Source organism: Macaca fascicularis, chromosome 6 (genome assembly GCF_037993035.2).
Source record: "Macaca fascicularis isolate 582-1 chromosome 6, T2T-MFA8v1.1".
Taxonomy (NCBI): domain Eukaryota; kingdom Metazoa; phylum Chordata; class Mammalia; order Primates; family Cercopithecidae; genus Macaca; species Macaca fascicularis.
Window position 1 is genome coordinate 18,602,827 of NC_088380.1, and position 69,405 is coordinate 18,672,231.

Genomic DNA, 69,405 nt, shown 5'->3' on the forward strand with positions numbered 1-69,405 from the left:
TGTGGACGTATGTTTTCAACTCAGTTGGAAAAATACCTAGGAGTGTGATTGCTGGATCGTATGGTAAGAGCATTTAGTTTTGTAAGAAACTGCCAAACTGTCTTCCAAAGTGGCTGTACTAGTTTGCATTCCTCCCAGCAATGAATGAGAGTTCCTGTTACTTTCACAGATTGTTTCTACATTTGAAATTCAAATTCAATAAACAAATGTTTAAGAAATAGAAGTTAACTGTCTACATAGCTTTAGATGCAAAAGAAATTTTTCGAGGATGGATATCCTAAGTTAGGTTTGACTTAACAGTCACAATTTACCTTCTGTTTCAGTATGGAGGGCAAAGTTGGGCCTTTCTGCTTCAAGAATTAAGATGCCTCCAAGTAAATGTCTCCTGAAGTCCACATTGAAATCCTGGCCTCCTCAAGAGCAACTCACGCTTTCTTAAATTTGTTCTTTCTTGATATATTTTCCTGCCTTGGTCTCATTGCGAATTTGGCTAAAATCATTTTGACTACGTCAGTGAGGTAGCTTTCCAAGTTATTTTTATTATGATTACTGTATTCTAAAAATAATTTTTAAATAAACATTCAAGTTATTCAATTTTAATCTAACTTCATACCATGTTTTATAGTTTTCTTTAAAAAATCTATTCAAATAAATTGACCTATTTTTAATGAACCATACAATTTTTCTAACTTAGTAATGTTGTGTCAGGAATATATTTATAATTCACCATCATGCACTATGTAAGTTGGGATTATTTTTCCAACAGGATAAGATTTAAATATGAGCCTGTGACTTTTAGTTAATGTTAAACTTGCAGCACAGGTTTTTTTCTTGGAAGTATTTTTAAAAACACAAATTAAGGGAAGAAAATGACACAAATATCGTAGCAATTAAAATGACAATATATCATGAGTTCCCCTATATTAAAATTGTATCTGCCTTCCACTTGCCATTCATCATATACTTTGGAATATTTCTGATATATTACTGCATGGATGCTCATAGACATATTGTCTCAGTTTTAGAAACAAATGACAGCTTCATTTTCCAGATCATTTTTAAGGAAAAACCTTACTTACCTTTTCTTGTTTTCATGAGAAAACTTTTCTTTTCCAGGAAGGAACAGTATTGGAGTAACACTTTGCCATTTTACATTTTTCATGTACTCCTCCTTGGAAGAGAAATAACGAATTTGACTGTCATGATGGCAGGAGTCTGACCTTTATTGGTCCAGTTCTTCTTAGGCAAAGTGTGATGTTTGCTGTGCTTTTAGGGCCTGTGGCTTTCCTCCTTTGGCTCTTCTTGGTTCTAGAATGGGTCTGTTTTGCTTGTGCCATCAGGTAACTGGGGGTAAAGCATTTCTTCCCTAAAACTGAATTAAATCCAAATGAAGGATGAAGCAACAGCAAGCCCATCTGATCCAAGCTGCATCTCCAAATCACGAGCTGCTCAACAAAGCTGTTATTTGGATCCCCACCTCATACCTCTGTTTCTTAATTGGTTCTCAGTGCAGAGAAAGAAGGGCTGTGATTCAATCACAGAAGTTTCCCTCCCAATTTGAAGTAACTGTCAGGAATTACACATTAACTAACACATGATTTAGACAGAATTTCTTTAAAGAAAGAGGTTTCTATATTTATTGATTCCTTTGTATATGCTAAGAACTGTATATCAGTTATTTAATCTGATTTAATCTCCCTAAATCTTGGTTAGAACAAGTGTCACAGATGAGTGCTATGTTTAGCAATAGGATTATTTCAGCATTCTTTCTCATAAATGTGTGGTTTATTCCAAAAGATCAAGGAAGCCACTTTTTTTTTTTTTTTTTTCATCCAAAACAACATATCATTTTCATTGACTCTGATCTATGTTTTTCAGTCTGGCATATTGATAGTAGTAATCCTTGGATTTCTAGGTGGAAAACTCAGGACAGGATGCTTCAACTTTATTCAATACTATGACCTTTATTCTCACAGAAGCATAATCCTGGATGGACAAACTGTAACCTTATACACTTAGTATGAATTATCTGGTAGACTGAAAAAAATTGTTGTATCAAAACTAGAAATTAGAGAGCTATCTGTCTAACTGTCTTATCTACAGGTTTGTCATGTTGGAGGGATACCACAGTTGAGAGGTTGCTTCACATTTTATGCACTTTCTAGTTGCTTAGAACAGTTTGATATGATCACTTGAAACATGTTCAAATCCGAAACCTGCTTGAGGGTTCACCAAGCACAACCCCCCGACCCTTGTGCTGATACTCGTCTTGTGATATCAAAAGTTGAATCTTTTGACACTTGAAAAATGTTTACCTATTGCCCATCTATTTGCCTCAAAGTTTATCGAATTTTTCAGTAATTACCTCTAAATATAAACTTTTTTTCTCCCAGAAGAAGTACAAAATTATTCAAAATGTAATCTTATTTTGTATAATGAAATATTCCCGGAAATAGAAATTGAGGTGGTCTGCTCAGACCACCTCCACTTTAGGACTCACACAGTTAACCTTCAGGGTGCTGCTGGGAATATGAGTTTGGAGTGGTTCATAATGCTGTTCCTCACTAGGAATTACTTTCAGCTGTAAGGTGAGATTATATCACTTCCGGGTCAACCTAGGTGATCTGTTATGATTGTTGTATCTTAACAATTTCCTTTTGCTTACTCTGAGTCCCTTGTTTCCTTAAATGACGCTTCTAAGAGCACTCTTGACTACCCCCTGCATGAAATTCTTCTTAGTTTCTGTTTCTGGGGAACTCGACCAAAAGTAGTACAAAACGGACCTAGAGAATAGATCTTTAGAGCTATATTAGCCCTTGGATGACACTAAGGACTCATGTTTGATAGTCAGTGGGACTTGGATAGTGCCTGACATATTCTAACAGTAAAATTGTTAAACTGTTCTTTGGTGGTAAATTTTCATGGGATGCAAGTGAAAAGAAATTCATTTGTTGGCACAATATCTCTGGTATTCGGTAAATATAAGAGAAATTGAACTTAGAGTCAATGGAGTTGGATAACTCTTGCTGACTACCACTGATTCGTTGAAGAGAGAAAATGACAGGGTGTGGGTGATAAATCAACATTTCAAGAGCAACTGAAAGCAGAGAGTCTTTTGGGTAGTATTTAAGGAAACCTTAATTTCTTGCAGCTGGAGGGCATACAAAATGGAGAACTTGTCTCAAGATTTAATAATAAAATAGCAGAGCTTCAGGGCAGGTTGAGCTCTCAGCTCTGGCATTTTTCTTACACCAAATCTGGGAGTCTAACAGGGAGGCAGTGGGACCATGGAGCTTGAGAAGGAGACATTTGGGTAGATGCAGCTGAGAGCCTTGTTCTCCTAGATTCCATTGAACCAACTAGGCTTGCAGAAGTGATACATACACCCCGGTAAATGACGGTGCTTCTTTTCTTGCACAGCTGGGACTAGGGGGAAGTAAGTAAGGTGATCAGTGAACAACATTAAGGAGGCACTCTCTCTCAAGGTTGTGCAAGTACAGGGGCCATTAGGGTGCCAAGCTTCTCTAGGCACCTCGCTGTTCTCACCCTAGTCCTGACCTTGACGTCTTACTTGAAGATCATGGAAAGTACTCAGATTTGGCAGGTACCTTTCAAGGTTATGCTCACACCGCTCTGGATCTACCTTATCTCCCTTGCAGGCAACCAGATCAATAATAGGGATCAAATCTCAGGAATGTATAGATGAGGAGATGGGAGATATTCTAAGAGAAAAGGAATATTATACATTGAAGAAGGTTCAGAATATGTCTATTAAGTGCTAGCAAAAGCTGGGAGAGCATATATGGGAAGAAATTCGGAGGTGTTGATGAAGTGAAGCAGAATATTAATATAAATAAGGGAGAGTGCATAAAAAGAGGCATACTTCTGTGATGCAAGATTTAATACTCTGACAAGGACCCCTGATGATGTTACTAATATGCTGCTGGAATGACCCTTCAAAGTGTGGCAAAAGCAATGGCTCATGCTATGTAAAATAGAAAAGCCAGGTGGAAAGGACATGCTTAAAACTGGGCATTCCAGGGTGATATCCCATGCAAGGCTAGAGCACTCATGAGCTGAGCTGATTGTTTTATGAGAGGATCCAGAAGACAATTCATTTATCCATAATTTATACAATGAAAATCAGAAGTCCTGAGCCCACGTACAGCTTTAAATAAGTTCTCAGACTCAGAATCCACTTACTAAAGGAAAGGCTGAACCTCTATGAGAAAAGACCTTGCAGCATCATAGTAAATTCACTATTAATTCTTCCATGTTCCCAAGGGATCTATTGTCTTTTAGTCATATAATTATGTATGGTAGAAAGGGAATATACAAACCTTTCAATGATTGCTGAACTCTGATTCCAAATTAATATGCACTATGAGCTATTTTACTCTCCTGGCTTATGTTGTAATGTGGTTTAAAATGACCTGGGCCTTCTGGGTATTCTGCAGAAAACACATTATTTCACTCAATTACTGCTATCATGCAAGTTAACAACAGTTGAGCAATACATGATGAGTATATAAAAAACCTTGGAAAACATATCTGTAGAGGTGAGAGATAAGCCCTACCGAGGTTCAGGGCCTGCCACACAAGTTAAGTACTTTTGGATTCATCGGGATGAGGTCTGCTGGGACAACCTCTCAAAAAACAAAAAACAAAAAAAAACCACACAAAAACCAAAACACCTTATTGCATTGCACTCTTCCCACCACCATGAAGCCTGATGCTTGGTAAGCACACCCTAGTTCAGAAGGTGGCATATAGTGCAGAACTCTAACCCATCTACTTGGTGACATGGAGTTCTGCCAGTTTGAATTGGACCCAGATAGGGAAACGATTCTGCAGCAAGTCCAAGCTGTGGAACAATAAGAACTGTTGCTTGGGTTATAAAATCAGGTGGACACTCTGGTACTGGACCTGCCCATGGTGAAGAAAGATGCTGTGTTGATTTTAGAGCCAGTGCCAATAGGAGAATTACAACATAGAACTTAGAGTTATACGACAAAGCCATGTCATCAAAAAGTCTATAGCTTTTGAAAACCAGTTGTTGGTATGCTTCTGGGTCCTAGTAGAGATGGGATATTTGATTATGGTTTATCAAGTGACTTTGTGACCGAAGATGGATTCTGTAAGACCCACAAGGTTCTCAACATAGGTAGCCTTAGTAGTAAATCATCACAAATGGAAGAAGCATATCAAGAATCAGACATGAGCACATCCAGAAGGTGTAAGTAAGTTACCAAACAGTGACCCAGACCTCCATCTGGTAATCAGCCCTGTATTGGACTCTCACTTAGCTCTATCTTATGGTTGCATGAGGTTTACCTCATGAGTGATATATGAATAGAGGAGAAGGCTGAATTTGGTTTGTTAATGGTGGGCTCAGTATGTTAATGTGATCCGAAAGTAGACAGCTAATACTATAACCCTAGTAACGGGTGGGTCTATAAGACAAAGCTCTGGGAAGTATATCTTCTCCTTAACTTTATGGGGAAAGAAAAATGGCCAAAATATAGATACCCATTGGCTTATGGACAGTACAAAATGTCTTTCCTGGTTGATCAAAAGACTGAAAGAGGAAAAAGTGGAGGATCAGGAACAAGGAGTTCTAAGCAGGAGGGATGAGACGAGCCCATTGGAGTGAGCAAAGTGTGAAAATCTTGGTAGTGTTTGTTAGTGTCAAATGTCTTATCTGACTGATCAGAAGACTGAAAGAAGAAAAATCAGAAGACTAAAAACAAGAAATGCTGAGCAAGAGGCATGAGATGAAGCTATTGGAATGAGCATAAAATGTGAAAATCTTTGTATGGTTTGTCAGCATCCACCCAAAGCAACCTCCAAAAAAGAGGAGGTCTTAAGCAACCAAGTAGACAGAGTAATGGGCTATTGACATCAACCAGCCTCTGTCATTACCTATCCCATTTTTGATACAATGAATATACAAAAGACCAATACACCAATGTCAGGGATAGAAATAGACCCATCCATTAAACAGACCCATTAGCATGAACTCCCGTTCATAAGCTCCTCACGCTCCCATCGGCATGAGGTTAATTAGCTATTGCCACTGCTCTTTGACCAATCTGCTATCCAAAGAGACTGACACCGAGTCTCTGATTGTAGCACTATTTCTTGAGATGACTAACAAGACAGTTAGAAAATTGGTTAATTTGAGCTTTTCTTAGGGGATAGTGATTTTTGGTTCCTAGACATGAGATTCTACATATAATTTCCCAGGAGTAAGAAACCCATTTTATTGCAAAGGAGATGAGGCAGGGGTACATGATTGTGGAATCCAGTTTTCTTATCATACTTAATACCACCCAGAATATGTTAGCTGGACAGGGCAATAACACCACATGTAATTTATTTGAGATGATGCTGTGAGACTGAAAGGTGACATCGTCCTCTGGGACATTCTGTGTGTGGTGAATTTGTGTCCTTTGTATGGTACTGTGTCTTCACTATGTAGAAGGCATGGCATGGATCCCAGAAATAAGAGTGGATGAAGAAGTATCACAGCTCACCATCTCTCCTGCTTGGAGATTTTGCTCTTGCAGTCCCCAGAATTTTAGGTTCTGTGGTTTAGAGATTCTGGTTCCCAAAGGAGGAATGCTTCTGTCAAGGAGACTGAGAGTAGCATTGAATTATAAGCTATGGTTGTCACCAAGTCACTTTGGGCTCCTTGTCTCAAAAGACTACAGGCAAAAAAAAAAAAAAAAAGGTACTCCATAGTGGCAGAGTTAAAAGACCCTGCTCATATAGAGGAAGGGAAGCTGATGTTATATAATAGGGGTCAAAAACGTAGTTTTCATGTTCTGATTCCATGTTAGGATGTCTCCCGCTTCTCCAATATCTAGTTTTAATGGTAGTTGGACAAGTACAGCAGCTGCTTCCTTAGAAAGGGTTAGTAAATCAGGAGCTTAGAAACCTCATTAATGAGAGATGTTTAACACCTAATGACTGTTGTGGATGATTACATAAGTTTATTATGCCAATTTATATTTATTACATTGATGGACTAAAGCAGAAGGTGGGAAACTCTTTCTATGAAAGAGCAGATAGTAAATATTGTCAACTTTGTGGGTCATATTTCTCAACTCTGTCATGGAGTGCAAAAGCAACAGTGCAGAAAGTGCAGATAAATGGGCGTAGAAGGACTTGTACCAAGGGCTGCAACATTTGGGCTCTATATATAGATTTACTGTGATACTTTAGAGTTAACCACACAGACAATACTATGGAATTCTCAAGAATAAATCCAATGAATCCCTTTTTTAAATTTACATTGTCTTCCAAACTGTTGTTGCCAAAAGGAGTTCTTTATATCTAAATTAAAATTGGTAACTGCGTTCATTTAACGAGCATTTATTAAATACTAAGTATTTGTTATATTCTGTGATAGTGCAAATTCCATAAATGCTTCTCAAGGATGATTCTAGATAACCCTCATGGAACTTACACTACAGTGAGGAAGACAGCCATACATTTGTTAATTGCATGAATTAAATGTTCAGTTACAAATAGTGATACAATCTCTGAAGAAAAGTGTTAGTTTTCTATGGGACCATCTAGCAAGTGAAAACCTGATTTAGACTTTGTATTTGGAAAGATTCTCTTTAATAAAATTCATCTAGAATACAATGATGAGGCAATGAGGCCAAAGGGAGGGGCATACTACATGTAGAAAGAGGAGGATAGGTAAAGGCTCTATAAATAAAGGGAGAATGATAGTTTTGAGACAATAATGGGTGGCTTGTCTGGATCAAGTAAAAAGAACTGGAGATGTAATGGGGAGCATTGAATTTCATAAGATGAAACTTAAAATTTAAGTAAATAGGACAAACTCTAAGGTATTAAGGAAGTAAAATTAAGAAAACATGTTGTCTTAAATCAAAATTCTAAAGGAATTGTGATTAGAATAAGGGTTCTGAAGAGAAGCCTGGGCTGGGTATATAAATTTGAAAGTCTTTGTTGCAGAGTGAGCACTTGAAGCCATAGGGTGAATGAATGAGAAATGAACAGGACCTTCATTCCAGCCCTGTGGAAATCTAATATTTAATGTCTTTAATTAAATATTAAATATTAGCAGAGGATAAAAATTAGCTTGAAAAAGAGACTCGGAAGCTGAAACCAGAGATGTAGGTGGATAACTTGGAGGTTGGGGTCAGGAAGCGAAGGGAAGAAAGAGTTTTATAAAGAAGGAAGTAATTAAGAAAGTCACATTCTTAATGTTTTTGAGAGAGTTCAAGTAAGATGGGAATAAAAAGTGTCCATTGTGTGTAGTGATTTTAGTAGTGACTACATCAATTATTTTAGTGGCAAAATGGAAGAGATGAGGAGTTGAATTGTACAAATTGATGTAAATGTGACATGAAATAGAGAGAATGAGAATAGTCCACTCTTAAGATATTCAGCTGTAAAAGACAGGAAAGAAATGAACCTGCATGTGGAAGGGCTATGTCAAATAGAAATAGCACCATTTATTTGTTTTGTTACTTTGCCGATTTTGTTTTGTTTTATAAATGAACTGGTTTTACAATTGCAAAACTTGACTAGGCACGGTGGCTCATGGCTGTAATCCTCGCACTTTGGGAGGCCGAGGCAGGTGGATCACCTGAGGTCAGGAGTTTGAGACCAGCCTGGCCAACATGGTGAAAAACAGTCTTTACTAATAATACAAACATTAGCGGGGCATGGTGGTGGGCACCTGTAATCCCAGCGACGTGGAAGGCTGAGGCAGGAGAATCCCTTGAACCTGGGAGGCAGAGGTTGCAGTGAGCCAAGATGGCGCCATTGCACTCCAGCCTAGGATACAAAAGTGAAACTCCATCTCAAAAAAAAAAAAAAAAAAAAAAAAAAGATTGCAAAACTCCTCCTCATGGGAACTTCCATTTTCAGCTTGGGAAGTAGAAAGTTGAAAAGACCGTTACTCCCACCTTCATAAAACAACAATGGGAACAATTTAGACAGTCGGTAGAACCACAAGTTTGTTTTTAATTTTTCAAACATTGATTAATTTTTAATTGACAAATTAAAATGTATATATTGATGGAGTACAATTTAATGTTTTGACATATGTATTCATTGTGGAATGATTAAATTGAGTTAATCACAACTTTTCTTGAATGCATGAGAGAACTGAGGTTGCAAAATCCAAGCAAAGGCCTTGCAGGATGATGAATTTGAGCATTGGCTTACATGGGGCAGATACTGCCAGACACTCGTAAGAATTTAAAAAGCTTAATGAATCACAGAGTTGAGTATGATCTAGTAAAAGAATACAGAATCCCATGTGACCCCAGTATTATATCCTACTTATAGGATTTTCTTCATGGACCTCATTCATCCAGTGCTCACAAATAAGTTTACGGGCAGGGTAAGAGTCCTGCAAAAGAATCACTGTCCTTGAAGAAAAGAACTGTAGGGAATTCCAGTAAATGTGTAAAAGACATTAAGCCCTGCTTCAATCCTTCTCCCCCCATTTCCGACAAAATAGAGACTTAAAACAATTTGTGAAGAAAAACAGAACATGGTGCTTTGAAAGCACAAGTGAAACTTAACTGCATTTCGGAAAATAGAACAGAAAAACAAAACAATCTTACCACTGGCGAGCGACAGTTGAAGAGGCTGGGACCAGAGCTACATCCAGGTATAAGATAGAATAACCTACTCATGTAACCCAGGGCTCAGTGCCTAAGATTAAGCAAAACAACAGTGAACATGTTTTTCCTTCTCCCCTAGCCTAACCAAGAGGTTGACAAACATCAAGCAATAAATAGCACCAAGATATATGTAATTGGAAATCAAGAAAGAGAAAGGAATGAGGAAGACGTATTTGAAGAAATAACCACTTTTCCAAAATTATATACCAAAAAAATCCTGAGAATACATATATAAATACTGAAGCAAAAAAGTGACTTTAGCAAGATGGCCAGTTACAAGATTAATATTCAAAGCCAATTATACTTCTATATGCTAACAATAGTCACTGAATTAAAATGAAAACAGGACAATTATCAATACCACTAATGAAATACACTTCTTACAAAATATATGTAAGGTTTGTATATATGCTAACCAAAAAATATTGATGAGATAAATCAAAGAAGGTGTAATAAATGGAGAGGGATCTTTTTACATATTGAAAGACTCAATATTGTTAAAATACCAAGTTTTCCAAAATGGAGATGATCTACAGATCCAACGCAACTGCAACTGAAGCCACAAAGAATTTCTCGTATAATGTGATAGAAGGATTCTACAATGTTTATGGAAAAATAAAAAAGGAAAAACAATTTATAACCGATGTTGAATACAAGGAAGACACACTTGATATTTACAAGTGAACATTTTTTGAGAATACAGGAAGAGCAATTGCATCGTGCTCCATAATTTAATAAACAACATTCACATATTTTAGCTTTTTAAAGACAGTTTGTAAAGTATGTTTTACATATGATGTCTGAGTCCATTTGTGCTGCTATAACAAAATATCTTAAACTGAGTAATTTACAAACAACAGAAATTCATTGCTCATTATTCTAGACCTGGAAAGTTCAATAGCAAGGAGTCAGCAGATCTGATGTCTTGTGAGGAGTCATTCTCTGCCTCAAAGATGGAAACTTCTATGTGTCATCACATAATGGAAGGGGCAAATAGTCTCTCTCAAGCCTCCTTTCTAACGGCACTAGTCTCATTCATGAGGGTGGAACCTCATGTATTAGGTTCCAACATACAAATTTTAGGAGAATACCAACATTCAGATCATAGCAGATGAATATAGTGAAGCCAAGAGAGCTATATTGGTAGGAGGCAAACAAGTGAGCAGTAGTACTGATAGTTAATAAGAAATTCTGACATCAAAATGTTTCACTCTACCCCTTCAGAGCTCTCCACTCTATCAAAGTGACCCTCTGAGTTTGCAGTATTATTTATAAAACTGTATATGTAACTGTGCAATGAGACTAAGAATATGGATTAAAAATATATCAGATATTTATAAAATTTTATAAAACAATTTTTTTTCAAACTGTTGATTTGGTTATATCATTTAAAAATATATTGTTACTTGTTTCTCAGTATTAATTTATTGTCTTTTCCAGTTGATGCTTGTTTATATGATAAAACATTTTAAACAATATATTGAGTAAAACTGTTTAAAATCTCAGAGCTGGAGGCAGACTATCAGAACTGATTTCCAGGAAGAGATAAGAATGTATCATTATAGTCTGTAGTGACAATTTAGGAGGGGAGAGTTCACTGAGATGAGAGAAGAGTCCCCCGCAGAAATTCCAGGGATTGAAATGAAGTATTTTGTTTTCAGGTTTTTCAATCTATAATGTGGAAATTCAGACTCTAGCTCAAGGAAGAAAATAGTACTGTAGTTTATATACACAAAAAAACATTGGGAACACTACATTTCAAAACAAACTGATGCTTTAAAAATTACTTGGGGTGAAAAAAGACTATGAGGAAACAACACATCTTACAAATTTCAAAAGTGGACAACCACACCAGTGCTATGACATGATGGATGACAGAGACGAAGTCCTCTCTAACTGCTGTTGCTCTTCCTCTTCTATTTGTAGGAAAGGTATTTTCATATTATAAAAGGAAGCATGAACACTGTTTGCTGGAAATCAATGCCTGCAAGCCTTGCTGAGATTATGTGAGAAAGGAGTTTGTTCTGAGAACCAAGATTTAACTATTTCCTTAGTGAGAGGAACTGAAAATGTGAATACTAACCATTATAAGCGCTCTTCAAAGATCTTTGTAAATTAGAGGACACTTGCAAATGGAAAAATATACACGAGATTTCTGCCTGAGATTATTTCTTCTTTAGAAATAGACTAGAGAGGGCAAATATCATTTCTCTAAGCGCTCTTTTGAGAAAATAAGCAAAATCTTATGCTCATCCACAATTATTACCTGAAAAATGTGCTGCGTTCAAGGTTACAAGAGTCAACTTTACCAAAAAAGAGAGGAAGATTCGCTTCTGTTCCAGCACCTTCAGGAGGTGGGTCACTGAAACATGAATGTCTACTTCTGATAACACAATTCAAAAGCCTGAGCCCTTGCTACACATTAGGGTGTTTGAGTGTACATGTCTGTTATTCAGATGATGATTTAAGGCAACATGACCCTGACTTTCTTTGAAAGAGTAAAAAAGGCAAAGTCTGAGAGACGTCATTATGTGTCACCTAATATCAAGTACACACAATGTGGCTAACCATCTTGCTTCAGAATCTCAGGAAAAAAATGATTGGAGGGTGGCTTTTGGTTCCACTGCTTGCTTTTTCTTTTACCCCAATAAAGAACTTTGCTTAAGAGGTTAAGACTTCAAATCTGATATGTTTATAAGTCTTATTACGAGTAGAGAGTTCAGAAAAATGAGACTTCTCATTGCTACTGGAATTGGGTTCACAGCTGATTTCCTTGGCTTGTCTATTAGTCCACAATCTCCATCAAAAGGGCTTGCATCGCCTACTAAGCTTTTATATTATCTGGATTCGAGTCTGAATTAACTCTCTTATTCCTCTGAATCAGAGTATTCTAGAATGACAACTAATTCTAATATTAAAAATGAACAAGAAGGCGTATTGCAGTAATATTAGATAAACTCGTTTTTTACATGTTGGAATAAATGTACTGCAGGAAATATTTACTTCAATGAACAGTAGGCAAGCACCTACCTTGTGCAAGACTCTCCTATAAGTATGGGGATGCAGCATTGAACAAAACACAAAAAGCCTTATAGAGCTTGAATTATAAGCATTCGTGAAGAAATGTTTTATGGGAATAAAATGAGAAGGTGTTAGTTGCTGGGAACCCAACTTTTATTTTATTAGGCCAAAGACCTAATGGGATGTCATAGGTTAGGTACAAGCGAGTGATTTGACAAGGTTTCTTATACTCATGTATAATTCAGATAAAGAATAAAATGCTGTGCCGTTGCAAGAATACTCAACACCTGGAGAATAATTTCTGGATGGCAACAGTAGAGAGATCTGTTGTGCCATTTGGAAGACCTTGTTTCAGTCAACATTGTACACTACTTACAATTTATTGTACTATATGATGGAAAAGATCATGAAAGTACAGTGGAGTAAAAACATAAAGGTAGATTAAAATGAATATACAGAAATTACATAGAGAAAAAAAATCTAAAATATGCTCCACGAATGTGAGAACTTTTTTAGAAGGGCTTCAACATCCCCATGTCCCTGTCCTGATAGCTCCCTTTCAGGTGTCCTATATTCTTACAACTCTCATTTTCTTACTGTTTACTGAATGTGAGCAAAGCACAAAGAAACTGAGAAGCTATGTTTGGATTCTGGAACATCTAGGTTGCAATTCTGACCCTCGTCATATATCTGAATCATAGTGGATCCGATGAATGATAGGGTATTATCATTTTACAGCTATTATTATTAACCGTCGTGCTTTTTTCTTCCCTTCACCTCTACGATCTGAAATGATCTACTTTTATATCTCTTGTACCTTTCAGTGGCAGAAAAATTCTATGCTTTCCATAAAAGTTTGCTGACTGAATAAATGTATGAAAGTGAGTTGTTCCTAATTATGGATGGTATAAAGCTTAGACAAGAGTAGAGTTTGGATAAAAAAATATAATAAAATGCTACTTGTTACGAAGGTTCTCATGGGGTAAAATATTACAAGAATAAGTTGAAGAATAACTATGAGCATTCAAAAATAAATAGAGCCAATATAGGAGAGAGGGCTTGAGAACAACTTGCACAAATGAAATACATTGCTACTAGGGTTATGCTGAGTCCTTTTAGTCACATGTAGTTGTGTTAAGAGATATAATGGGGAAATGGGTTAAGTTCTTAAAAACATAAAATATGAAACTTTATTCTTGGGCTAAATTCAGGGCTTTGAGAAATACTGTTTGCCAATGACTACATCAAAGTCAGGCATGAATTATTAGACACAGATGTGAATCAAGAAAAGAACCAGCTCCTCTTGGATCTGCCGGGCCCCGTCAAGCCTTTGGCAGTGTGACATTTTTCTTTTGTTGGAATTGTATAAAGGAACCCTGGAAGGCAAATAATCCTAATATTTGTAGATAATTTCTACAAATGGATTTTCTGTCCCTGATTAACAAAATAGGCTATACACGGAGGCAGCATTTGGCAAGTTTTTGAGACTAAAGGTTATATCCAAATGTTTTTCTGTGTATTTCATTGCATCTCTTATGGATGTATTTGCTAAAAAAAAAAAAAAAAAAAAAAAAGTCAGTATTCACAGATCTGATCTCAAATTCCGACTGTAACACATTCTATGTGTGCTTCTGTGCAACTTAAACTCCACGGGCATCAATCCTCTTATATATAAAATAGGGGTAACGAAAACTAGGATTATTGCAAAGATTAACTGAGATAGTGGATCATTATGAAGATTGAGTCAGATAATGGAGCCAAAACACTTAGCTCTGTATCTGGCACAAAGGAAGTTCCAAGTGTTACCTTTGTGCTAGTAGGGTCATCCTGCCATATACGAGGGAAGCGATACATTCATAAATGCAAATTATTTGACAGGTGTCTTACACTAGGAATGCTACTTATGAAAGAAAACAGACGTTTCAAAAGAACACAAACACACAGACAACAAGCATACAAAAAGTGCTCGGCCGAGCATGGTGGCTCACGCCTGAAATCCCAGCACTTTGGGAGGCCGAGGCAGGCGGATCATGAGGTCAGGAGTTCAAGATCAGCCTGAGCAACATGGTGAAACTCCGTCTCTACTAAAAATACAAAAATCAACCGGGCATGGTGGCACGCGCCTGTAATCCCAGCTACTCAGGAGGCTGAGCCAGGAGAATCACTTGAACCCAGGAAGTGGAGGTTGCAGTGAGCCGAGATCATGCCACTGCACTCCAGCCTGCCTGACAGCAAGACTCCGTCTCGCAAAATGTTATAGCAACTCTGGAAGGTGGTAGGTGGTTTCTTACAAAACTAAATATAATCTGACCATATGATCCAGCAATCACTTACACACCTTGATATTCACCCAAATGAGTTAAAAACTTACATTCACACCAAAACTGCACACAAATGTTTGTAGCAGCTTTATTCACAATTACCAAAACGTGCAAGTAACCAAGATGTTCTTCGAAACATGAAGAGATAAACAAACTGTGGTACATTCTTACAATGGAACATTTTTCAGCTATAACAATAAATGAGCTATCAAGAAACAAAAAGACATGAGGAACTTTCAATGCATATTGATATGTGAACAAAGCCTATCGGAAAAGACTACATGCTGTATAATTTCAACCATATGCTATTCTGGAATAAGCAAAACTATAGAGACAATAAAAAAGATCACTGGTTGTCAGGAAGTTGGTAGGACAAAGGGAAAGATGAATAGATGGAACAGAGTACAGTAAAACTGTTCTCTATTATGCTATGGTAGACATATGTAATTACACATTTGTTAAAACCCATAGAATGTATAACACAAAGAGTGAACCCTAATATGAACTACAGACATGAGTTAATGATAAGGACTGAATATTGTCTTATAACTTACAACAAATATGTCATACTAATGCAAAATATTAATAATAGAGGAAACTGTGTGCTGGGGCTATACAGGAACATTCTGTACTCTGTAGTCAGTTTTTCTGTAAATGTAAAACTGCTTTAAAGGAAATATATTAATTTACAAAAGTGAATAACACAGACGAGCTCCTACCATTATATTGACTGTATTACGGTGAAGGGAGGTATACAATGAAAAAAAAAGATGAATACAGGTAGTGATAAGTGCTGTGAAAATTAAAGTATCTGTCTTGATAGATAATGGTTTGAGTTTGGCTGGATGCTCCTCAATTTCATGGTTAAAGAAGGCTTCTCTGGTGTTCTAAAGTTGAACCAAGATTGACTGTTTCTCAGAAAAGGAGCTTGCATCCACACCTTTCCCTCAAAACTAAATATCCAACGTGAGTCTGAGCAACTCTGACTTGAAGAGAATATTTTCTAACTGGTTGCACAGTTCTTTTGTTAAACTACTCACTTCCAGTTCCTGAAAGGTGAAGAACAAGCTTTTAAAAATATTAATTGAATTATATCACTTCCCTGCTTTAAAACTTTTAGCAGCTTTGTTTAGATGTATTTGAAATACAAAAAAAAAAACAACAACAACAACAAAAAACAAAAACCCTGCATATACTTAACGTATGAAAGTTGATGGGTTTGAACATATATATTTGCCTGTGAAGCCATCACTCATAATCAAGACAATAAACATATCCATCACCTCTAAATGTTTCCTTGTGTCCCCTACCTATTTTTTAAACCTTTAATGACTTCTCGTTTCATTTAGAATGCAATATATTCTAACAGATCTTCAGGGTTCTTTGCAATCTGGCCCTTTCTTCCTTCCCCACTTAATCTCAGGCTCAAATTCCTTCTGCTCTATTAAAATGCCATCCTCACTTTCACACCTGGACCCTTTTCCCTTCAAACACATTAAACTCTTCAAGACTTCAGGGCCTTGCCATTCTATCTGTCAAAAGCATCTCTCCAGTGTTCTTTTAAATCACTGAGTTTATTTGGCATTAGGACAGATTTTTGTAAAATAGCATGATAAAGTTTGTTCTCTTCCATCTGTAGTCAGATGTCCCCATGGCTCTCTCCTTCTCTTAGTTCAGATCTTTAATCAAAAGTCCCTTTCACTGAGGCTTTCCTTGACCAATCTCTGACATGCTTCTTCCTTGCTTTTATCCCCTTTAGGACTTGCGATCATTTTACTTCCTATATTGGTAATTGCTTGTACTCCTAAGCAAAATAGAATTTTCTTACTATATTATAAGGATATAGTATAGTCTTACTATGTTATAAGTATATAATATAGTTTTACTATGTTATAAGGATATATATAGTTTTACTATATGATAAGTATAGTAAGTCTTACTATAAGTTCTTAATATTTTTAAGTAAGTATATTATTACTATATTACAGTCATTACTATATTATAGGGATATAATATAGTCCTTACTAAATTATGGGGATATAATATAGTCCTTACTATATTATAGGGATATAATATAGTTCTTACTATATCACAAATATATAGTATAGTCTAAAAGTATAGTAAGTCTTACTATAAGTTTTTACTACAAGTAAATATATTATTACTATATTGTAGTTCTTTGTAAACTGTAAGCATAAAACACAAATCTTGTTCCTTTTGCTCACTGCTCTGTCTAGACACTGCCTAGGCAATGCTCGGCCCATAGTGACATTTGATAAATACCTGATGATTGAGAGAAGAAGAACATAAGGTAATATTTGTAAAACACATTTTTTTTGTTAAAGCTATATGTGGTTTTAACGAATGCAAACATCACCTTGTTTTAATTCTCTCTGGGTATATTATATAGTCATAGCATAGTTATAAGTTTGCATTATCTTTTCCTAGATTTATAAATATTTTCTAAATAGAGAGGTTTTCTTTTCCCTGAAATCTGTGTGGGACTCAATCGGAAGTTTCCTGGGCATTTGTCACTCTGTTCACTATTGAATGTAAGTAAAATCTTAGCATTTAATGTAATAAATGATATAAAGAGGCTGAACATATATCTTAATTCCAAAACTAGACTTCTAGAAATAGGTTGTGTTCCTTAAAACTAAATAAAATTTCTATTTAGTTCTGGATACGATGATAGTTAAAAATAATACACTGACTTAGAATGAAGTCATTCAAGAAAGTTTTGTGAATATAGAACATTTTCTGCATTGATGATTATGAGGAAGCTATGGTAACTGTGATTAAAACAAAACATTTGTTCCTGCAGTGATCAGCACCTTACTGGGTTATCCTTTGGAGTTCTTTGGCTCAACTTACATGAAACCTACTCTAGTAAATTTAAAGGAAAAGGTGAATACATTGGAAGGCTGGAAAGGAACTGGTAGAATTTTTTAAAACCCTGAAAGCCAGACCTCGGGAAGGATGGGTCCTGAGGAAGCAGCGGGGATTTTCGCAGTAGGAACTGGGCTCCAAGCAACGTCTAACTGTGTCACTTTGATGGAGAAGCAGACTGGATCAAGGCTCACCTCTACACCCTGGGGGCAGTGCATCTGATCAGCCCTGCCAGATGATGTCCTGGGATGAAGAAGCAGCTAGTACAACGAAGGAAAACAGAGGAATATACTATCACTGGACATGGATAGTGTGGCAAGCCAGCCAAAACAAGAGTCCACTCTACCCTTTAATTCAATAGGTTGAGGTAGGTACCTAATGGCACAGAATCACTGAAGAGCGGGATAAAATATCAATTCATGTAATTGTTATTATACCTAAAAAGCAGATTTTTTAAAAAGTTGTTTTTGTTTCCATTTGGCTTGGTTTATATTTAGATGTCTGATAATTCTCAGAGATCAGATAGAAATGTCTGCGTATCATCACAGCCTGAGATCATGTCTTGCAGCCAACTCAGACACAATTTGCGAATACAACCTTGCAACATTCCTGAGCTTTTCTTTGTTAGGCTAATATTACAAAAATTTCCAAGAGAAAAAAAGGTCTCTACTTGTTTTATCCTGAGATGTAGGTGTATAAAAGAAGTAAAATACAAAGGCCTGTTTTTGTGAATATATAGGTGAGAAAACCATTAACATTCAAATGAAAATAAGTCTTCGTGATGGTCGTGTCAGATTTGGAAAACTTTGGCAATTTGAGTGACATTTCCGATGTTAATTTTCACATTTTGAATAAAAGCAGTAATTACCCTACCTGCATGTGTCATGTACAAGGTATTGCCCTCATGTTTCTGTATTTTTTTGTTGCATGTATGGCCACAGGAAGAGAGAGTTTTTCTCATAGCAATAAAAAATCAAGTGAAACCATTTCTGTATTTATGGTGTTTCCTCCCACTGTCTACAGTTTATTTATGTGAATGTCTATGAAATGGTTTCCTTGGTAACTAAAAGGAGCCTGGGTCTGAGGGACTGTATCACAGGATCACAGTTTTAGGCATCCATTGCTTACAAAACCTATTCAATAACAAAATGTAAAAAATCAATATCAATTATTTATTGAATTGATGTCTTTCTAGGGTTTTTCCATTTGGACATTTTAGGATCTTGCTCTACCCTAGATTTCCATGTAAACAGTTACAATTCAGGAGAAATTTACATGTATTATACATACTGGTTTAGAAAGTTACACTAGTGAGGCCCTACCCCTTTCCAAATCCATTTGCTATTAATTGCCAAATGCTTTTGCTCTCATCTGAGTAACAACTAGCACTCAAATGTTTAATGACTCAAAATCACAGAAAAAACAAGACTTGATGTGCCTCCATATGTCACACCACCACAGCAGGGGTTGAAATAAATGCCAGAGGTAATGAAAAAATGACTAGTTTTCATAGAATCATGCATGTTGTAAACAGCAGCTGGTTATCATTGTTTATTATGAAACAGTAGCAAAATGTCTTCTTTCTGATTTCTAGCTTCTCTACGTTGCCCTCTTTCGTATTGAAATTTTAGACACCTCTTGCTGAGTTCATTTGTATTCAGCTGTCATTTCTTTCACTCAGGCATTCTCTTGACTATCCAAGACTTTTGTCACACTATGTCATCTGAAGTATTTGGTATTAATGAAATTTTACATGCAATGCTATCACTTCAGAAATAAAGCTCATGCCACACTTGTGAGATTATAAAAACGTAGACTCGTACTGAAGCTAACTCAAGATGAACAGAGGTTAGTGGGTGGAAACTGGTAATTTCATAATTGTATTTAACCTCTGTGGTGCCTTAGCAATCATTTTAATAATGACATTATTTTTCCTATTCAATCACATAACACTTCTGTGCTATTCAGGAAACTACTTTGTTATGTAGTGGGCAGTAAACTCTGTCAAGTTTCATATCCTCCTGTTTTTTCTGAACAGATTTCCTAAAATATTAGAATGAATTTGACTATTTCTCTGGCCAGAAACACAGGAATGAGAGCTTGTCTGGTGTTTCTATTATATCATTAATTTCTCCGTCCACTCTCATCCCTTTCCACGCCACAGAATCATTATTGGCACGCCTGTCAAAATTACTAAATCACTCTTTCCTATTCTCTTCCTTTACCACAAAATGCAATGTTGAAATTATAAACACTGCTTCCCTTCTGTAGCATGCATTGCTCACATTATCTGTACTACTTTTAGAGATTAATCATCAGAAATTAAAAGATGGAATAAAGCCTCTTTCAAATAAACATTCTTCCTCACTCTGGGTCTCTCACTTTATTTCTAATCTGATAGGTCGAAATTATGCTTTATACTGACAAGAATGTTCTCTCACCTTGCAGATACTTCCCCAGACTTGAAATCTTGTTCAAGAAGGTAGCGTTTGATTTATTTTCCAAATAATGTCTTTTAGATTAGCGTATATAAAAGAAGATTCCTTTTCCTTGATTCTGAGGATCCAAATGTTGAGGCAGATTTTATCTCTACTTTGAGTTAGCCGAGGCTTATTGGTTGCAATTTTTTTCCCACTCTTTTCACTGACATTCCAAATAACTATTTAAAATATGTGTATATTTTGAGATATATTCTGAGATGTCTGAAAATTGTCTGCCTTTAGTTAGATGAGGCTCCAGATGATCATTATGTGAATTCACCTAGAATTGTGCTATATCTTAATTCTGCCAGTGCTCATGTTGGTAATGGGGTTTTCAATTATTACGTAACCAAAAGATGTTCAGGTCAAGGTTTTCTTAGAGTTTCTATCAGGGAGCATAGTTGAGGCATTGAAGTTTAAGGTACAGAGTTGATGAATATGCCAAAAATAAGATGAATCCTAACTGAGCAATTTGTTTTCTATTGAGGTCAATAAACTGATCATTGCAACAAGATCACTGCATAAATTTCTAGCAACATATGCCAGTTCATTTGCCTTTTCCCCTCTAAGGAGATGGCATCTAAACTGAGACCTGAGGGAAGAGTGAGAATTAGATTTTAGCAGAGATCCTGACTTGAGAAGGAATTGATTGTTGATATGGAGCTGATATAAGGTCAATGCACCAGGAGTGAAATGAGCCAAGCTAATAATTTTACCAGATAGACTGGTATATAATTGTATATAATCTGGCCCCATTTAAGCAGGGCCTGGTAGAACATGAGGCAGCTTGCATTTTATCCTATGAGGACTAATAAGTTAAAAGATGCTTTTTAATATTAGAGCAATGAGATCTGATATATACTGAAAACAGCATTCCGATATTGGGAAGAAAATAGATTAGAAGAGGTGTGAGAATAAAACAATGCACACAAATAATGTTATTGCCGGGCTGGGAAGAGATGAAATTTTGAGCTGGGAAAGTGACAGTGAATCTAGGGAAATGCAGGGAGATTCAGGAAATATCATTCAGAAAGATTCAATCAGGCTTGCTGATAGATGAAATGTTGGAGTAAGGGAAGGAGAAGAACAAGAAGGCTCCAAGGCTTCTGACTTGAGAATCTCTGGATAGTCACATAGTACAACTCAGGTGAGGAAAATGGGATATTCTCAGGATTTTGTGGGGAAATTAAAAGTCTGTTTTGAACATAATAAGATTGAAATATCTATAAGACAGTTTGGTAGAGATGGCAAAAGGGCTGTTGGGCATATTAATCCAAATATTATTGAAATGGCTAGGTCGGGTATTACAATTAGGAGTCAAAAACATAAATGGAACACCAGAACTTATTTCTCTTATCTACCTGTAACTTTGTACCTATTGATCAATCTCTCCCAATCTTCTGTAAGCCGTACTCTCCCCAACCTCTAGTAACCAGCATTCTTCTCTCTACTCCTATGAGGTCAATGGTCAACATTTTTAGATTCTACATTTACCTGAAATCATGTAGTACTTGTTCTTCTGTGCCTGCAGTACTTGTTCTTCTGTGCCTGGCTTATTTAACTTAACATAATGTCTTCTAGCTTCATCCATGTGGTTGAAAGTGACACAGTTTCACTGTTTTATGGCTAAATGGCATTGTATTGTGTACACATATTACATTTTAAAAATTCATCTGTTGCAGAGTTGTTGGCCTATAGCCAACAATAACATATTGTAAACTTCAAAATATCTACAAGGGATAGTTTTTGAATGTTTTCACTACAAAGAAATTATAAGTGTTTAAGGTGATGGATATGCTAATTACCCTGATATAATTATACAATGTATATATGTATAAAAAGTCACACTGTACCCCATAAATATTGACCAAACTTCAGAGAAGGGACACGTGCTATTGTAATTGGGGCCATTGGGACTAGATAAGGTTGTTAACTGAATGTGTCTGTAGGGGATGGTGGTGGTAGATGCATCATTTTAAAGGAGAATAGGAAAACGATAATAGTTTAAAAAGCTAACAAGCCATTTCCAAGAAATGTTGAAGCCCTTGTGATGTTTTTCATCAAGGATTTCAAGTGAAACTGCTCAGTCAGTTGTATGATTTCCTTTAGAAATGTGTAGATGCTTTCATGTAGCAACGAAAAAGGAGGATATTTGGTCTCATCTAGGATTGTTTTTTACTTGGGTATAAAGGAGGAAAAGGGAGGTAAGGGATTTAAGGATTCTTCAAGGGCTCAATTGTAATATTTGAGCATGAAATAAAACCTGGGCAAGGAGAAACATGAAGATAGGATGAGGCTATTGACATTTTTTAAAAAGTGGTATGATCAATGGATTGGGTGTCTTGGTAAAGTGAAAGCATTGCTAATATGTAGATACATATAAATGTGAATCAGAAAGACCAGAGGTGACAGCAGAGGAATGAAATATTCCAAGTTAAGGCATATAAATCTCTATGGTATAAATATGGGAACAGAATTTGAGGCTGAATGAAAGTAAAAGTCATTTGACATCCAGAGGTACAGGACTGAGAAGAGGTACATGATAAAGAGTCACCCAGGAAGTATTAGGAGTCACAAGTTAGTCTTTAATGTAAGAAAAGTGACAAAGATATTGGTAAACAGAAGGATTAGAGAAGAGTAGTATTCTTGAAAGCATATGGCTCTTTCAAGACTTTTTTTTTCTTTAGAGGAAGAAGAGGAAGAAAATATTGTTTAGATGAGGGAACTAAGAGCAAGAACACTCTACAAACTTTTTGTCCTCGTGGTACAAAGGGACATGAAAAAAAAAAACAAAAACAAAAATCCAAGCTTCATAGAGTGATACCAGTTTTTGGTTAACATATGAAGATGGAAGAACTATCTTAGGGCTTAAAATATAACACCCTTCCTAATATCGTTAATATCTACATATATTTTCTTATTTAATTCTTATAATCACTCCATAAGGCAGATGCTAAATTGTCTCAATTTTATAAATGAGGAACTCATAGCTTGGAAATATTGAATAATTTTCCCATGGTTACATATCTAGTAAATATTGATGCCAGGATTCAAAATCAGGGCCTCTGACTTCAGACCTAGCTACAATTTCACCTGGTTCTAAAAAGTGGAAGATTTGCTTTGATCTGGGGGTAACTACGAAATAGGATAACATTAGTAGTGATGTTACAAAAATAGGATAACATTAGTAGAGATGGTAGACGAATGGAGAGACTTGTACTTCAGGCAGTAACTAAAATGAGTAGGATTGTGAGTGCTGAGAGTTTTATACCCAGTCAGAGCAGAAATGATATAATCATTTCTAGCACTAGCTCAAAACTCATTCATGACAAGGATGCTTCTGGAATAAATTAGTTAGTTGCATATATTGGCAACTTAATCATGGAAACACGGGCAAGATTTGTAGATGGCAGTAAACATTTCTAATCCTCACCGATATCTGGTTCACTTTCTTTTCCTAGCCAAAGGAGGAAAACTTCAGTCTCCTTGAAGTTAGGCAGGGCCACAGGACTAATTCTTTCCAGAAAAAGTGAGAAGAAGAGATGTATGTGTCTCTTTCAAGATAAGGCAGTTGAAAGTTCCAAAGCAATTTTCTATGTTTTCTTCTTCCAGTGCCATGACAAAAATGGAGGTCTGATGGTCAGATGGCCAAGCAACGAGGTAGAAGTAGGTGAGTCGTGTGGAGGCTGCTGCTGTGGAATGCCGCAGGGAGGACAGCTCTCCTGGAGAGTCACCCTCTCTGGCAGAGGAATATGGTGTTAGGCCACTGATACAGACTTACTCCTCCTGAGAAATACAGAAAGGGAGAGAAGTTGGACCAGATGAAGAGAACAATATTAACAAAGAAAAGTTAGAAATGACGAGAAGACCCTATCTAAATATCAGTGGGATTATCAGTGGAGATTTTTTTTTTTTTTTTAGACAGGGTCTTACTCTGTCACTCAGTCTGGAGTACAGTAGTGCAATCTCAGCTCACCGCAGCCTTGACCTCCCAGGCTCAGTCAATCCTCCCCTTCCTCAGCCTCCAGAGTAGCTGGGACCACAGGTGTGTACCCCCATGCCTAACTATTTTCTTAAATTATCTGTAGAGACAGGGTCTCCCATGTTTCCCAGGCTGGTCTCAAACTCCTGGGCTCAAACAACACTCCCTTCTCAGCCTCCCAGAGTGCTGGGATTACAGGTGTGAGCCACGACACCTGGCCAAGAGATTTTCCCAAGTCAACATTTCTAACAATTTCTTCTCAGATCATGTGCTATACTAATGTACATTGTAAGTCTGCTAGCACGGGTGGGTGATTTTTTATGTACAGCCTTTTTATTTTTATTTTCTTAATGGACTACCTAATATCCCTAGAAATTACAATTTGGAAAATGCTTTTCTAAATTTTATTTTAGGGTGTTCAACCGGTTGATATGCTATAACCACAGTTCTTAATCATCTAATCTTAATTCATGTAGATAAATTTACCCAGAAAGAGATGATGAACACTGTGAAGAAAATATATTAGAATAGCTCACCTTTATATATATAATTCATCTCAGGAGATCCAACCTACTTGAGGGAGCATTTCAATTCATCCCTCAATCCATGCACATTGGTACGCTGCCTGAGTTACTAGCTCATGGAAGTAGAGGATGCTAAAAAACTTGCTTCTCAAGTAGTTCCAGGGAAATAATTGCAGTCTAGAGGTATGATCTTTGACTAAGAGATATGTAATCTAGAGGTATGATCTTTAAACTCAGTCTAGTATAAATCATCCAGTACTATACTGGAAACTATTTCTTGTTTTCAAGCATGTAATAATTTGTATCTTTTAACTATGTTGACGGATTGCACTGACGTTCACTTACATAGTGCTAAAGAAATAAAAATACACAAAAGTGCTTATACAGGCAGGCATCTAGTATTTTTTTCTTATGATAAGTTTATATCATATTTAGGAAAAGAGAAACACATGGAACATTAAAGTACATTAGACATGAATTGCCATAAGGACTGTTGGTGCAGATTGAGGACGTCGCCAAGAAAGAGGAATGGGGGTGGGGGTTTCTTTCTTCTTTTACTGCAGACCCATCTTGACTTGGCCATTTACTAAGAGAGGAAAACTTGCTAATGTTCTTGGTTAGAGATGGAGAAATGGATTTGGCAGAGATTACTAGTAGAAGTAATCAAAATCTGAGCTCCAAAGTACATAAACTCTATTCTCCTACTTGTATTTTTGGCTGCAAATACCATCTCACATTTTCTGCTCCCATGTCTTAAAGATACCTAGGAAATGTCTCTTGTTCTATTTTCCACCTCTTTGGGGTGATTAAAAAAAAGTCAGGATTCTCTAAAGCTGGTTCACTCTTTTTTGTGTTCTCTGTGTGTGTGTCTCTTTTTCTTTCTCTCCCTTTCGCCGTCTCTTTCTTTCCCTCTGCGTACCTCAGAAAATCCTGAGTAAGGTAGTCTCAATTTAGGGGAAGAGGAGGCCCTGTTTATTCTTGAACTTAAGGAGTATTCTCTTACAAAGTTTCTTTGAGGCCCTGAAATGAGATATAATGCAGTATTTTGATCTTTTATACAATTTTTCTTGAGTATAATAAATAAATATCTCAATCTTCTTTCTCTCTCAACTAAAGGAGAAAGAGAAAGAGAGAAGTTTTGGGCAGTGTAGAATTTGGACATTCCTGGAATTGTGAGCACAGTTCTCTCTCTGAGACCTTAACTTCCAGGAGGTGCAAGCAGTGAATAGTTGAGAGTTCATTGATTATTCCAATCAGTTCATGAACATTTTCTCCAAAAAATGTCTACAGTCCTATTTTTAAACATCCATCACATTATATCATGCTCCTGCTTAGAAGTTTCTATTTGTTTTCCTTTAGAATGAAGTCCAAAGCCCATTCCAGTGCCTACCAGGCTCTGTTTGAGCTCATTCCATCCCCACTTCATAGCATCTCTCATGTTTTCCTCTAAGCTTCCAACACACCCAGGCTTCCCAAATACTCACCAATTATTTCCCATCAGTTCATGACTGATTGGAATCCCAGGGAAGCCTTCATGGTGCACAGGAGATGAGAGTTGAGTTTGGGAGTAGTACAGGCGGTTAGGAGATGAAATAGTATTTTAAGATGCAGAGCCAGAATAAGCCTTTACCAGAAGATAAAGGAGGCAGAGAAGCAGAAAAGTACCTGGCACAATATTTGGGGTCTTGTAAAGAACAATATGAACAAATATTGAAAACTATAGCCTGGGGGTGGAATGTGAGCTACACGCAGTGTCCTCACTAGGGAGCTTTGTGTTGAACACGGAGTCGGTGTCCCTTTCCCTACCCTGCACTCTTCTCTGTCTCCTGCACAATTTTACTTTCTATACACCAAAAATATCCTCCAGAAAGCTGCTTACACTCCTCTCCCCACTTTTGCATCTCATATCCATTCTTCAACACTCAAGGTTCAGCCTCTCCTCGTTGCCCTGCCAAAACTGTTCTTGTAAAGGTCATTTGATCCCAATGGTTCCAATTCCAATGACACTACTTTGTCGTCACATGCTGTGACTATTCACCCCTCATCTCAACCTTTATTTTTCTTAAAACCTTCGATTCCTCAGGATCCTCTAACACCATAGTTCCTTGCTTTAACTACAATTCAATGACCTTCTCTCTTCTCAAGTTCCTGTGATGGAGCATCTTGCATGACTTGGTTTCTAGGTCTTGGAATCGCTAGGACCAGGTTTAGGATCACATCCTTTTTATATCTATCCTCTTGCCCAATCTTCTTGTGCTTAAACATTGTAAGTGTTTATCTCATTCCAGACTTTGACACCCCTGATTTTTTATGTCCTACTTCTTACATAATATCTCTATCTTATCTTCTAACATTTAAACCTATATGTTTCACTGTATTCACCATCTCACCCAGCTCTTGTTAATAATCAGAAATTATCCTTGATTACTCATTTTCTTTGTAACTCCATGCTAAATTAACCATTTATTAGGTGTTTTTTTTTTTGTGGGAAGGGGTGCAGGGACAGGGTCTCACTCTGTCACCCAGGCTGGAGTGCAGTGGTGTGATCTTGACTGTACTAACTACAACCTCCGCCTCCCGGGTTCAAGCGATTCTCCTGCCTCAGCCTCACAAGTAACTGGGATTACAGGTGTGTGCCACTATCACCTGGCTAATCTCAGTTCCACTAATAACTTCTATCTCCACTGCCAGAACATTATTGAAAGACAAATTACTTTTTACCCAGACTTCTGAGATAGGCTTCTGTGTGGTCTCCTTAGTTTTATCTTTGTTCTCCTATAATCTAGTTTCCAAAAAATGTCTACAATCCTATTTGTAAATATCCATCACATTATATCATGCTCTTGCTTAGAAGTTTCTATTTGTTTCCCTTTAGAATGAAGTCCAAAGCCCATTCCAGTGCCCACAAGGCTCTGTTTGAGCTCATTTCATCCCCACTTCATAGCATCTCTCATGTTTTCCTCTAAGCTTCCAACACACCCAGGCTTCCCAAATACTCACAAATTATTTCCTATCTTAGATTTTTTTGCTGATCCCTGAGCCTAAAATTATATAAACTTGTGTTTGGAATTATAGCATTCTGTTGATTTCCTTATAATTTTCAGAACTTAATTCATGTAAAGCTTAATTCATGTAAAGCTGATTTATTTGTTACATATTTTCCCCGTTAAAAGGTAAATTCAGTGAGTACAGGGACCCTGCCTGTCTTGCTTACCACTTTATGCTTAGAATTGAATGAATTGTTTGCTAGATTATCAATCAATATTTTCTGTATGAATGAATATTTGTTATCCAAACAGTGGCTCATAATGTGGCTTGTTGGGAATAGCATTTTCAATAAGAATGATTAATTGGTACTTTAAATTTCTAGTTCCTTTATAAAATTAAGTTTTTTTTTTAACAAAAACCTTTAAGTAAATGTTAAGCCTGTAACTATTATTTACATATATTTTTATTTTTGTTCTCAATGTATTTGGTCTTCTACTTTCAAAGTAACATTTTTATTGGTATGTTACTATCTATTTATTGGATCCTCAGTAACACTGTTGTCAACAGCATCCACAAATGGGTACTGAGTTTAAAGAGATGTACCATATTCTGGCTTGAGAATGAAATAAAATAGCCTGTACTAACTGTTGCCATTATGATATTTCCTTAAAGCCTAATGAAAATTATTGCCTCTTTTTGAACCTTTTGTGCCATCTTAAACATGAATTTGAGCACAAGGCTTATCTGTTAAACAAATGAATAAAAGAAATCATTGAAAATTTAAGAAAAATAATTCACCAGAAATGCAAATTAAATATAAATATATATGTCTGTAAATGTAAATATGTGTGTATATACATTTACTTTATATCTGTATCTGTATGTATACATGCATATGGGTGAAGACAGAACTTAGAATTTCAAGAACTGGTAAAATAGATGCTTTTCAGGTCCTTTTAGATCTTAAAATAGAGTGTTTGATAAGTTGGATCTGTTGTCTCAGAGTAATGAGAATTGAATGGGATCAAGTGGACATTTTTGCTTGTTTGATTCAATTGAATCTGTTTTGAAAACACATTGAAATTCAACAAACTCACCCGACTGTATGGATGCCTCCTGTGTGCCAGGCTTGGTGCCAGGTAATGAGGATTCCAAGATGAAGGAAGCGTACGCCCTTCCCTGGGGTTCTTCATAATCTTGGGATTGAGATTGCCATGGCAAACTCGCATGTATAGTACATGTGCTTTGTATCTATAATATGAAGAACATATAAAATGACGTCCACGTGGAATTATTCTGCCTTTGAGGTGAAGGAATGTTTCAGAGTTTACCTTATGCAACAAACTAAGCAATACTCTAATTCTCATCACTAGAGTGTTTTACTTTTCATTTCATTTAATGAGATGCTGCATTTTATATTTGGATCTATCTACCATTCTAGCTGTTATTTTTCCATGGATCTCATGCTATGACCATTGGTCCCTTCTTCCTTCAATTCTGTTTAATGCTACCTGCAGCTCAATCTAAATCACAAACCAGGTGTAATGATGTATTAGAAGCCCCTTTCTCACCAGCAGTGGATAGTGAATCTCACTATGGTAAAATCCATATCCAGTGCCTTGGACGACTAAGTAGGAGCCAAGTGTACTTTTGCTTTAATCTCCTTTTAGTTATTTTGGTCAATGTGACAGCACTTCTGCTTGAGTTCCTCTTTCTTCTGCAGTTCCTACCTTGGGACTAGAAAAGCTATGATAAAGCATCCATTTGCTTGAGACCAAATAGACTTTCTAACTATTGCCAGCTCTCTCCTTAATGGCAACCCTATTCCCAGAACTCTCAGCATCTGCCTACGATGGGCCGATTTCAAAACATAACAGCACATCCAACTTACTGAGCATCTCTATCTCTAGAAAGGTTTGTTTAACACTCATACTATATTAGTTCCATTTGAATGTCAAGTATGAATTTATTACACGTTATTTATTGAACTCTTTTTGAATATTAAGTTCAAGGTTGCTAAACCGTCTTGGATATTAATATAATGATCATGATGAAAACTTCGAACACTCCTAACCTAGACTCTTTCCTTGAATTTTCTCTTTACAACATACCCAAGTGGCTATATATGCATGAATAACAACAAGCATTCCATAGGAATATTTACAGGTATTAACAGGCAGGAAAAAAAATCAGAGGATTTTTAAATTACTAATTTAAAATGTATTCCAGTATGCCAAGCTGTTGTTAAATCATCTGTAGGTCCAATACATTTTTATATGTTTTTTTAAAACTGAAGAATAATGCTTGACTACAAAAGACAAATTGTAGACTTTATTATAATAAAAATAATGATTTGGTTTTGGAAATCGTATGGATTTCCTTGTGGACATAGGTTGTGAATAAAGTTTTTTCTTCTTTCTTATTTTTGGTTACCACATCCTACACCTAATGTGTTCTGAGGATGATGATGTTTTGAAATTTACATTAAGATACCTTCTTGTTAATAGGAGTGTAACTAACCAAGGAATGGAAGAAACAGTGGAAAGTAGTGGGAAGGACCCCAGCTTGCTAGCATGAGGTTCTTTTTATTTTTTTCTGCTACCCAATGATTCTTAATGATTTCAGGGTCACACATTCCTTTGAGAAACTAAAGCTATGGATGGTCTCCCTATAAAAATGTAGAAACTCTGTGGCAATTATTAAGCCATTGTCTGTCAACTTGAAGCCCAACCTTCTCCACTGTGCTTGGCCATTGTGGAGCTGGAACTCAGACCACTGCATTCTGTTTTGCAACTGACTTCCTGTTTGGCTTTGCCAATAAAAATGAAGAAAGTTATCCCTTTCTATCTGCCTCTCCTGGACTTCCTGTCCGTGAGCCCCTCCCTTAAGTTCCTAAGTTTATGCCATTGTTTCTTTTTCTTCTGAGCACTAGGGGTTGCGGTTATTTTCTGTACTTGCTTCTTCCATGATAAAATGATACTTAACATTTACCTTTTACGTTTTATTTTTAGGTAATGATTCCTCAGATGAATTCCCTCCATTCAAATAGCTGGTGTGGTTTTAGTCAACTGGACCGTCACTGATCAATATTCTTTCATAAATAATTTTTTTTTTTTTTTAATTTTCAGGAGGCTGATTAATTCTTGCTTAAGAAGTAGTTAACCCAGGGCCGGGCGTGGTGGCTCACGCCTGTAATCCCAGCACTTTGGGAGGTCGAGGCGGGTGGGTCAAGAGGTCAGGAGATCGAGACCATCCTCGCTAACACAGTGAAACCCCGTCTCTACTAAAAATACAAAAAATTAGCCGGGTTTGGTGGCAGGAACCTGTGGTCCCAGCTACTCCAGAGCCTGAGGCAGGAGAAAGGCGTGAACACAGGAGGCAGAGCTTGCAGTAAGCCGAGACCGTGCCACTGCACTCCAGCCTGGGTGACAGAGTGAGACTCCGTCTCAAAAAAAATAAAAATAAAAAAAGTGTAACCAGTGGATCTCTAAATCCACATAAGTTCTAAAATTCAGCGTTTCTCGGATATGTATGATTGAAGAAAGGATAAAGACAAAATGATCAATGAAACTATTAGTGAAAGTGTGAGAAATAATCGCGAAAATGTGAAGTAATCATCAAGTCCAATCTGTACCCATTTTGAACCATAAATGAGTTATCAACAGAAGTGATTATTTATAGGGAAGTGGATGAGAAAAAAGAAAAAAATTATGTGATAGAAGTGGGGGAGTAGTCTTGGCATATGGTCCGTGGGAATTGAGTACAGATTTTGACCACCAGAAGGAAACAGGAAGCAGATGAGTGAAAAACACAATATCATTTCAAAAAGATTTTTTAAATAAATGCAAGTAATAGAGCTGCAGAGTACAATTTTTAAAAATAACTAAAGATACCTGTACAGTCACTCTTGATGTGCCACAGTGTTTCTTATCACAGCAGTACAGTTGCTGATATTTAGTACCTAGAATGGATTTCTTGCAAGACTCTGGCAGTAATTCCTACACATCCATAGCTGTCAGTGGAGTAATTGCATTGTCACTATTATGAGGCCGTTATTGACACATGACTTTTATAATAGAGGAATTCCCATTTATGACATCTCAATTCTCCTAATCCCTTCACCTTCTCTGCTAATGGAAAAAAAAAAAAGTAGAGGTATACAGTTAAGGGCCAGAAGTAACACACACACACAAAAAAAAAAAAAAGAAAAAAGGAAAACAAAGCCTCTTTCCTCTGAGAGCCCAACTCCTGGTGAGAGAGACAGAATCAAATTTAATAAAATTTGAATAAGCTCCATAGGAAGTAAAGGGAGAAATCAGTGTTAGAATTAAGGATGGTCGAGGGCACAGAAAAACTGGCCACATCCCATTTTCATTCTCATTCTCCTTTCCAATATGCTCTTATTTCTGGAGAAATAAGATTGTAGCTTTTAATCATTTCCTTTATTGTGCAACTCGCCGTATAACATCTATGTCTTCAAATTGTTCAGCATTCAATGGGATAAGAGAATGAATTTGGAAAGCCTCGCTGGCATTTAGCTAGGTAATTGAAGATGGAATTCCGTGGGACTCTCCCTTAGGCTTACACCATAGAAATTGACTCACATGAAATGTGTTTTTTTCCCCCTTCACTTTTATGCTGGTGAAAAAAATATACAGAGAATGAGCAATGTTTAGACTGAAAACTTAATCAGTTTATATATTGCTATAAAGAAAACCACCCCCACTTCTTCTCAGGTGACAATGGAAAGGGTCGGTGAACTGACTTTATTACATGAGTGACTGGTTAATTTTATTTCATTATATTTTCCTAAATGATAGGGAAACAGGGTAGTGTCATCAAATTTTTTATCTTTTCTATCCTTTCCTGCTCAACCATCTTCAGCCAACAGTTTAGATCCTTACACAGTGCACAGCACAGGTTGTGTGGTCCAAGGGAATAGTCTTAGCTGCTTGTGACTATTGAAATTTAAGATTAATTGAAATTAAAAAAATAATAAATTTGCAGTTTCTCCATTGTACTAGCTACATTTCAAGATTGATAGCCACATGTGGCTAGTGACTGCATATTAAATAGCAGAGGTATAACCTATTTTCATCATCTCAGAGAGTTTCATCAACTAGTGTTGACCCTAGAGCATCAACCTAATAACTCTTCTGTAAAAGTACCTCTCCTTCATTTTTTCATCCCTATGAACCTACTGTAAGAAAAATTAGGGCTGTGGCTGGGCGTGGTGGCTCACGCCTGTAATCCCAGCACTTTGGGAAGCCAAGGCAGGCGGATCATGAGGTCAGGAGATCAAGATTATCCTGGCTAACATGGTGAAACCCTGTTTCTGCTAAAAATACAGAAAAATCAGCTGGGCGTGGTGGCCAGAATCTGTAATCCCAGCTACGTGGGAGGCTGAGGCAGGAGAATGGCATGAACCCGGGAGGCAGAGCTTGCAGTAAGCCCAGATCGGGCGACAGAGCGAGACTCCGTCTCAAAAAAAAAAAAAAAAAAAAAAAAAGAAAAAAAAGAAACAAAAGAAAAATTAGGGCTTGTAACAGATTCTTTTTCAGTAGCCACAGCAGATGCCTTGTGTGGCATATTCAAGGCATTATACCCAAATGGTTGCACTGCAGAATGGGAGACAAGGTTTTTTCCAAAGCCTGGAAACACATGATTTGGAAATCTTTATCTTTTGCAGTCTTGCCTTATGAAGTAGTAGTGCCACCAAGTGTTAGGTGAAAACGTTTTTGATTTTTGAAAGACATTTGATGAAAATTTTGAATTAAAAGAATCAACAGAATTAATCACAGTTGCCATTTAACCTGCATGGGTTTATATCATGAAGCCTTATGTATCATTTTTCATTTATCACAGATTTTAAAACATAGTAAGAATAGATATAGTTCAATATATACTGCACTTAATGTCTTTTTTTACTCTAAAAGAAAGATATAGCATAACAGTTTGAAAGCATGTGATGATTTTTTTCCCCCTCACCTTGGATCTGTATATTTAGAAATTCTGCACTGTGCAACTCTGAACTGCAGTTATCTATAGTGTGCTCCAAAGAAAGAATAAATGATTTAAACACTGGCATTGCCTCAGAGCTACATTTTACTCACCCTTCTTCATTCCCTCAGTCACCACCCCCTAACTTCCCTTCCCCCGCACCTTGCAGATCAGTCTGCCTCTATGGAGATTTTCATCCAAAACATGACGTGCATTTTATAACCGGAAAAACTGTAGACAGAAAAATGGTGGTTTTTATTTTCTGTGTTGTCTTTATCACAGATGGAGGGCGGAAAAGTCTACTGGTTTCTCTACCTTATTTATAACTGCAGCAAAATCCTATTTTACTTGTCCTCTGTTGCCATGGTTACAAGCTTTCCCATTTCAACAGGTCAATACAAGCGTTTGGTTTATATAAGGTCTTGGGTAATTCATCTCAGCATTGCGCAAACAACAAACCAGCTCTTATCTCCTCCTTCTTTAAAAAATAATCTATCAAACCCCTGAAAGAACAATTAATTCTGATTTTCATAATTTGTTATTCTCATCCTTATTCTCTTGTTTGTGGTTTTATGCTAACGCTCATTTAGTACTCCAAAACAGGACACAGGTTTTGTTAATGTAGCAACCTTAGCAGCTCTGTGTGCATGAATGTTCTAAACTGGCTGATTTGCTAATAATACTTCATTTGTTTTGTGGAGCATACATACATTAAAACTGACATTTTAATAGATCACATTAAAAGCGCAATATAGATCAGATGGTAGAAATTTGGCAAAGTGTTAAGATGTGTATTGGTCTATGATTCTTACTCATCGGCCTCAGGTATGTTTTTCAATGCTTCTGAGAGGTTTTATTGCTTCTCGTCTAGTCTCTAAGTGCCATATGAAACATGCTCTGTTACTTAGCACCTATAGTACAGAAATGCCCCAATGACTGTGTTCTGGACTTCAGTCTCTTTCTCTTTAATTCCATTCTTCAAATCTCTCACAGAATAATGTTTCCAAGTACTATATTTTATAAGCACATTGTTTTCTAGGTCAAATAATATTTAAGATTCCCAGTGCCTACCAAACAAAATACAAATTATTCATGTGGACTTCAAATATTCCTATATTTTATTATGCCCAATAAAAAGTAATAGAAATCATATTAACAGCATTGATTGTGTGGTCAGTTGGAATTCTGCTTCTTTGGGAACAAACAAAAGATTTTGAGTTGGAGTCTGAGGGAAGAAGTGAGAATCTTTGTGATGAGACACAGAGGAAAGATTGTCAATTGTATGGGAGATTCAAAGTATGAATAGATTAAACACACACACACAGAGACACACACACACACACACTTTTTCCAGCCTTTACTTATGAAGGGAATGATTTTATGTCTGTGTTTTTCCTTCATAGAAAACACGGATCAGGTAGATAACACAAAGATGAGCAGGAGGGAGTAGAAAGGACTTGGTGAATTGACAGACCTGATGGCGGACACTCAGATTGATTTTATCCTGCATAGTGGTTAAACAGACAGCATGATCATACATCTCTGTGTGCCTGGGACTGTTGTGTTTCACACCTGTTGCCATGGGTTAATAGCTCCTCCTTTCACTTCCTAAAGTGTCTGGGTTTAGATGGTAGACCACACAGTCACCCCACTACTAAAACATTGCAGAGGAGTCTGTTTTGACCTGGGGGCCAGTTTGTAGCTTCTAGTACTAAGATTTCCCCTCAGAACACGATGCATGGTGACAGGTTACCTAAAATCTCATCTTAAAACTGAAGCAAGTTGTGAAGAAATGTTGGTTAATATTAAAAACGTATAAATATTTTCTCTGATAAAAAGGAACAATTTATATAGCATTGATTTATTGGGAATACTTTAATTCTTCAATTATACTTTTGTTAATATTAGTTGTGAGTCTTTCAATTTTTATTATTTGCATAAATTAGTTAAAATAGAGTCTTCCTATTAGCCAGACATGGTGGCACATGCCTGTAGTCCCAGCTACTCAGGAGGCTGAGGCAGGAGAATTGCTTGAACCTGGGAGGTGGAGGTTGCAGTGAGCCAAGATGGTGCCACTGCACTCCAGCCTGGGCGACGGGGCGAGACTCTGACTCAAAAAAATAAACATAAAATAAAAAAAGATAGAGTCTTCGTGCACATCACAGTGCTACCTCCTGAACATCCTTTTCGGCTCACATCACTCCTATTTTGTCTTCTTGGTTTACTTCATAACAGTCAAATATTTTTAGTCACTGGAACCCCTTTTAAATTAAATATAGACAGAATTCTACTACATAAGTGCAGAGATTCTGTGACTGGAGTATAAGAAGGGAGTGAGATTTCCAAGCTACTCTTCTTCTGCATCCTTTCAGTCTTCTCTGTTTCCTACAGGAAGGCAGCCCCAAGGCAACATTTTAGACCTTAGGGTTCTGAAAACACAGTCTTAAAGAAATACCACTCTAGTAGGACAAATATGGACTTTCAAATCAGGTTTCAAGTTGAATCCTGTTAAATATTCAGAATGTATGTACCTATGGATGTGGCTTAAACCCTGTGACTCCACTGGTAAATTTAAAACGTAGGGGATGTTGTACAGAATAAATGACAAAATTTAAATAGTGTTCCTAATACATGTAGACATTTCTCAAGGTTTACATTTCTGCCCTCTTTCATAGCCCATTCCACGTTAGTGATTCTCACCCTGTCAATGAATCAGAATCACGTACAGATCTTCTTTTTAAATAGAAATGCCAGTTTCTGCTCATATTTGGACCCTTGGATTCTTAGTCCATCCTGCTGGCACTGGTAAAAATGACTATGCTGCTTCCTATGGTTCCTCCCTCCCAAAGTCTATGCATTCATGAGCTCTGACTCTTCTCCTAAGCTCTACTTTTGGATGGTAATTTGGATGAGAACAGAATCTCTCATAGCAAGGATGTCTGGGTTCAAGTCCTGGTTCCTCCGCTTATGAGTTGGCTAACACCGGACACATTACTTCTTTAGGCTTCACTTGACTCATCTGAAAAACAGGTTTGTGGCAATATTAACTCTTATTCTCAAAATACTTCAACACTCTTCTGTTTATCATTTCAAATAAAATAATTCATTATTTTCTGTCCTTGAGAAAAGAGAAATAACAATGAAATCCAAACACAGCTTTCTTTTTAATTCCCATTTTTTCATCTGACTATTCTATCAGTAATCCAGAATCAATGGTTCTGAGAGATTTTAATGCTTCTTCTCTAGTATCTATTTGCTATATGAAACATGCTCTATTTCTTAGCACTTATGGTACGGAAATACCCCCACTGACTGTGTGCTGAACTTCAATCTCTTTCTTTTTAATTCCATTCTTCAAATCTCTTGCAGAATATTGTTTCCAAGTACTATATTTAACGAACATATTGTTTTCCAGGTCAAATAATATTTAAGATTCCCAGTGCCTACCATACAAAACAAAAATTCTTTGTATGGACTTCAAATATAATTCTGATAAATGTTTTAAAGGTGTGGGGGTTGTTACAAGAGCAGGTAAACAGCATTGTCATTCGGTGGGCAGTCTGAAATGGCTTCAACATTTTATAAATTTGTACTTTGTAAAACCTCAGGATATCATTAACAGGCTTCTGATGTCAGCAGTAAGTGAGATTTTTATTTCTTTGATAGATAGTCAGACATTTTATTTTTATCCGTTACTTCAGCTTTGCTTATTCATAAAGTGGGCCTAGTCAACACTTCCCCAATTACATTGCCACTAGATATGTAGAAGTGGGTATTGTTTCTAATTCCATGAATTAATAATCCCAAATTTTAGATTTCTATTGAAATATTATATATGTTCTCCTTTTTAATGGCTTTATTGCTCTCAATAATGAATGTTCAGATCTCTAGAGGAAGTGATGAAACTGTTGTCTTGGGAATTCTCTTGCACTGGGTGTATCTTACATTAGCATGTATGGCAGTGCAGCAAACATAAGTGATTATGTAACTATCCTCTCCCACCCATCACAGCCAACGTCTGATTCATAATAATCTTTGAAAGTTTTTTGTTAAATGAATTGGTTAAATGACTAGGTGAATGAAAGTAAGAACAATCTTCACACTTTGCTGAAATTAGTAGGTGGAATTTATTCTGCACATCATTTAGGTGAGGGCATTAATGTAATATTCTAAATAGCTGGTGTAGGAAGTATGGCTTCGAGACGAATTTAACACTAACGATGTTGCACAATCTTTCCACCTTTAGTTCACTTGAAAATTATTTTGTATACAAAGCATCCAAGATATGTGTGTGTATGTGTGTGTGTGTAAAGTTGTTGCTTTTCTTGATGATTGGAGGCCAATTATAAATCCCTTATAGGTTAAATGTATCAAACATTCTCCCTAAGTATATGAGTATACACACACACACACACACACACACTTGCCTATATGTATTCATGTGTGTTATGTGTGTGTGTGTGTATATATTCATACACAAACACACATATAAATAGACTGGACTAATGGGAAATTATTGCCTATTTTATTCCTATGTTAAATGCAGAATCCCTACTGATACAAAGAAGTGTCTTGCTATAGAAATGATTTAGAAATGCACAGAACTATTCCCTTAAGAACTGTACTCATACAGAATATTTAAGAATGTAATTTAATATGTCACCACCTACTGAAATAGGGACAACCTCCATCATTCTTTTTCCTTGTACAAAACTATTTTTCTCACTTTCCACTGCCTTGCACTGAAGCATATATATATATACACACACACACACATATATATACACACACACATATATATATATACACACACACATATATATAAAAGCAGCGGCGTTGGGAGGCTCCCATCGAAAAAAACCATAATAAGCATGTGAAGCTTTCAGCAGCAACCAAGGTATCCAGGTTCTCCCATTAAAATTGACTAGAAGGCTGGCATGACCCATGGAGAGAAGGAAGAACAGTGTGGTGCAGAGGGCCCACCTGAGAGGCACACAGGAAAGGGAACCCCCTCCTCCAGCCAAGGGAGGCAGTGAGTGAGCGCACCACCCAGCAGTTCCATGCGCTTTTGCCATGGAACTGTGTGACCCACGGATTGAAAGATCCCGCTTGCGAACCCACACCACCGGGACCTAGTGTCCCAACCCCAGAACGTGCAGATTCTTACAGCCTCTCAGCTGGAATCTGCTTAAGCCTACTAAACTCCTGGCGGGAGGCGAGATCAGCAGGCCCTGTGGCTGCCTGCTGTCTAAGCCATGGGACTCACAACTGCCTAATATGCTAAGCTTCCTGGGTGGGGAAAGGGTGGCACGCGTTTCTATAGCTCCAGGCTGTGCTTTTTCTCTGCTGGAGCCAGGGAGACTGTAAGGCTTGGTCCCAAGACTTGTCCCCATAGCCCATAACACCAACACCAGCTGTGGCAATCTGTGGCCAAAGTGCCTCTTCAGGCCTACCCCTGACCCATCCTTCCTCAGTGGGCGGGGCTTCCTGGCAGGATCTCCAATAACTCCAGCCAGAGGTTCAGGGACAGAATTAGGATCTTCCTGGGGCTGAGCTCCTAGGGGGGTGGGTGTCTGCACTTTCTGGGGGAATGGCAGACTTAGCCTTTCCTCCTGGTAGTTCTGAAGAATCCAGGCAGCCGAGATGAGTGGGTTTCTCCCCAGCAAAATACACCCTTCTCAACCAAGGGACAAAGTGCTTCCTAAATCGGGTTCTGCTCCCCATGCAACCCAACTGGGTGAGACCCTCCAACAGGAGTTGTCAGACACCCTAAACAGGAGCGATCCTAGTAGCATCAGGTTGGTGCCCTTCGAGGTCAGGTGTCCCAGAAGAAGAAGCAGGCACCCATCTTTGTTGCTCTCCAGCTTCCTTGAGTAACATTTCCAGGTACAGGAGCAAATCAAAGGAATAGGGCCTAAAGTGAACCCCCAGCAAACTGCAGCAACCCTGTAGAAGAGGGACCTGACTATTGAAAGAAACAAGCAGAAAGTGACAACAACAGCATCAACAACAACAACAACAAAAAGGCCCTCACAAAATCCCCATTCAAGGGTCAGCAGCCTCAAAGACCAGAACTAGAAAAACTCATGAAGGTGAGAAAGAATCAGTGAAAAAATGCTGAAAACCCAAAAGGCCAGAGTGCCTCTTGTCCTCCAAATGAGAGCAAGGTCTCTCCATCACGTTCACAGAACTGGATGGAGGATCAGATGACGAATTGACAGAGGTAGGCTTCAGAAGATGGATAATAACCAACTACGATGAGCTAAAGCAGCATGTTCTTACCCAATGCAAAGAAGCTAAGAACCATGAAAAAAGTTACAGGGACTGCTGACTAGAATAACCCATCTACAGAGGAACATAAACTACCTGATGGAGCTGAAAAACCCAGCACGAGAGCTTCTTGAAGCATACACAAGTATCAACGGCCGAATGGACCAAGTGGAAGAAACGATATCAGAGTTTGAAGACCATCTTACTGAAATAAGACATGCAGACAAGAATAGAGACAAAAGAATGAAAAGGAATGAACAAAATCTGCAAGGAATATGAGACTTCATAAAAAGACCAAACCTACAATCGACTGGAGTACAAGAAGGAAACAGGGAGAATGGAAACAAGCTGGAAATCACACTTCAGGATACTATCCAGGAGAACTTCCCCAACCTAGCAAGACAGGACAGCATGCAAATTCAGCAAATACAGAGAACACCATTAACATACTGCACAAGAAGATCAACCCAATGCACATAATCATCAGATTCTCCAAGGTTGAAATGAAGAAAAAACTGTTAACGGCAGCCAGAGAGAAAGGCCAGGTCACCTACAAAGGAAAGCCATCAGACTTACAGTGGACCTCTCAGCAGAAATTCTACAAGTTGGAGGAGTTTGGGGGTCAATATTCAACATTCTTAAAGAAAACAATTTTCAACCCACAATTTTATATCCAGCCAAACTAAGCTTCATAAGCAAAGAGAAATAAAACATTTTCAGATAAGCAAATGCTGAGGGATTTCATTACCTCCAGGCTTGCCCTGCAGGAGCTCCTGAAAGAAGCACTAAATATGGAAAGGAAAAACTGGTACCACTCACTGCAAAAAGACACCAAAATATAAAGACCAGTGACACCACGAAGAAACTGCATTAGTTTAAATAGCATCATGATGACAGGATCAAACTAACACATAACAATACTGAACTTAAATGTAAATGGGCTAAATGCCCCAATTAAAAGACACAGAGTGGCAAGTTGGATAAGGTGTCAAGACCCATTGGTGTGCTATACCCAGGAGACTCATCTTATCTGCAAAGATAGACACACACAGGGTCAAAATAAAGCAATGGAGGAAATTTTACCAAGCAAATGGGAAGCAAAAAAAAGCAGGAGTTGCAATCCCAGTCTCTGATACAATAGACTTTAAACCAATTGAATTTTTGTAATATGCTTTCCCACAAAAAAATAGAATAGAATTATTACATAATTTGCTTAACTGTGTACTACATATCAAAAATCAGTTTTAATAATGATTACTATTTTTCTTTGAGAAATTTTTCTGTCTTTGCCTGGGAATAGTTTTCCTCCTATTTTAGTCACATAGTCAAACTGCTGTAAAATAGGATTTTTCTCATGTGTTTAAAATCTACAGATTAATAAAACTTTTTTGATCAAAAATCAAAAAAGACAAGGGATTACATAATGGTAAAGGGAATAATTCAAGAATAGCTAACTATTCTAAATATATATTCACCCAATACAGGACCACCCAGATTCATAAAACAAGTTCTTAGAGAACTACAAAGAGACTTAGACTACCACACAATAATAGTGAGAGACTTTAACACCCGACTTTCAGTATTGGACAGATGAATAAGACAGAAAATTAACAAAGATATTCAGGACTTGAACTCAGCTCTGGATCAAGTGGACTTAGTAGACGTCTACAGAACTCTCTACCACAAATCAACAGAATAAACATTCTTCTCAGTGCAACATGGCACTTATTCTAAAATTGACTATATAATTAGAAGTATATGCAAAGACAAAAGAACTGAAATAATAACAGTCTCTCAGACCATGGCGCAATAAAATTAGAACTCAGGATTAAGAAACTCACTAGAAACCACACAATTTCATGGAAATTGAGCAACCTGCTCGTGAATGACTCCTGGGTAAATAATGAAATTAAGGTGGAAATTAACAAGTTCCTTAAAACCAATGAGAACAAAGAGATGATGTACCAGAGTCTCTGGGACACATTTAAAGCTGTGTTAGGAGGGCAATTTATAGCACTAAATCCCATGTCAGAAAGCTAGAAAGATCTCAGATTGACACTCTAATATCACAATTAAAAGAGCTAGAGAGGCAAGAGCAAACTAATTCAAAAACTAGCAGAAGACAAGAAATAACTAAGATCAAAGAAGAATTAAAGGATATAGAGACACCAAAAACCCTCCAAAAAAAAAAAAAAAAAATCAAGGAATCCAGGAGGTGGTTTTTTGAAAAAAATAACAAAATAGATAGACCACTTGCTAGACTAATAAAAAAGAAGAGACAGAAGAATCGAATAGACACAATAAAACATAATAAAGGATATATCACCACTGACCCCACAGAAATACAAACTACCATCAAAGAATACTATAAACACATCCACGCAAATAAACTAAAAAATCTAGAAGAAATGGATAAATTCCTGGACCGTATATGCCCTACCAAGTCTAAACCAGGAAGAAGTTGAATCACTGAATAGACCAAAACAAGCTCTGAAATTGAGGCAGTAATCAGTAGGCTTCCAACCAAAAAAAGCCCAGGACCAGAAGGATTCACAGCTCAGTGCTACCTAAGAAATACAAAGAGGAGCTTGTACCATTCCTTTTGAAACTATTCCAAACAATTGAAAAGGAGGGACTCCTCCCTAACTAATTTTATGAAGCCAGGCATCATCCTGATACCAAAACCAAGAAGAGATACAAACAAAAAAGAACACTTCAGGCCAATACCCCTGATGAACATCGAGGAGAAAATCCTCAATAAAATACTGGTAAATTGAATCTGACAGCACATCAAAAACTTATCCACCATGATCAAGTTGGCTTCATCCCTTGGATGCAAGGCTAGTTCAACATATGCAAATCAATAAATGTAATCCATCACATAAACAGAACCAAAGACAAAAAAACACATGATTATCTCAATAGATGCGGAAAAGGCCTTCAATAAAATTCATATTCCTTCATGTTAAAAACTCTCAATAAACTAAGTATTGATGAAACATCTCAAAATAATAAGAGCTATTTATGACAAACCCATAGCCAATATCATATTGAATGGGCAAAAGCTGGAAGCATTCCCTTTGAAAACTGGTACCAGACAAGGGTGCTCTTTCTCACCACTCTTATTCAACACAGTATTGGAAGTTCTGGCCAGGACAACCAGGCAAGAGAAAAAAAATAAAGGGTATTCAAATAGGAAAAGAGGAAGTTGAGTTGTCTCTGTTTGCAAATGACATGATTCCATATTTCGAAAAACCCATCATCTCAGCCTAAAAACTTTAATTGATAAGCAACTTCAGCAGAGTCTCAGGATACAATATCAATGTGCAAAAATCACAAGCATCCCTTTACACCACCAATAGGCAATCAGAGAGCCAAGTATGAATGAACTCTGATTCACAATCACTACCAAGAGAAGAAAATACCTAGGAATACAGCTAAAAATGATGTGAAGAACCTCTTAAAGGAGAACTACAAACCACTGCTCAAGGAAATAAGAGAGAACACAAATGGAAAAGCATTCCATCCTCATGGATAGGAATAATTTATATAATGAATATGGCCATTCTGCCCAAGGTAGTTTATGGATTCAATTCTATTCTTATCAAACTACCATTGACACTCTTCACAGAATTAAAAATAAAACTATTATAAATTTCATATGGAATGAAAGAAGAACCCATATAGCCAAGACAATCCAAAGCAAAAAGAACAAAGCTGGATGCATCATGCTACCTGACTTCAAAATATACTACAAGGCCACAGTAACCAAAACAGCATGGTACTGGTGCCAAAACAGACATATAGACCAATGGAGCAGAATGGAGACCTCAGAAATAACACAGCACATCTACAGCCATCTGATCTTCGACAAACCTGACAAAAACAAGCAATGGGGAAAGGATTTCCTATTCAGTAAATGGTGCTGGGAAACTGGCTAGCCATATGTGGAAGACAAATTGGACCCCTTCCTCATACCTTATACAAAAATTAACTCAAGATGGATTAAAGACTTAAATGTAAAACCCCAAATCATAAATACCCAAAAGAAAACATAGGCAATATCACTCAGGACATAGGCATGGACAAAGACTTCATGACAAAATGCCAAAAGCAATCGCAACAAAAGCCAAAATTGACAAATGGAATCTAATTAAACTAAAGAGCTTCTGCACAGCAAAAGAAACTATCAACAGAGTAAACAGGCAACCTATAGAATGGGAGAAAATTTTTGCAATTTACCCATCTGACAAAGGACTAATATCCAGAATTTACAAGGAACTTAAACATATTTACAAGAAAACAAACAATACTATCAAAAAGTGGGCTAAGGATATGAATAGACACTTCTTAAAAGAACACATTTACACAGCCAACAAACATACGAAAAAAGCTCAACATCACTTATCAACAGATGAATACCAATCAAAACCACAATGAGATATGATATTATGCCAGTCAGAATGGTGATTAATAAAAAGTCAGGAAACAATAGATGCTGGCAAGGCTGTAGAGAAATAGGAACGCTTTTATACTGTTGATGGGAATGTAAATTAGTTCAACTACTGTGGAAGACAGTATGGCATTTGCTCGAGGATCTAGAACCAGAAATACCATTTGACCCAGCAACCCCATTACTGGATATATACCCAAAGAAATATAAGTCATTCTACTATAAAGACACATGTATATGTATGTTTATTACAGAACTATTTATAATAGTAAAGACATTGAACCAACCCAAATGTCCATCAATGATAGCCTGGATAAAGAAAATGTGGTACATATACACTGTGGAATACTATGCAGCCATAAAAAGGAATGAGATCTTGTCCTTTGCAGGGACATGGATGAAGCTAGAAACCATCATTCTCAGCAAACTAACACAGGAACAGAAAACCAATGCTGCATGTTCTCATCCATATGTGGGAGTTGAACATTGAGAACACATGGTCACAGAGAGGGGAACAACACATACCAGGGCCTGTTGCAGAGAGGAGGGAAATTAGAGCAGGGGTCAATAGGTGCAGCAAACCACCATGGTACACATATACCTATGTAACAAACCTGCACGTTCTGCACATGTATCCGGTTTTCTTTTTTCTTTTTTCTTTTTTTTTTTTTGAAGAAATAAAAAAGTATGTATTTTTAAATAGCTTTATTGAGCTATAATTGAAATATAATAAGAAGCACATACATAAAATAGAATACATACTGCATGAATCAATTCATATGAATAGAATCTAAATTCTAATTCGCAGAGTGGACTGTTTAAGGATATTATCTATTCCCTGTGGGGGCGGGGGGAAACAGCTCTTATTTTGTTCTCTTAAAAATATATTTTAAATAATGACTTTTTACATTTGAGCCCTCTGAAAAAATTGATCAATAAGAAATACATAGGAGTTTCAACCCTAAGCCAATAAACAAGAAATAATATGAAATGTTTGTGCCTTTTTAAATGTATGAGTGTATATATTTAATCATTCTCACGTTCCAAATGTATTTCTTTGTCAGGCAGCACTAGTGTGCCTATTTGTGGCTTAGAAAAGAAAAAAATATATATAGAAGGCATTATTACTTGTGATTAGATTAAAGGTGAGAGAAATGTTTTTGTCAAAGGTCTATAAATTAGCTAAGAAATACCACTTCAACCCAGTGTTAACCAAGGACAGTGCCTGAAGTCTAGACTTTTAGCAAATGCCTGCTGATTCTTTCCTTCATCCCTTTGTGAGGCTTCTCATGCACCCTAAAGTCCTAGGACAGAAAGTCAAACAGACAAAGTAACAAAAGCATAGGCTATTGGAACACCAGCTTTTTTTCTGTTATCAAAGTCTGCTTTTTACTACCTCACACTGTTGCCCAAATCTGACATTTTAGGAGTAAGGTAAATTCCAGAAAGTACAAAGAATTTCAAAGTACTTTGGGTTCCAAAGAGGAAGAATATCAATTTGGAAGGGAGACTTACAAAATGCTTCAAAATTATAGAGACATAGGACTTTATAGCTAAAAGAAAACTTAAAGATCCTTTTCAATTTGTGCTTTAGTGGAGAATCACAGCTAATTCTAAAACAAGAACTTGCCCCAAACTAAGGAGACTCTCCTAGCCCAGCCTCAGACTGAGCTGGGTCTTCCATCCTTTTAGATGTAGGTGGGTGGGACACATCATTTTCAGGAAGGAACCTTAACCCTCCAACCAATAAATGATGAAAACATTTCATTTTTTTTTTAACTCAACAATGAAGTGTTCTAGATTTATGCCACATATTTACACCTTGGAATTACTGAAATCCAAAACTTATCAATAGGTTGTTAAAATACATTATTGTGAGAGCTAAATGCGAGTTTAGAGTGAAAGGGGAATGGATAAACAATCAAACATTTATACAGATTATATGTCTTTAGTATTCTAATTCTACATAGATAAAAACTAGGGCTCAGAAAGGTAAATAGCATGCTTGAGGACATGTATCAAATCGTTTATCTAATTAGAGATGGAGACAATTAAATAAAAAATGTTAAGCAGGCAGTGTTTGAATTGATACTTGATACCAAGTTACGATTTAAACAGATGGACATCAGTGACAAGGATAGGAAAAACTCAAGATAATGGAAAATAACCCTCCCTCTCCTTATAATGGGAGAGAGGATGGTAAAATGACTATTAGGGCCATATATATGTGTGTGTGTGTGTGTGTGTGTGTGTGTGTGTGTGTATGTATATACATTCATATATATACACATATATATATGTAGATATGTATATATATCAGCTAAGCAGAAATAAATTTCTTGGTTAATAGATGAATTAAAAATAAAGGCACAGGAATGTATCATACTTTAACATAACATATGTTCACCTAAGTTTAATATACAGGCATATTTCAAAGATATTGCTGGTTTGGTTCCAGACCACCACAATAAAGCAAATGTTGCAAAAAAGCAAGTTACACAAATTTTGGGGATTCTTGTTGCATAAAAATTATGTTTACAATATACTGTAGTCTATAATATATACAATAGAGTTATATCTGAAAAACAATATACATCCTTTAATTTAAAAATACTTTATTGCTAAAATATGATAACATCTCAGCCTTCAGTGAGTTGTAATCTTTTCACTGGTCAAGTATATTACCTCAATGTTGATGGCTGCTGGCTTATCACTGTGGTGGTTGCTGAAGGTTGAGGTGGCTGGGGCAATTCCTTAGCATAAGACAACAATGAAGTTTCCTGCATTGATGGGATCTTCTTTTTACAAAGGATTTCTCTGTAGCATGTGATGCTGTCTGATAGCATTTTATTTACAGTAGAACTTCTTTCAAAATTGTAGTCAATCCTTGCCAAACCTACCACTGCTTTCTCAGCTATGTTTATGTAATATTCTAAATTTGTTGTCATCATTTTGACGATGGTCACAGCATCTTCAGCAGGAGTAGGTTCCACCTTAAGAAATCACTTCCATATAAAATAATTATCTATAAAAATGATTAATATTATTTATTCATCCACATTATTATTCATCCATTTGTTCATCCATACAAAACAATTTCTCACCTATTAAAGTTTTATGAGATTACAGCAATTAAATTGCATCTTCAAGCACCGCTTCCAATTCCAGTTTTCTTGCTATGTCCACCACATTTGTAGTTACTTCCTCTACTAAAGTCTTGAATCCCTCAAAGTCATTCATGAGGATTGGAATCAACTTCTTCCAAACTCCTGTTCATGTTGATATTTTGACCTCCTCCCACAAATCACAAATGTACTTAATGACATCTAGAATGGTGAATCCTCCCCAGAATGTTTTCAACTTATTTTGCTTAGATCCATCAGAGGATTCACTGTCTATGGGAGCTATAGCCTTAAATGTATTTCTTAAATAATAAGGCCCCAAAGTCAAAGTTACTGCTTGATCCATGGGATGCAGAATGGATGTTGTCTTAGCAGGCAGGAAAACAGAATTAATCTCTGAGTACATCTCCATTAAAGTTCTTGAATGAGCAGGTGCATTGTTAATGAGCAGCAATATTTTGAAAATAATATTTTTTTTCTAAGAATTGGTTCTCCACAGTGGACTTAAGATATTCAGTAAACTGTGCTGTTAATAGACATGCTGTCATCCAGTCTTTGTTGTTTCCTTCATAGAGCACAGGCAGAGTACAATCAGCTTAATTCTTAAAGGTTCTAGAATTTTCTGAATGATATATGAGTACTGGCTTCAACTTAAAGTCCCCAGCGGCATTAGCCACTAAAAAGAGAGTCAGCCTGTCCTTTGAAGTTTGAGGTCAAGCATTGACTTCTCTTCTCTAGTTATGAAAGTCTGGGATAGCACTTTCCAATGGAAAGCTGTTTTATCTGCCTAGAAAATCTGTTGTGGAATGTAGCCACCTTCATCAATTGTTGTTGGGTTTTCTAGACAACTTGCTGCAGCCTCTACATCAGCACTTACTGCTTTGCCTTGCTCTTTTATGTTATGGAGATGGCTTCTTTCCTTAAACGTCATGAACTAGAACTACTAGAACTTCTGCTAGCTTCAAACTTTTCTTCTGCGACTTCCTCACCTTTCTCAGCCTCCATAGGATTGTAGAGTTAGGTTCTTGGTTAGGCTTTGGCTTAAGAGAATATTTTGACTGGTTTTATCTTCTATCCAGACCACTCAAATTTTCTCTATATCAGCAATAATATTGCTTTCTTATCACTCGTGTGTTCACTAGAAAAGAACTTTAATGTCTTTCAAGCACTTTTATTTTGCCTTTACAACTTGGCTGTCTGGCCCAAAACGCCGACCTGTCAGTCCGTCTCAGCTATTGGCATGCTGTCCTCACCAAGCTTAATCATTGTTTATTGAAGTACCGAAACTAATTTCTCACCTTTGGTCAGCTAAGGTGGCTTTGAGCAAACAAATTTCAGGACAATGAGAAAAAATTACAACCTGTTTTACTTAGACTGTTAGCATCCACTACTGGATGCCAGCCAGTCCTTCTTCCTCCCTCACCACTAAACTCAGGAAATGATGGATGTGAGAATGAGTGACACATAAGGACCAATGGATATGAGATTAATATTGTATTTATTCACATAGTAAATGGAAAGAAGATTCCCCAAGGACAGGGGATCAGGTTCTGTCTCAAAGAATCGAGGGCAATGGTTGTGTGGATTCAGGTTTTTATTGTGGTTCCGGGTTGGATTCAGGTGTTTATTGTGGTTCCGGGATGGATCTGGGGCTTTGGCAGGGGATTGTGTTGTTTGAAATTTCTGCCAGCACCAAAAAAATGGAGGGTGTTCATGGGCTTTCTTATTAAGTTGCCCTGACATGGGGAGAAGAGGAAATAGGCTGTGAGACTGCACACATCAAAAATGGAGTCTTTCTCCTATTATACAAACCCAAGAAAAAAAAGTTAAGATATGGTTGCTAGTTGCTCAGAAAATAAGAAAGAAAGAAAGAAAGACATGTTTTATTTTCTCCCTAATTAAAAAAACAAAACACGAAAATAATGTTGAAATGTAACCCTAAATGTACATTGATCAGTTGACAAAAAACACCAATGTTCAGAAAAAAACAGAATGGAATTTAAAATCTACTGTTGGAAGCCATGATTAATACTTTTAGGGAGCATGAAGGACTTCTTTGATTTGACTGATACACAACAGCCTCATGCTCAGATACCAACTGCACCATAACTGTGATGCTATGATGGGAAAATGGGACATACCAATCTATCTGGATTCAGAACTTATTGAAAAATGTTGTTATCCTCTTTATTTCCTTGTTCATGATCTCTTCTTTTGACTCTCCTTTAGTTATGCTTGGCTTTTTTTGCTCTAATTTTAACCATGTCAGACTTTTTTTTGTTTTGTTTTCCAAGTCTTGGCTCTTAAGTTCCCTCAGACGGAAACACTCTTTCTCCCAGTATCTACATGACATCTCAATTCCTCACTGTTTTTCAGGTCTCTGTTATCTAAAAGAAACAGTCTAAGCAAGTGCCGTGGCTCACGCCTGTAACCCCAACAATTTGGGAGGCCAAGGGAGGAGAATCACTTGAACACAGAAGTTCGAGATCAGCCTCACCCACACGGTGAAACCCCTACAAACAAGTTTAAAAAATTATGTGAGTGTAGTGGCACTGCTTGTAGCCCCAGTTACTTGGGAGGCTGAAGTGGGAGGACCCACTGAGCCTGGGTGGTCGAGGCTGAGTGAGCCATAATCGTATCTCTGCCGTCCAGCCTGGGCGACAGAGCAAGACCCTGTTTCATAAATAAATAAATAAGTAAATAAGACAATCTAAATAGTTGGTCTAAAATAGTCACCATTCTGCAATATACTCTCTTCTTTTTGCCCAGTCTACTGATTTACATTTCTATGTGTCACTTACTACAACTCGTTATATACTATTTGCTTTTGTTTTCTTTTCTGACCCCTCACTAACCTGCTGGAATGTGTGTTTCATAAGGCAGACACTTTGTTTGCTGCATGCACACAGTAGATGCACAGTAAATGTTTATGACTACCTGACTGAATAAATTGTTAGTTTACTTAAGTCTACATTCCCTACTCTTCACGCCTGCATCCAAGACTGCATATGTCCCCAGGCAGAGATAGATTATTTGTATATAATTTTCTGCTTTGTGACCCACACAGTCCTCTAAGTGTGAAAGAGTTGGATTTTGTGCTTTGGAGAATGCAATGGTAAATGCAGTGTCACAAGCTTACTTTATGTAAGATTTCATCTATTTTCTGGCATACTTGTTACAAAACATTTTCTGAGTATTACTGGTTTTTAAGTGAAAATTGCTGATATTTTAAACTGGGGTACATAATGATTGAAAACAAAGACTAAAGTTTGAATAGCCTAGTTCAAACTTGGGATCCATTAGTTATTGGCTGTGGAGACTTAAGCATATGCTTTAGCCTTTCTAATCTTCATTTGAAAATGGGCATGAAAATGCATATAATACACAGAGCTGTTTGGAGTTAGAATGCATGTAAAGCCCTTAGCACAAAGTCTGGAACATAGTAAATGTTCCATAAATGTCCACCATTGTATTTTTATTTATTTTTATTTTATTTTATTTTATTTTATTTTTTTGAGACAGAGTCTCCCTCTGTTGCCCAGGCTGGAGTGCAGGCGTGCGATCTCGGCTCACTGCAAGCTCCGCCTCCTGGGTTCACACCATTCTTCTGCCTCAGCCTCCCGAGTAGCTGGGGCTACAGGCGCCCGCCACCTGGCCCGGCTACTTTTTTGTATTTTTAGTAGAGACGGGGTTTCACCGCATTAGCCAGGACGGTCTTGATTTCCTGACCTCGTGATCCGCCTGCCTCGGCCTCCCAAAGTGCTGGAATTACCGGCGTGAGTCACCTCGCCTAGCTCCACCGTTGTATTTTAATGAAGTTATTTTATTTATGAAGTCAAATGTATTCTACTAAAGTTATGCTTAATGAATTATTACACATCCTGAGACCACATTTTTTCTTAGATGAATTTTTATGTAAATCAAGGCATAATCAAAATAAATTTTTGTCAAAGCTTATCAATTGTCCCCGTAAAATTTATTGACTAATTCAAACTCATTGACATTATAAAATTTCCTTTATATTTATTAAATAAAAACATGGTGTGTATCTGAGCTATTCTGCTCTGTTGATCTTTTTCCACCTGCAACACATTAATTAATGTGCTTTTTTTGTTATTTAAAAAAAGCGTTTTAATATTTTCTAAACCAATTATATTCTCATAACTCTGTTTTCAAAATATCTCTTTCTTCTTAAATGGAACCAGGGATATTTCTATAACATGTACAAATAATAGATTTTGCTTACAATATTATTAACTATATGTTAAAATATATCACATTGTTTATGTTTCTTATTTAACATCATGAATATTCATTTAGTTAAGACTGCTTTTATACATCAGAATTTCAGTTTTATTTTATTGTTGCTGCACTTATATCTTCTAACAGTTATGCCAAATAAATATATATATATATATATATTTATTTATTTATTTTTTGAGACGCAGTCTCGCTCTGTCGCCCAGGCTGGAGTGCACTGGCACGATCTCGGCTCACTGCAAGCTCCGCCTCCCGGGTTCACTCCATTCTCCTGCCTCACCTCTTGAGTAGCTGGGACTACAGGTGCCCGCCACCACGCCCAGTTAATTTTTTGTACTTTTAGTAGAGACAGGGTTTCACCGTGTTAGCCAGGATGGTCTCGATCTCTTGACCTCATGATCCGCCCGCCTTGGCCTCCCAAAGTGCTGGGATTACAGGCATGAGCCACCACGCCCGGCCGATTTTTTATTTTTTATCTCTTTATTTATAGCTCTATATTTTTTATCTATCTATTTTGGCCATACTATTGTAAATAGATTATTTAATTTTAACTACATACAGGTGATTACATTCCTACAACATGACACATGTATTAGATTTGGTAACTTTATCTTGTATATTTTAATATATTGAATTCAGTCTTTTAATCTATTTAAAGTTTAATTGATTCATGTGGAAAGAAACAAAACAAGGTCAACATATTAACTAATAATGTGCAGGAAAGATCAACCTGCCTTAGAAAAGTTTTGGGAAATTATTTATATCCAAAACAAACTTTCAGTCAGTGGCTGATTTTCGTGGTGAAGTGAAAATGCAGAACTTATTAAGTAGATGGTCAGATGAGTAGATGAATCATATTTAAACTTCCAGAATGAATGGTAAACACAAGGCCAAAGTATTATATTTAAATTATTCTAAATAATAACTGTTAAAAAATAAACTGTAATCAAACTAAATCTAGAAAGCTGTTAAACTTTTAAGCAGTTCACTTTAAAGCACAAGACCATTTGATTAAATCATTTACCCGTTAAAAATTTTAGATATGGATGAATGCTAATGTTTTTTCAAAATTTAAATGTGATGTATTATGAATATATGTCAGTTTTAGATGCTCTTCTTTTCAAATAACAGCATTTCAGTTAATGACCTCTTCAAAATATGTAATATTCAACCTCAATCATGGTGAATATCTGTTCCCTTTTACTGACAGTTTTCCAGAGTTCAAAATAATTCTTTTCTTTTCCTGTATATTTTCCGGTGTTATGAGGTGAACCTAATTTCCTGCTTACCAGCTCTTGCTCACCATTTTCCAAAACCACTTCCCGAACTTGACTGATGCCGCTGAAGACCCTTTCAGGATTCACAGTGTCAATCACTAGTGGTTTCAGATGACAACATTGCAAATAGTCTTAAGTATTAGTGACCTTTAGTTATCTTACTTAACACAAATCTTGGTAGTATTTTCAGCTTAATTCCTGGTGTTCCTCAGCAGTGCCACCAGGATCTAATTTGTTTCCATCCTTATGCTGTATTATCTCGTGCTTGTGCCTCGGGGTATCAAGACGACTTTTGCCACTCCAGGTGTCTCAAGAGCATCCTTAGAAGACCTATTTGGAAGGGGTAGAACCAGCGAGCTTTTATCACCCATTGTATTTTGGGTTTCTTTATAATCAGAAAACAAAAGACTCAACAGATTTCTTAAACTAAGCAGACCTTTGTCAAGTATCCAATGCCCATGATGGAAGTCAGATTTACAGAGTCCTGATTGCTGCCTAATTCATAGACAGATTCAAAGTTCAGTTATCAGAGAAGTGAGAAATGCTTATTGAGGAAGCAGTCATAGTGTCTCTCAACTCCTGCCTCTTTGTCTAGTATTTCTGGGCAGAAATTATGCAATTCATGAGAAACAGAGCCCTCAATGTTTCCAAGTTCTTATTAAATTTGACGAAGCTGCTTTGATTTTCTTTTAACTTAGTACAAATTCCACAAAATGGAGCAAAATACAAAGCAAATTCTAGGAAAACCAAACACAAATAATTGTTTACAAAAAGTGAAACTATCCATACAGAGAGGCGGTGTGGAAAAGCTGCCAGTTGAAACAATGTAGCTAATATAATCTAATCTTGCCCCACGAGATACTCAAAATTCAACTTTTGGTAGACTGATAGAGGAGGCTGTGTAATATCCTCTAAGACAACTGTCATAGATTGGCTTCTTCATAAGTAGGCGTTAGATAAGATTTCATGTGAAAGTATTTATTAACATTTTCAGAAAACTAGTGGGAGAGTAGGAAAGTAAAACCTGAGATGGAAGAAAGTCAAGGGAGTGATTTCAAGATGAGCCTCACAGAGGGAAGTTTTAGCACAAGATCACTGGAGAACTTTGGATGGAAGTCACATATCAGAGTTGTCAAGATCAGTGGAGGAAAACTAGCATTCTTAGCTCACCACACTTTCCAGGGTTTGATTAAGAAATGAGCTTGTGGGGAAGGGGCACACATCCCAGTCTGATTGGCTCTGCTCACCCAGGAAAAATGTGATTTAAATACAAACTTCCAGTAAGAAGATGAAGGTGCCAGCTGTTGAAAGTGAAAACACCAAACAGAAAATGTCAAAGGGATCAAAGCAGATATGTGAAGGGTACTAATCGATTTGGGGGCCACAATTGGAGGTCATGGGGTTAGAATTACAGTTGACTTTTGTTTCAACTGCACAGATCCACTTACACACAGATGTTTTTCAATAACAATTACAAAAGTGTGCCTGCCCCTCCTGCCTCTCCATCTACCTCCTCCACCTCTTCCTCCTCTGCTACCCTTGAGACAGCAAGACCAACCCCTCTTCTTCCTCTTCCTCCTTAGCCCACTCAGCCTGAAGGCAATGAGGATGACGACCTTTATGATGATCCATTTTCACTTACAGAAGAGTAAGTACAATTTTTCTTCCTCATGATTTTCTTAATGACATTTTATTTTTTCTAGCTTATTTTAAGGTAATAATACAATATATAATACATATACAAAATGTGTGCTAATTGTCATATTACTGTTATATACTTATATAACAATATGCTATGTCTACTACATAAGTTATGTAACTTTTATAACTGTATATAACTTATATAACTGTTATCAGTTGTATAACTTAAGCTTCCAGTCAGCAGTAGATTATTCATTGTTAAGTTTTTGGAGAGTCAAGAGTTACACATAGATTTTCAACTGTGCAGAGGTCAGCACCCCTAACATACGCATTGTTTAAAATCACTTGCACTTGATTTTATAATCATTCCACACTATACAATCATTTTATGTTGTATGCATGTCTAATATTAATTTCCTTAATGTATCATATACCACCTTTTAGAGTGGTATTATTTATATTTATGCCTGATTTATACCTGGTCTATTTATATTTATGTCTGATTCTGCTGCCAGCCCATAAGATGTCTTTAAGTTCAAGGATCATGTCTTAATTATTTGGAATCTCAGTTCTAGGACAATGTACAATCCATAATAAATCTCAGAAAATACTTGTTGAAAGAAGGCATGATTATGAATAAGTAAATTAATAAGCCAATGACTGGAAACATAATTGTAGAAAATTTATCTGAGATAAGTCAAGATATACCTTTACACCAATGTTGCCACAACTAGTCTCAAATATGATGATTTTAAGACTTACTCAAATAACATTAGTGTCTACTCCATACAAAAATACTCTTTTGGGTACAACTATATCAAATCTATTGGCACAAAAAATTAACCTATTGACATAAAATTTATTTTTTGCTTATTGTGCTTCATAGTAAATTTTTCCATTTTATTTGTATACCTTATTAAGTCACCTCCTCACCTTATTGAGTTTTCTTGTGTCTGCAAAGTTTTTTATACATTTTAGATAGATTAATATTAATTATGCCACATATAGCACAAGCTAAAAACATTTCTTCAAATTATTAATCAAAGTTGCAATAAAAGTTTAATCAGAAGACTTCAAGTGAGATATAAAGGCAGAAATGTTTAATAAAAAGTTTAATCAGAAGATATCGGGTGAGACATAAAGGCAGAAGTGTAAGAATACAATTCTTCTTCTCTATTTAGTTATCTCCTCTTGGAATAAGTAAAAGGAATGAATAACTTTGGCTTCTCTCAGGCGGTCAGAGGTATTGAATAAAATCATTAGGCAGTAGTTTCAAAGAACTGCTATTTTAAAAACATTAGATATTCAGAAAGTCTTCCAATTTTGTTTGGTTTTTCTTTTTGTAACAAAAAATTGTTAGTAATTAAGAAGAATGTTTTAGTTGAACTCAAGCTTTATAGATCTTACAGAAAGAGAACATAGTCACAATTATTTTATACAAGTATTATACCTCAGAGACCAAAAGCTGACAAATACGGCCTTCATTAGTCATCACTTGTGAGCAATTCTGCCTAATACAAGTTCAAAAATTTTGCATAAAGTTTTGCAAATAAGTTTCATAATTACCAAGAAAACTTATTTTTGGGGTGGTGCAAATTATTTAATATTAAGGAATCTGCAAATGAGATTTGTTACAGATATTAGAAAATAATGAAATCATTTTAATAGATTAAAATATATTTTCTAAAATTCAATAACAATTTTTAAGTAAAATGAAACATTTCTGACATAAATTTTCAAAATATTTTCATCAGTAAGATAAAATTGATGAAAGAATTTATTAAAGAAATAGGAAAATTCCTGTTAAAGTAAAAACAATCCCAGGGGTCCTAGAGTCACTACTGGTATTTAATTGTGTTCAGACAGTGCTAGCCAATAAATTCACAAAGACAGCAATCTAACAGGCAGTAGCAAGAATATAATCAATCCTAAAATATATAATTTTCTATCTACAGAGCCCAGGAGAATGAATTCAAGAAATATTTTAAGGATTATAGATTATAATGAAGTAGTGAGTAAAAATCAAACATTCCAATCAAAAATCTTCTTTTTAGATTAAGAGCTACATAGATAATAGATTGGAAAAAAACTTTATTCATCATATGAATAAAAATGTAAGTTACCTTGAATAAACTTAAGGAGTGTGTGAAAAAATACACATACACACAATTTTCTATGCACACACACACATTCTCATAATTATTTGGAAACTTTAAAAAAAAGATTTGAATAAATGGCAAATGGTGACATGTTAATTCATGTATTGGAAGACTCAATGTTGTAAAGATGTAAATTATACTCAAATTTCTACATGTTTAATAAGAAACATTTAGTTACAGGGTTTCATGAAAAAAAGATCATATACATGTTATCCTAAAGTTAATCTGCCAGCCTGAATGTGTGAGATGAGCCATTAACTAGTTTGAAAATGAAAGGGAAAAAATGAGGGTAGTGTTACCTAATCTAGTTAAAAGTCATGTTTTAAATAATTAACTAAAAATATTGTGGTGATATGAAAGTGTATTAGTCTGTTCTCATGCTGCTAATAAAGACATAGCTGAGACCAGGTAATTTATAAAGGAAAGAGGTTTAATTGTCTCATAGTTCCACATGGCTGGGGAGACTTCACAATCATGACAGAAGGGAAAAGAGGAGCAAAGTCATGTCTTAGCATGGCAGCAGGCAAGAGAGCATGTGCAGGGGAACTCCCTTTTATAAAACCATCAGATATCATGAGTCTTATTCATTGTTGGGAGAATAGCACAGGATAGACCCGGCGCCATGATTCAATTACCTCCCACTGCATCGCTCCCACAACATAAGGCAATCATGGGAGCTACAATACAAGATGAGATTTGGGTGGGGACACAGCCAAACCATATAATTCCACCCCTAGCCCCTCCTAAATATCATGTACTCATATATCAAAACCAATCATGCCTTCTCAACAGTCCTCCAAAGTCTTAACTCATTTCAGCATTAACTCAAAGTTCACAGTCCAAAGTCTCATCTGAGACAAGTCAAGTCCCTTCTGCCTATGAGCCTGTAAAATCAAAAGTTAGTTACTTCCCAGATACAATGGGGATACAGTCATTGGGTAAACATACCAGTTTCAAATGGAAGAAATTGGACAAAATGAAGTAGCTAGAGGCCCTATGCAAGTCTGAAATCCAATAGGGCTGTCATTAAACCTTAAAGTTCCAAAATGATCTCCTATGATTCCATATCTCATATCCAGGTCATGCTGATGCAAGAGGTGGGCTTCCACACCCGTGGGCAGCTCCTCTACTATGGCTTTGCTGGGTATAGTCCCCCTCCTGGCTACCTTCACAGGCTGGCATTGCGTGTCTGCTGCTTTTCCTGGTGCAGAGCACAAGCTGTCAGTGGATCCATTACTCTGGGGTCTGGAACATGGTGGCCCTCTTCTCACAGCTCCACTAGGCAGTGCCCAAGTGAGGACTCTGTGTGGGTGCTCTAACCCCACATCCCTGCAGCAAACTTCTGCCTGGACATCCAGGCATTTCCATACATCCTCTGAAATCTAGGTGAAGTTTCCCAAATCTCAATTATTGACTCCTAGCACCTGCAGGCTTGTGGAAGCTGCCAACGCTTTGGGCTTGCACCCTCTGAAGCAAAGGACCAAACTATGCCTTGGCCCCTTTTAGCCACAACTATAGCAGCTGGGTGGCAGGGCACCAAGTCCCCAGGTTGCATGGAGCAAGGGTGTCCTGGTCCCAGCCCACAAAACCATTTTTTCCTCCTAGGCCTCCAGTCTTTTGATGAGAGAGGCCGCTGCAAAGATCTCTGACATGCCCTGCAGATATTTTTCCCATTTTCTTGGCCACTAACATTTACCTCCTCATTACTTATACAAATTTCTGCAGCAGACTTGAATTTCTCCTCAGAAAATGAGCTTTTCTTGTCTATCACATCATCAGCCTGCAAATTTTCTAAACATTTGTGCTCTGCTTCCCTTTTAAACATAAGTTTCAATTACAAACCATGTATTTGTGAATACATAAAACTGAATGTTTTTAGCAGCATCTGAATCACCTGTTGAACACTTTGCTTCTTAGAAATTTCTTCCACCAGATGCCCTAAATCATCCTCAAGTTCAAAAATCCACAAATCTCTAGGGCAGGGGCAAAATACCACCAGTCTCTGCTAAAACATAGCAAGAGTCCCCTTATTTCAGTTCCCAACAAGTCACTTGCAAAGAAAAAAGTATTGACCATCCTATCTATTATTAAATACAGGATTTCCTGTTATTTTGTCTCAGCTTTGCTTTTACCCTTCATAGCACTGACTACAGATTGCAATGACTTTACTTGTCTGTTTTCCCTTCTCATTTCTATGACTGCTTTTTTCTTTGTTTTCATTCTTTCACGCCTCTGTCACAGTTTCCACAAACCAGACAATGCATTCTTTTTATTCACTGTGTTTGGAACGAATGGGTTCAGTGTCTAGTATGTAGTAGGAAATTAATCCTCATTATTTTTTGAATGAACGGTAGATGAAAGAATAATAGGATGAATATGTGAAGAAAGTAAAAATGGAAGGCCATGAAAAGACTGGATGAAAGAGAAGGAGATGCATTGGGTCTGAGACAAGTCTAGTTATGAGAAAAAATTCAATATGAAATGCTCATTACTGAAAGGATAAAAAAACACACTTTTTTTCCCCAAGGAAACTAATTAATTTAATGTAGAAATTTGGCAGCTTAAGGAACTTATCAAATTGAAAAGAAAATCACGCAACAGTGTCTACTTCAAATCACCTGGATAAGTGGCAGAAAAAGATTATGGTAGTAATTTCTGGATTAAAAAAGCTGTAATGTAATTCATTGGTTCATCCTTGTTGGTAACTATTTCCTCTGAACATCTAATATCTTAAAAACAATAGCCAAAGCTAAAGCCAAGGATCTTCCAAAATACAAACTTTCTATATTTTGTGTTAAATACAATTACGTTATATTGATTTTTACATGTACAAACTTGTTGAATTTTAAAATTGATTCTTGTAATTTATATTTTTAATATAAGTGATACTATTTTCTGTGAATAATAATTCTTTGATTCTCTAAACCACACGTTAAAGATTTTATTCATTTTTTTCTTGCTGGCTAGAACCTACACTACAATTTCAATAAAAGGAAGCATCTTTGTCTTTCCATTTTAAAGAAAGTAAATTCATTACTTCACCTCGTATTTGATGAAATACTTCTTTACATTTCTAATTTGCAATATGATTCCTAAGAGTGGTAACATAAATTATTGTTGGCTATAATTGAAAAGCTTGTGGATTTATTCTTTCATCATGTTTTTTTCTCTTTTTTAAATTAATGTGTTGAATTTGCTAAGATGTAAATCTACCTTAAATTTCTGAAATAACCCCAACTTCACCTTCATGCTTAGTCTATTTGCTTGGTTTTTAGTAACTTTTTAAATGAACTTCTAAGTAAAATATTATTAAAATGTCAGCATGAAGTACAAATTCATGTAACACATTATTTAGAGAGCCTTTCCTGGATACTTGCAACCACACGGGAAGAACTGCTCATCAATGAACTTTTGATGAAATAAAAAGGAATCCTGTGCAATTTTTATAAAGAATAGAACCATAACAAAGCTAGATTCAGGGAGATTACTTTGAATAAAGACGCTGGAGGTTGTCTTAGCATCCCATTACTTCACAGTCAGTAGTTTCCTTAAAGGCATTGGATCTTGTAAATGCTTAATAATTTCTCAATCTTACAAAATGAAAATGTAAAGTAACCTAATAATAGGCAAGAAATGGTAAAAGAGTTAATTATGCAACTTATAAATAAGAAAATGGGAGCCACTGTGAAAATCCTATTCATTATAGTTTTGTATGTATTTTTAAAAAGTATGTTAGAACTAATTTTTTTAAAAAGAGTGTAATGCTTTGAATATGAGCATCAAAGACATGATTACATTTGCTTGGAAATTAACATAAAATTTACATTTTATCTATTTGGAAAGAAAGAAAAAATTATGAGCTTGTAAATACTAGTATTTGTATAATTTTATAAAATCTTTCTAAACATTTAATACTTTTTACTGTTAAACTGAATTTATTTTTAAAAAAATTAGTTAATATGTTTAGCTTTGAAAATATATCCATTATTTGCAGCATTCTTATTTTTAAATATTCCTATCTTTCTTTAAAATCTGTGTCACTTCAGTTGCCTTAATTTAAATTAAAATATGTGCTTGTAAATTTTCCAAATATTATATAACCGACTTCTAACCCCTTGGGTTTTTACCATTCTCCTCCCTACCCCAGTGGTCTTATGTTATTTTCTTCAGGATGAATGCATTGCTGGAAAGGCTTTCCTTTAATTACTGCCCTTGAACTGTGGAATCCATTAGAGAATGAGAGAAAAGCTTATGTGTCTGAAATGTTGCACAGCTGTCATTTTCTTTAAGATAAAGTAATGAGCATTGCTGTTTAGACACCTGGGTTATAGTTCCTGCTCTGTAACCAACTAGCTGAGTGACATTGATCTAAGCCCACATGGGACAACAGTGCCTCATCTCTAACATTAAAGATTTGTGCTAAATTATCTCTGAGATCCTTAAATTTTTAATGGTTTTAATTATCAGCTTCATTCATTTTTTAGCTTCCCCTCTTTTGTCTGCCTTGTGACTATTGACACCTGCATTTCTGTTTAAATAGCATACAGAATAATAAATCAAAATCAAATTTGTAACTTTTGCTGATCAGGGAGTTATGGTAAATAACATTGAAATGTGAGCAATATTTAAATTAATGGATAATAGCCAGCCTTTGTATTATCTGTGGTTACAATGCATCGAAGCTAAGTCTTGCTTGTAATGCCAGATCTTAACTGTAAAATTATTTACTATATTAGATACATATTAGCTCAGTTTATAAATTAACTTCTGGCCAGAAAGACTAAAGTAGCTCATACGAGGACTTAGATGTTTTTCTGTTTGTAATTTAGGTATTTAAGAAAAATATAACATTTGTCTCACCTCTCAAATAGGTGTAAGTTTTATGCCTTAAATATTCATGTAAACACTCACAACATAAGTAGTGATTGTATAATTTCTTCTTTTCTCCCTTGGCTAGACAAAAAACTATAATGGTAGGGACTATATATGACAAATCTGTTTCTTCAATGTCTAGGGAGGTGTCTAGCCCAAACTAGGAACTTAAGAAATATTTATTGAATAGATAGATAAAAAATCCACTTCATTAATAACTCATTGATACGATCTTAATCTTATTTCAAATATCTTTAGCGAAAATACATGTGAATGCCAAATTTATGATTTTACAGTTTGTCATATTTGTGTAAATAATGGCTTTTTACTTATAAAAACTACTAATAATGAGTAAACAATAATTGTGTTAATTAAATATTTATAAATAAATGATATTGATAAAAATTAACCAAATTTTATATAGCCCTTACTAGATACCAGGTACTGTATGTATATAAGCTCCTATAATCTTTCCATAAATTCTATGAGGGTAGATATCATTGTTATCCCCATTTTATATATGAGGAAAATGAAGCACAGAACAGTTAAGTCACTTACCCAACGTTACAGGTCTGTTAAGTGGTGGAGCCAGAATTTAAACTGAGGCCATTGGAATCTGGACTCCAGGCATTATGTTGCCTCTCATTAAAGTTAAATGATATGTAAGTAAATAAGAAAATAAGATGTCCAGTGATTTCATTAATTACATTGTTTTTTAGTATTACCAATTGGCAGGCACCAATGACACGAGTGAGTCTCTGAGAATACATAAGTGGAAAAACATATTCTCTATTCTTGGGAGCCTAATAGACCAGGCAAAAAACAGTCATTGCACATATTACAATGTGTGATTTGCTATAATAGAGGTCTGTGCAAACTCAAATGAAAACAAAAGGCCCAGGGCCTTTAAAAGTTGCTTAAAAGGTGACAGTAAAGGTTTCACAGTGTCATTGATATTGGAACAGATTCTTGAAGAGAGACTAGGGAATTGCTGGGTGGAAGAAAAGCATTCCAGAGAGAGCAAACCAACTACATGCAGGCAAAAAACAGCAGCAAAGCTAGCGATAATGGTGGAAGGAAGCCAGGATATTTAATGTCTCTCTGTTCCCTTGACTACCTGTCATAGAATTGTAAGTACTGGAATGATATCAGATTTGTAACGTAGTAAGATAAAACTCAATGAGGGTGAACTGGAAAGAACATAAAAGTAATGAAAAACTGTTGTAAGATAAAACAAATAGTTAAGAAAATAAGTCATGAATGGCTGAGTTGGGTTGGCTTTAGTAAAGAAAGATAGAAAAAATAAGTTTAAGAAATACCAGAAATAAAGTTAAACTTAATGACCAATGTGATTTCGGGGACAGGGGTTGACAAATAGAAAGGATAGTCAAGATGACTCAGTTGTGTTATCTGGATAATTTGTAGAGTCATTAAGCCAGGATAATAAACACTGAAGGTGGGAGAAGGCATTTAAAGAAAACAAACTAAATGCTTTAAATTTGAAAATGTTAACAGCGGGATGTCATTAGATATAACTCTTTCCTAAAAGAGATCTTAGCTTGAGAAATAGTTTTAGAAGAAAACCATTTAAAAAGTTAGGAAGAGAACAAGCAGAGCTAATTGAAGACAAGCAAATGAAGGAATTGGCTCAGTGTAACAAACCTTTTGTTCTCAGAAAGCATATTTACATTACTGAAAATTATTGAGAACTCAAAACATTTTTTGCATATATGGTCGACATAGATCACTATTTACCATATTAGAAATTAAAACAGAATTTTTTATGTTTATTAATTTTAAAAATAGTAAATCCATTATTTTTAACATAACATTTGAAAAATAACTATATTATTTAAAACAAAAAATAAGAATGCCATTGTGATATTATACAATTTGCAACTCTCTTCAGTATCTGGTTCAATAAATGATGGCTAGATTTTTATGTATCTGCATTCGATTTTGTATTAGTCCATTCTCATGCTGATGATAAAGACATACCTGGGACTGGGAAGAAAATAGGTTTAATGAACTCACAGTTCCATGCGGCTGGGAAGGCCACCATCATGGCGGAAGGTGAAAGGTACTTCTTATATGGTGGCAGCAAGGGAGAATGAGAAAGAAGTGAAAGTGGAAACCATTATAAAACCATCAGATCTCGTGAGACTTATTCACTACCAACGGAACAGTAAGGGGGAAACTGATCCCATGATTCAATTATCTCCCACCAGGTCTCTCCCAAAACACATGGGAATTATGGGGAGTACAATTCAAGATAAGATTCAGGTGGGGAAACAGAGCCAAACCATATCAAGTTTATTGCAATATGTTAGTTTGTTTGAAGTATATAAAGAAAACCCAGCCTTACACTAACTGAAAAAGAGAGGAGGATTTTATAGCCTTTTTGGATTATTATGGATTTTTTTGAAATGACAAAAAACCTTGAGGATGGTAACTTCTTAAAGTTTACCTGAAATGTGTAATATAAAACCACATCAATTAATTTTTTATTACTTTAATTAAATTAAAATTAGTTGGTATAGCTTGTAGTTCAAATATTTACTGATGCATGATTCTGTACCATCATAAATTGGCCATTTTGAAAATATTGGTTTACTGAGATATACCAATCTTATAATGTTGACATATTTTATTACACAACATCAAAATGTCTTATCAGAGAAGCCTTTTAACCATTGAGAAATTTCAAGCTCACAGTGGTGTGTACATGTTTTCAGAAATCCTAATTTCCACTGGAAAACTTGAATGTTATCCTTGGCAATAAAAACTATCAGCTGTTTTTCTTGAAGTGACAAGCTCATGTCATTAAGTTTTGAGAAAACATCTGCTCTGAAAATACCCGTGTATGAATAACTGTAGCTTGTTTGTCATTTGTTATCTCAGGGAAAATGATGTGCTATGAAGAAAACAGCTAATTCAGTTCACAGCTCATAAAATTGTATGATGGACATATGTCAGTCATTTGATTTCTGACATCTTTTTATGGTGAAGAAATCCCCCAGTTACATAAGATTCATTGGGGAGAAAAAAACTGCCTTTCCATACAGTAACTGGAAATGGTAGACATTTTCTTTCCCACACACTGAATCTCCTTTCAGCTAGATCAGAGACATTTAATTTATACTTTTCTAATCAACTGATCTGTTCCAGATTTTGACTGTGCAGCTAGTGACAGAAAAATTAGGGAGCTTGTTCAGGGACAGCGAACACACTACTGGTAGTGAAACTTCAAAGTAGTGTTCCTGGCACATATATTAAAGGACTTGGGTGCTGATATAGATAAATTTGCAAAAAGAAAATTAAAAAAAGAATCTCTGGCATTAAAGTTGCTGATATATAATTTATAACTTCTAATACCTGGCTATAGCAATTACATTTTCATCAATGAATTCTGCTCATAGTTTTGGGAAATATTTCTGGAAGCTTAGTATTTGAGCCTGACCTCTAGTGTCCCTAGCAATTCTGTGAGCTACTGAGTGTCCTTCAACAGTGTCCATGTCTGTTATCTGTAACCAAAATTCTGGGGAATAGAATATCTCATATTGTTGTGAACTTAGATGAGCTATTCATACAGCTTGGAAAAATTCCTGATTTATAAATATAAATAAGTACACATTGAATAATTAAACTCAAAGGTGAGCATCTGTTCCTTTGCTTCCCTGTATTCTTTCCAATTATATCACCCTGCATATATCAAAGCAAATAGTGAAGTAGGTATAGATTAGTGAATGCTTATTTTGTTTGTATTCAGTGGTTATAATAAAGATTATTTCAAATAGCAGGCATCCATGTGGTACTGCATTAGGACTTTATAACTTAAACTATCTGGAACAGTGGTAAGACTAAAGGTAAAATATTACATGAAAAATTGCTAACATAGTTGATGATTCAAAAGTAAGATGTATTAGTTCATTCTTGTGCACTAATAAAGACATAACCAAGACTAGGTAATTTATAAAGAAAAGAGGTTTAACTGACTCACACTTCTGCAGGGGTGGGGAGGCCTCAGGAAACCTACAATCATGACAGAAGGGAAAGCAAACATGTTCTTCTTCATATGACGGCAGGAAGGAGAAGAATGAGTGATGTGGGGAAAAGTCCCTTATATAAAACCATCAGATATTGTGAAACCTCAGTCATCATCACAAGAAGAGCATGGAGGTAACTGCCTCCATGATTAAATTACCTCCCACTGCTCCCTCCCATGACACATGGGGATTATGGGAACTACAATTCAAGATGAGATTTGGGTAGGGACGAACTATATCATAAGAAAATAATTAGTTCATTGGCATGAAAGATAAGTGCTTTCTCTTTTTTTGATAATGGTTATAAGTAGCAGTTCATCCATTGATACTATAAAAACAAAAAATATGGAATGTGTGTTAGAAGGAGAAAGAAGGGGAAAAATGGAAACATGAAAATAGTGATGAAGGAGGGAAGAAATGAAAGAGCCCCCCAAATGCAGAAATGCCTGCTTCTCTAGTTTTAGCCCACCAGTCTACATTTGAATTCTCCCTGCATGCCAACCCTTTGCCAATGGGTGTGTCTAGTTTCCCATATATAGGTGGTCCTTAAATTTTATGCCTTTAGCCTTCAGGCAACCTAAACACTAGGATACACATTGACACTCACATTGTTTTTAACATGCCTTATTGAAACTATTTTGACCAATCTTCTGTTGACCTGCTCCAACAGCCAACAGTTTCATATAAAAGTTCTGCCATGTTAGAATAGCCAGATTTTTGTAATCCCACATTTTGGTATTTCATCACAAATAATTCCTTGCTAGCTTCCCTGTAGCCTGTAGTTTTTCCAGAGTTCGTGAAAAGCACCCAAAGGGAATAGGGAGAAAAGGTGGCAGAGATTACAACTATATCTTCACTCTCCACATAATGTTTGCCTTGAAGAATGTTTTCTTCCAGAAAAATAAAGAATTTTTAATCAAAAATTTTAAAATTATTTTAGGAGAGGAGAAATAAAACCAAAATGCTGAGAGATAATATGAAAATGACTCACAAACTGATATCGACTGAGAAAATTTGTAAAACATTAAACATGCCAAAAAAAAAAGGGGGGGATTTTATCCTCTGAGATGGTTAATAAATTTAAATTAGTTAACAGGTTTCAATTGCTGAGGAAATGTATCAAACTAAATGAGTTCAAATAACTGGAAATATTTTGACAATATTTGGGTGTAAAATTAAGGTGTGATTAGAACCTCAATGGTATTTTTATTTCTTTGAGAATAAAAATTGTTTTTCTGACATGTAAGTCTTACTGGACTTTGAAATTAGTTCATGTTTTTAGAAATGAACCATGTAAGAAAATAGAACACGTGCTGTGTTGCTTTCTCTGTCTTTTGTGTACGCCACTTTCTACACAGCATGGTCTCCTTTTCTGAGATACGGGAGCTGTGAAGAAGGACATGTAAATTTTTATGTTCCATTTAGAACCTTTTTTTTTTCCCAGACAATCTTGCTCTGTTGCCCAGGCTGGAGTGCAGTGGCATCATCATAGCTTACTGCATCTTGACCTCCTGGACTCAAGTGATCCTCCTACTTCAGCCTCCTGAGTAGCTGGGACTACAGGTGCCTGCCACAACACCTGTCTAATTTTGTTTTTATTTTTATTTTTTTGTACAGATGATGTTTCCCTATGTTCAAGGCCCAGGCTGGTTTTGAACTTCTGGGCTTAAGCAATTCTCCCACCTTTGCCTCTCAAAGTACTGGAATTATAGGCAGGGAGCCCCCATCATCTGGCCCTCATTTAGAATGTAACAAATACTTAGTTCATAGATGTTATTCAACACATGTTTTAAAACTGAAATAAATTGTAACATAACATACCTTACATAGTAAATAATTTAATAATCAAGTTGTCCCCAAAGAGGCATTAAACCAAATACTTGAATGGGTTAGGTCATGGCAGGTAGGACCTATGGTGGCTGGTACAGAAGCTAGGATTAAAGTGTACATTTTGGAAGCAAGATGTTTGGAGACTACAGAATATGATTTCAGAGAGGACTGAGTACAAATGCTCCTGGTTATCTTGTAAACTTTAAACTATTTAAGTGAAATTTCCGAGCCTCAATTTCTCTCATTGAAAAAGGAAATAATGAGAGTATCTACAACAGAGATTGGAAATTCTTTCTCTCAAGTCAACTTATTTCAAATTTAGATATATGTGTTCCTAAATTATTTCCATAATTTAATAAGTATTTTATAATCTAATTAAATACATTAGTAACAATTTAAATGTAATACAGAAATCTGAAAACAAAATGGCAGAGGATGATACCAAATAAAAAGTACAAGTCTTCTTTCCTTTCCTGTGCACAGACCCAGCCCTGATCCCAGTCTTCAGGGGGTTTCCATTTTAAACATTTCTGTCATATTCTTTTCCAGTGCTTCCCTTCCAAACTATAGATACAATGCTTATGTCTCTAGTCATGATTTATCAGCTTCAACAATATCTGTTGCCTCCATCTATGAAATATGAGGATTCCCGTTCACATAAACTGACTTTTGCCATATCCTTCACTCTCTGCTAGTTATGTTTTTACATTTAGTTTCTCTCTTGCTTAAATTTGTTGATCTACTTGATGTGTTTAATCTTCTGGTCCTTCTACTCATCCTTAGACTTTGTGTCATGATTTGCCCTTATTTTAGATGAATTACATCTGTGTCACCTCCCCTTTCTCGTTTTTCCAACTTGTATCTTCCATAGAACTGTTATGTTTCTATTGTCAAGCTTAAAAACATTCTGTTCGACAACTATTATCTTTTGTGGTTGTTGATTTCCTGAATTAATTTATAAGCTAAGCATGGAAGAATGGAAGATAGATAAATGTTAGGTACTTTTCACTATATAGGACTTTTCATTTTATAATGTTTTGGTGTCTCATTAGATAATGAGCTTCAGAGCTCAGAAATAATTCACATTTATTTTAATTACTATCCCTACTATTTGGCACAGTAACTAGTTTATACAAAGCACTGAGACTAAATACTAGGATGGTAGTCAGTATCCATGTGGTCATGCATTACAATGCAAGGTCCTAACATGTGATGCTTTTGGACTTTAACCCTGGATGCACTAGCAAAAACAAACCTAGGACTACAGTTAACAATAGTGTGTTATATATTTAAATTTGCTTAGAGGGTAAATATTAATTGTACTCTCCACTCTCCACTCGCCACCCACCCAACCAACCACACACACACAGACACACGTAACCAATTGAGATTGTGGATATGTTAACTGGTTTGATTGTGCTGATCATTTCACCGTCTGCATGAATATCCAAATGTCAAATGATGCATTTTAAATATATACAATTTTTGGTAAATTATACCCCAGTAAAGCTGAAAAAAGCATACACAGAAAACAAAAACGAAACAAAAGGCAGAAAACTAGTCTTTAGGGAGCTGGGTTATTTATTAGTATAATAA

At 36.2% G+C, this 69,405-nt stretch overlaps 1 long non-coding RNA gene across 1 annotated transcript; it reads left to right on the forward strand.

Annotated features, from left to right (window-relative positions):
* The first annotated feature begins 17,239 nt into the window (after window positions 1–17,239).
* LOC123573931 (uncharacterized) lies at window positions 17,240–54,912 on the forward strand. Its single transcript, XR_006698666.2, has 3 exons — window positions 17,240–17,327; window positions 17,841–18,272; window positions 54,845–54,912. It is a non-coding gene; the product is annotated as an uncharacterized lncRNA (long non-coding RNA).
* Window positions 54,913–69,405: the final 14,493 nt, after the last annotated feature.